This window comes from Martes martes (genome assembly GCF_963455335.1).
Source record: "Martes martes genome assembly, chromosome: 15".
NCBI lineage: Eukaryota > Metazoa > Chordata > Mammalia > Carnivora > Mustelidae > Martes > Martes martes.
In genome coordinates this window covers 7644145-7716233 of record NC_137903.1, presented here as the reverse complement: position 1 = coordinate 7716233, position 72089 = coordinate 7644145, and positions in this window count along the sequence as shown.

Sequence of the window (72089 nt, the reverse complement as noted above, 5' to 3'; positions counted from 1 at the left end):
AACGCATACCCCTGCAAAGCCTAAAGTAATTATTATCTGACCCTTAACAGAAAAGATTTGTCAACCTCTGCTTTAACTCAAAGGCTGAAGATATCAGGACCACTTTTGGAATCCGTGTTTTTCACCAATCTCTCCAGAGACAGATTTTTGTTTTGGGTAGAAGATAGAGATCAACTTGCCCACACTAATCAAAGCCAAACCACAAATAACATTTTCATATCTCTCTCTTTCAAAAGTGAATATATTTTTTGGCGGGTATATGATCTAATGGCTTGGGTCTTACCTGTTTCAAGACTCTGCTCTATCGTAGGCAATGGTGGAAGAGAAGGACCAGACAACAGGCTGAAATCACTCTATAAAGAGCCTCGTTTCTAGAGCAGTGGTTTTCTTGAGGATCTGGGTCTTGTGTTCCACTTAAGACTCTCCAACGTCCTATGAGTTTTTTCCCCAGTTTCATTTAGATATAATTGACATATAACATGTAATTGCATTAGCTTAAGGTGTATGACATAATAATTTGCTGTCTTGTCCATTGCAAAATGATCACCACACTAGGTTAGTTAACATACCTCATCACACATACAATTCTTTCTCTTGATGAGAACTTTTAAGATCTACAGGCTCCACAACATTTAAATATGCAATAGAGTATTGCTAACTATAGTCACCATGCTCTATATTATACCCCCAGGACTTACTTGTCTTACAACTGCAAATTTGAACCCACTGACCACGCCTCTGGCAACAACCTATCTGTTCTCTGTTGGATTTTTTTAGAGCCCACATATACGTGCTTATTATTTTTCTTTCAATGAGGATTCATTCTCTAAATTCTCAGCCAACCACACCCCTCTTCAAGCTCTTTGGAAGGACTCATTGGCAAATGTTTGTCAGTGTGTTCTGAAGATGGAATCTCGTTATGTCTGTGTTAAGTATTATTGATTAAGCAAAACTTCTGCTCTCTCTTCAGTGTTCCCACTAATTATGTCCATGTTTCATTTTTCTAAGTGAACATCAATGTCACAGAGAGGATTTCCTATAGAAAAGCCAAAAGCCCAGCACTATCTCCCCTAAAACAAATAGATTTTTCATTGAAATCAACATATCTTTCTGAATCGAATAGGTTTTCATGGGGCCAATAAATTTCTTCAAAACAATGCATTTTTATTACAACATATTTTTGTTCAAACCAATACTTTTTGACAACCAGATATTAATGACCTGGCCACAACTATAAATTTACCCCAAACTATGTGTTTTCTCAGCAGAAAATAATTTTTCTTATACAAACACATTTTTATTTGAATCAATCCTTTTCTGAAATCAGATATATTTCTGCAGGGGACACTGGGAACCTCTTTACTAAGAAATGTCATTTTGTTTAAAGGAACATGGTCTGAGTTTCAAGCTTCCCTAGTGGCTTACCTTAAATACCTTTATTCAACAATGAGTGAGGTAAAGGCTATTAAAGAAAATCGACTTTTTTTTTTTTTCATCTAGAAGTGCAGAAAGGTATCAATAGGCACTTATAGAACCTCAAAGAAACAGAGCTTCCATCTCATCTATTGTCAGGGCAGATACCAGCCAGCAGTATCCTGCTTCTTTAAGAGAAGCAGGTAAGGCTCATGTCCATCCTTAGAAATGCTCTGTAAGCCCATAAACAAGAGTGCACACAGCCACAACATTATAGCCTTCTCTTTGGCATCAAGCAGCAATGACTATATCGCTTTTTTTTTTTTTTTTTAAGGAACGTTATCTTGCATTTTCAGATTGTCTCTGTATTGAACTGAAGACTGGAGAAGACGTACTCCAAGGGAAGAATATTATTATTACCTGTCATTTGTTCACATCAGCCTCTTTTTCTTCCACAGAAGCAGATTCCATCTTCTCAGATACTGGATCTCTAATCTTTCTCACATGGAAATCAAATACAAGAAATTCATACAATTGACTTAACATGTATAGGGAGTTTCTGGTCCTTGAAAGGCATAAAAGCAATTCCTAAATAAACTTTGCCGGTTAGATGTGATCATAAGAGGTGTATTTCCAGAGTTTCCTGTTCTTTTTCTTTGCAAGTATGTGCCCAGTAGATCAGCTTAAGGCCTCAACGAAGATTCATCAATTCTAGAATGTCTAGGGACTGCCATCTTTGTCTCAACTACAGTAAATTTATGGGACCTATGTTTCTTGCTAGCAGTATGAGCACATTCATTTTTCTGTTTCCCACTCATTTTCATAAAATAATAAAAGAAAAAGCACAAACGGAATGTCCAAATAATTACACAGTGTTTTTCCAAACAAAGGTAGCTGTGTGGCCAAAGTTGTGCTCTTGGCTGGCAGATTGTATAGTCATTCAAAATAGTCAGTTCTCACCTACTGTAAAGAAGTTCACTCTCATGTGCATGAGACAATTTGAGGCTAACAATGTATGAGGTAAAAATGCTTGTGTTGTCAGAAATTAAGGACCTCATTGAATGGAGAAAAGCATTGGAAATGGAACACTTGGGTTTTTTATTAATAAGCATATTCACTATTGTGAAGCAATGACTACATGCAGAAGGCAGTGTGATAAGAATTTCACATCCGTTTTCTCCTTTCTATCTTAGGATAAATCTACGAAGTAGGTATTCTTATTCATTTACAGGTGCCCTACCTACTTCCCTGGTTTTTAGTGACACTCCGATGAAGACCTGAATGGGAAAAATATCCCCAAACAAGACATCATAATAAAAATGCATAAAGTAACACGTGGTAAATGCAAGTTCATTTCTCAAACATGGATAGTGCGAATATGTTTTGGAGAAAAAGACGGAATTTTTTTCACACTTTTTAATTAATGACTTCACGTCTCCGTGAAATTGTGTGTGTGGGAGAGACAGCTTCTCACCGGCAGCGGAAGAGCCTTGTGTGTCAGTGAGGGGATGTAGTGGAGATGCAGAAAAGGCAGCTGAGATTTCATGATGTGGGTTATAAGATGAATGTCCGGGTTACAGGGAGGTTGTAAGGTAACTGAGTGAGCAACAAGAGTAACTATTCATACATTTATGGAACTTCTTTCTTTAAGATACAACACATTTTTACTTAAACTCTCCTTTGATCTTCCCAGCAACTCTGAAGTAGGCAGGGTAAGAGGGAAATATCCCCCTTAAAAAAGAAGACACCAATGTTGAGAACGATCAGGTGCTTGTCCAAGAACAGGCACCTTCAGTGATTGTCAAGGCCAGGACTCTTCCTCTTTACCATCCAGAGAAGTACTGAGCTCTCAAAACCAAGACAGAACAATAGCCCAGAATGGAATGTCACAAGGACAAGGACCAGAGGCAAACACGTGGCACACATGATATGTAGCATTTTCGAGTCTTTGGCCTCATTTTTTTCCCATTGAATCCCCCTGAATTGTCGTTACCTGCTCAAAGCTACCCAGACCGCTGTGACTGAGCCAGGATTGATGTTTCCTGTTTTCTGATTTCAAAATCCAGTGCTGCTCACAGAAGCCTGTCTTGTGGCCCTGGGGCCTGGGGTAAAAGGACAGAGAGTAGGATTTGGGGGTATGTGGGGGGATACCTGGAGGCTTCCTTAATGTATGGACCATGCCAGGGCAAGGTGGGATGATGGCGTGGACGACAGCCTGGGCATGGGGGTGTCTCCAGGAAGACTCGGGAGGTGGGGGCCTGCAGCAGGAGTGGCTGCAGACATCACTAGCCATGCTTGGCTGAATTCAACAGCAGACACTTGCCATATAGGAGAGGCATGGGGGCCGGCTCTCCAAACACAGGAAGACAAATTCTGGGAGAAAGGGGAAACCAAAAATATCAGACAGATTCTAAAGAACCATTGAATCCTCATGAAAATAAAGTCCATGCTTTGCAAATTCAATGTAGGAAGTATCATGGTTTGTTATGTTGTAGCACCTAGGCTTTGCTGAGCTCTGTGGGAACCAAAAGGGATGCATGAGACTCAACTTCTCTGGACCTCACTCTACTCATCTGTAAAATAAGTAGATTGAAATAGTTCATTTTCAAAGACATTGAGTCTTTCACTACCTGATGTTATTTGCAATCTGGTGGTCACAAAGGTAAAATGTCAGCAGTGGGCAGGACCTTGGAACTCACTTGGGTCAAACACAGAGAAAGAGAGGAACAGCTAATCCAAGGGGGATTGGAGCCTGGATCTTTTGAAGACAAGTCCTCGGTTCTCTCTACACCAACTGTGCATCTCCTGCTAACTTCACTACAGGTGGAATTCCTGATGAAAGATTCTTTACTGGTCACTAAGCCCAGCTACCTGTCCAGCCCTCATCCTGTTCTGGAACAGCCTCACCATGTGAACAACACAGCTGAGCTGACGTATAGCACCAGTGCAGAAAACTCACTCAAATCAGAATCGGTTTTATTTTTGCAAAGCTACACATTTTAGTTTTCTTCCTTAAATTGGACTTCCACTTCCTGCCCACCACACAGAGCCATAGAAAACACATCCATGGCCTCTTTTAGATATCTGACTCATTCATAATTCTTGGCACTGGTCTACACAACAGGTTGCTGCAGATGGTTTCGGGGATTAATAAGAAGTCATATTTTGGAGAAAGCTATGACATTGTTCCTGAGAAATACTTTATTTTGTGCCAACTAAGAGGAAGATGTTGCACTTTGCACAGGGCAGGAGATGGTGGCCAATAAAGCTCAGGTCACTTTCTCAGGTACAGAACCACTCTTCCTCCTGCATCTGCCTCCTCCCTCTTTTTCCTAGAGACACAACCACACATCCCCACCCACTGTTTTTAGCACCCAGACTCCTACCAAACTAGGATAATTGAATGAGGTTTTTGCAAGACCAAGAAAGGAGACAGACATTTCTGGAACACAACAACACAACCCATTTTTATACAAGGGCTTGTTTTTTTTTTTTTTTTTTTTTTTTTTTTTCAACCTACTCTTTTTTTTTTTTTTTAAGATTTTATTTATTTATTTGACAGACAGAGATCACAAGCAGGCAGAGAGGCAGGCAGAGAGAGAGGAGGAAGCAGGCTCCCCACTGAGCAGAGAGCCCGATGCGGGGCTCGATCCCAGGACCCTGAGATCATGACCTGAGCTGAAGGCAGAGGCTTTAATCCACTGAGCCACCCAGGCGCCCCCAAGGGCTTGTTTTTAAGGGTGTTGCTTTCCTGGCTGGCTGCTCTGGGAGGAGGCCTTTTTGTTTCCTCCCTGACCTTACTGCCCAGCATCGGAGTCTCCCTCACTTCCTGTTGGTTTCATGGAGGGGAAATCTGGGCCAGAGGCTGAGAGGAGAAAAAAGCAGACCTTGAGAGAGTGAGTGTGAAGGAAGGAGAGAAGTTTAAAAAATATTAAGAAACAAGGAAACAAGGAGTGCTTTGAGGAAAAAGTGTGGGAGGTCCAAGAGGAGGGACTCTCCAATTCACACCCCAAAGCAGAGTCACTGTGGACTGAAATTCCAACTTAAGGGAAAAGTAGTGGACCCTTCTGCATTATCCTCTGGACTTTGACTGTCACAGTCAGGCATCACAGTAATAAGTCTGGATAACACAACAACATTCCAGAGATTAGGGGCACAAGGAATACTCACACAGAGAGGAAGATGAAGACGGGTCTTTCCCTCAGTATCCAAAGTAAGGCATGTAGTCACTACGCTATGTTAAGACCAGATCATTATTCATTCATTAATTCATCCCCTTAAATGAGAAATTCAAACATTTATTATGTGCAAGGAACTTTGTAGGAACCATGTTTTTATCTTGTACTGACAGCTTATAAGCTATTTGGGAAAATGAGACATTAAATTGCAGCATAAATTAAGAGAATTTCACAGAGGGATTTAACCTTAAGTACCCAATGAGTGGTATAAACAATTATTGCTACAAGTTCATGGGAAGCATACTTTGGAATGATTAGGGTAGACTGTGTTGGAAAGGTAGGCATTCAGCTGAGTTGGAATTAGATAAAGTGAGAAGAGAGAATCTTAGCAGTGGGAAACATGTCAAAAGTGTAGAGGAAAGGGGCACCTGGGTGTCTCAGTCAGTTAAGTATCTGCCTTCGGCTCAGATTACGATCCCCGAGTCCTAGGATTGAACCCCACTTCGGACTCCCTGCTCAGTGGGGAGTCTGCTTCTCCCTTTTCTTCTGCAGCTCCCCCCATGTGTACTCTCTCTTCTCTCTCTCTCTCTCGGTCAAATAAATAAATAAAATCTTTTTTTTTTTTTAAATGTAGAGGAAGGATGAGCATATCATCCGTGAGTAATGAACAGACCCAGTTTAACTGAAGCCAACTGTTTTCAAAAATAATTTAGTGAAAGAATAACCTGGACATGCAGAGTATGGATGTGAATATCACACTAAACAAAAACATTTTGATCCAGAAAGTACCATGATGGAAAGTATGTTTAGAAAGAACATGGAATGGGAATGGCCAGCAGTGGCAGAGGAGTATGGATAGAGGGGAGATACACATTAGCAGGTTTTTGTAGTAAGCCAGGTGGGAGGTTTAAGATAGTGGAATTAGGGAAATGGAAAAGAACCATTTACGAGTGCTTTGTGAAGAGGAAACCAGTGGGATTTGATGACTGATTAAGTAGGAAGCAAGAAGGGATTCAAAAATGATTCAGAGATTTTTGAATTTGTGAGTTTTTTCATTGACGGGAGGCTTTGAAGGCTGTGGACATAGAATGGTCTGTTGCTGTCTGAGGTAAGACATGAACAGATTCATGCAATTACCTCTGTGCTGTTCAACCTGATAGTGACCTCTGACTTCTGACCCTGCCTCATTGTCCTACTGTCCCATCCCACATTCTCCTTACAGCAGCCACTCTCCACAGGGGCAGTACTTTAGAATCACCAGGTGCACGAGGCTTTAAAAATCCCTACCCTGGGTTACAACCCAACCAACGAAATCAGAATCTCAACAGGTGGAATCCTAGTAACTATATATTTTTTAGAGAGGATGAGGTAGGGGGAGGGGCATATGAAGAGGGAGAGAGAGAGAGAATCTTAAGCAGGCTCCACGCTCATCATGGAGCCAGATGCAGGGCTCGATCTCACAACCCTGAGATCGTGATCTGAAATCAACAGTAGGATGCTTAACTGACTGAGCCATCCAGCCTCCCCATGTATTTTTATTTAAAGCTTGCCAGATAATTCCATTGTCTAGCTAACATGAAGACCATTCCCCTACGGGTATTTATTACATACTATTTTCCATATTTTCCCCTTGGAGATACACCTTTGAATGGGCAAACGACATTGTGATAACCATTGCCCCATCTCAGCAACCAGGACTATCAACTACTCAAGTACCCAAATCACCAGTGTGGGCCCATCCTTGGCGCCTCGCTCTCCCTCACACCTGCACTAATTACCAAATCCTGCAATTCTACCTTTTAAATAGTTCTAGAATTTGGCCTCTTTGTCCCTGTCCATCACTACCTCCAAGCCCAGGTCATTATTTCTTGCAATCCAGACGGTTGCAAGAGCCTCCGAAATCTTCCAGCCTTGGGGTCCTTCCATCCCATACCAATACTGTAGCTAGAAAACTTCTTACAAAAGCAAATCTGGTTATATCCCTTCCCTGATCAAACCTCAGCAGTTCCTTAAGGCCATTAAGATGATTTAAAGGATATTCTGTGGTTTGTCATTTGATTACTTGTCCAGTTTTACATTTTGCCATTTCCCCCTCACACTCTGTGATCTGGCTGTATTAGATGCTCTCTTCCTTTTGGAAGCGTATTCATAGTGGTCTCTATGCAACACTTGTCTCCTCCCTTCCCATACTCCTCTCTTAATTTACTCCCGTTTCTCCTCTTTATGGCCCTTCTCCACTTTTCAGTTTAGATGGCAGACACTTCCATATGAAAACTTTCGAAAGCCTTCTAGGTATGGATTACATGTTCCTCCTTTGTGCTTTGCCCTTACTATAACATTTATTACACTATTTATTTACCTCTAATACTCACTAATCCATTAGTTTTGTAAATACAAGGACTGTATCAATTTTGCTCACTATTTTATCACCAGCAAAATGCCTAGAACATAGTAGATGTTCATTGAATAATTTTGGAGTCACCATGAAATGGATCCCCTATTATTATATTACAAATAACATGGAGGCAGACACAGTGCTTGATCTATATTAGTTTCCCCACAGTGAACACCAAGCAAGAAATAACTGTAGAGAATATTTACTCATTCTTCATTCTGGTGTCCATACAGAAAACCAGTAGAAAAACAGAACACTGCAGTTTTAATCAGTGCTGCCTAAAAGCACAAACACAGGAAAGTTATCAAAATTAATTTAAATATTTATCACTTTGAAAGAACATTGCTAGAATAACAAATAGGAAGGTATCATCATTTGTACAAGGACATGAGATGAATGAATCAAACTAACAGAACAGTGTTGGTGAGATACTGACCATGAGAATTCAGCTGGGATGCGCTAAATCCAGAAGCTGACAGATGACATCTACTGCATCTACTAACCCCACACATTGACTGAGCCCCTACTTTGGCCGTTCTAAATGTTCCTGGAACTTAGATGTCCACATAAGTGCCACTATATTTTCTTATAAAAGAAGATGGAGATCGAAGGCAGTAGCTTCTACGTTTTGAGATTAAATTCCTTCAGGAATAGGGGATGGAAATTAAAACTGTTTGGATTTCTTCTCCTTTGGTTTCCAACTTCTCCGTCACCCAGAAGAAGAGGCTTGACAATCAGGGCCAAGCCAGCGTGCGCCATCAGAACTGAGCAGGCTACCTTTGTTCATTCTTCCGTGGGAGGACGTTTTAGGCATGTAGCCACACCCTCCGAGACACAAGAGTGAATTAAAAGTGGATTTAGAGAGCACCCAGCGATGATAAACTGCAGTTCTCAAAGGAATAAATCCACCTCCCAGATTCCCTTTAGCTGCCGAGGGAGGGGCTGAGGAAAGCAGCAAATTCACCTTGCACTAGCACACGCACAGGCAGCGTGGTGCCCTCTTGTTCCAGCTTTGCTACAAATAATCCAGTCGAGTAGGAATATATGCTTATATATCTCAGGTTCTGATGTTAAACAAGATCGAGGAATTAGAATCACACCACAGAGAGTTCTCTGGGAATTGGATTCTGACCCACTGAAAGACAAGCTTTTTTAGCAGTATGGGTGGACGAGATGGAAGAGTCCTTTAATCCAAGGAGCGTCTGATACTTGAATCTCCTCCGCAGCACCTGGGTTGCGGGGAAGTCTACCATGGGCTCTCTGTTGACGCAGACTCCTTAACAACCAAGGGTAGGAGGGGTCACTGGAGAGACTGCCAATGTCCTACTTCCCCTTGATCATTCTGGTTGGCAGCTCCGTGTCAGCAAGACTTCTCTGGCTTCTTCATAGGATGCAGGACACCATAAACACGGAAGAAAGGCCACCCTGAGATTCTATCCGTCCCAGAATTCTCCCTAAGAATCTGAAAGCTATCTGGTGGCAAAACACCATGTTTGTCCTTCACGGCATCTTCTTGGGGGCTGGGGAATGACGAAGAGCCATCATGTGCTTCCCCGTTCTGGACCGCTCATTCACACACTTCATTTGGTCTTTTTCCTTAACTAAACTCACATTTCTTGAATTCCAACTCTGGCCTAGAATTAGGTTAAGTGCTTTTTTCCTTTTGGAACATATTTGCTGGGATTCTGCACTGGAGCACTTCTTACTTGCCCACTTAGTCTCTTGCGATTTCATGCACTGGCCCTTCTTGGGGTCTTTCGTTTGAGAGAAAGAACAACATTAAAATTAAGATTATGAGCTCCCCTCCTTATTAAGTAGAGTATAATCCATCATTACTTGTTGGTTGATTGTGGATTTATTGTTACTTTTACCTTTCTTTTCATGTGTCCTAATTTTAATCCATTATTCTTTAACATTTTCCATTGAAATATTCCCACAAGATAGAACCTCCCAAATCTGAGGTCTTTTGCAGTAAGGGACATATGTTTTAACTTTATAATTAATCTGAACTTTGCATCCTATGTCATTAAATATGTATTGATTTTAATAAAACATATTTTATATAAATATTAATTAAAGTAAATGTTTATCTGTGACTTTACATTTCTTCTGGCAGCTGAAGAGAAAGCTAAGGAACAAATATTTTCTATATTAAAAAGAAAAAAAAAAGGTTGCAATTCTACCCCAGCCACCCCTGCTGCCTTTAATAGCATGTCCCTGGCCTTCTCTGGTACAGCCTCCAAACCTGGATGCTCTGGATTTTCCTATAATTACCAGGTCCAGGAGACTATCTTCCTCCCCAAAAGCCCACCTGATGCTCAGCTGTTTTTTTTCCAGATACCCATCAAATGAATATTTATTCACGGCTTACTGTGTCTCAGGATCTATACAGATATTCCCCAAACCTCCTCTTCTCTCTCTGGTTCACCCCTCATCATATAATCCTGTCCTCTCATGAATGTGGAGTACAACAAAGGCTTTCAAAGAATAACTGACCTTGTATAAGTGTCCCCAGTGGCTTAATGTTATAACTTCTTGTCTTCTTGGACAAGAAGACAAAAGAGTCCTAGTTTTTACAAATGCATATTTCTGAGCTTCCTATGTACCTGGCTCTTTAGCCTCTTAGCTATTTTCTCCATACGAGAAATAACGAGGTTATGGAAACTAGAGATAGTTTTTAATTTACTCTGTGGCTAATCAACTTGTGTAAGCCACTTAACTTTCTGAGGTTTCCTTTCCTCCCTGAAAAATGGGAAGAATAGCACCATGTAAGGTCGCTGTTAAAATGAAGCTTCAATAGGTCTAGAAATATAAACCCCCACATGGACATGGCTCATCATTCATCTTTAGTAAGCACATGTATTTCAGAACCCAACTAGAGCTAAGTTCTAGCTGTTTCTTAACGTGAGAATACCATCATGCCCAGTAGACACACACGATAGAGGCATCAGCAAAGAAGGCATACCAACAAACTCAAATGAGGGAAGGTTTTAGAAAAAAATTGTGTATTTTAAAAACATGGTAGTCATCGTGAAAAGAAAAAGTAGAATTTTGATGGAGTTCTTCACCTCTATCTTATATTGAATTAGGGATGTGTGAGGTTGGGAGCAGCCCAACCTCTTTTATCTTTACAGCTGCTAACGGACTTAGGCCTGCTTAGTAGGCCACTAGAAATTTGCCTTGTAGTGAAGTGCTAAAAGTAACGCCATCCACAGAGCACAGCTCTGCCTGCTCAGGTTTTCTTTCAAAAAGAGTAACCAAGCAACAGTGAGAAGACTCCATTCTCTGACTTGTAGCTGAAAAAGCCAATGTCTATTGAACACTTACTATATGTTATTCTGTTAACATGGATCGTTTCACTTGGACCTTGCCAGTATCCCAGCCTTGGCACATGAAGAAACTGATGCTCACGGTTGCAAAGCCATGTGCTAGGTGCTATCCAGCTCCCCAGGTGGAGACCTGGGATTTGAAGCTTAGCCTGTCTGAATGTGGAGCCCAAATGCTTCAACCCTACACTAGACCATCTCCCTGCTTTCCAAATTGCCGATTTCCAAGGCAGTCTGTATTAATGCATTCTAGGACAAATTATTATTATTTATTGAATGATAACTGAAATACAATATTCTGTTACTTTTAGGTGTACATCATAGTGATTGATATTTTTATACATCATAGAATGCTCCCCATGATAAGTCTAGTAACCCTGTGTTACCATACAAAGTTATTATAATATTATTGACTATATTCATCCCCAGGGCTTATTTTATAACTGGAAGTCTGTACTTCCTAATTCCCTTCACCTGTTTTGTCTGCCCTGAATCCCAGCCCCCTCTGGTAAACCAACAGTTTCTTATATCTATGAGTCTGTATCTGTTTTGTTTTGTGTGTTCATTTGTTTTGCTTTTTTAGATTCTACATTCAAGTAATACCATACACTATCTTTCTCTGACTTATTTCACTTAGCACAATACCCTCTAGATCTATCCATGTTGTCACAAATGCAAGATTTCATTCTTTTTTATGCCTGAATAATATTCCATATATATATGTATGTATATGTATGTATATACATATATATATGTATATCTATCTATGTATCTTCTTCATTCAATTATCTGTCAGTGAACACTTAGGTTGCTTTCATAGGGGTGCAGATAGCTCTTCAAATTGGTGTTTTTGATTTGTTGGGATAGATATCCAGAAGTGGAACTGTTAGATCACATGGTAGTTCTATTTTTAATTTTTTTGTGGGATGTCCGTACTGTTTTTCATTGTGGCTGCACCAATTTACATTCCCACCAACAGTGCAGGAAGATTTCCTTTTCTCCACAACTTTGCCAACACGTGTTATTTTTGTCTTGGTAATAGCCATCCTGACAGGTGTGAGGTGACATCTCATTGTGGATTTGATTTGCATTTCCGTGATGCTGAATGATGTTGAGCATCTTTACATATATCTGTTGGCCATCTGGATGTCTTCTCTGGAGAAAGGTCTATTCAAGTCCGCTGTCCATTTTTTTAACAGGTTGTTTATTTTTCTGATATTAAGTGTGTAAGGTTTTTACATACTTTCAATATTAACTTCTTATCAGATGTATGGTTTGCAAGTGTCTTCTCCCATCCAGTAGGTTGCATTTCTGCTCTGTTGATGGTTTCCTTCGCTGTGCGAAGCCTTTTAAATTTGATATAATCCCATTTGTTTATATTAGCTTTTGTTATCCTTGCCTGAAGAAACTGGTCTAAAATATATTGCAAAGACCATGCCAGAAAGCTTACTGCCTATGGTCTCTTCTAAAAGTTTTATGGTTTCAGGTCTTACATTTGCAGCGTTAATCCATTTTGAATTTATTTTGATATATGGTGTCAAAGAGTGCTCCAGTGTCACTCTTTTGCATGTGGCTGTCCTGTTTTCCCAACATCAGTTATCAAAGGGGCTGCCTTAGGGCAAATTATTTTTCTAGACTGCTTCTTTCAGTATAAACTTTATATGGATGTAGAGGAAAAAGTGTTGAAGAAAGGGAAGCCAGAGGCTGAAATGGGCAGCACCAAAGATTGCACAATCTTAGAAAGAATTTGCCGACTGACACAGCAGAACGACCCCAGCTAGAGAGAGATACCAGGAGGACTGACAAAGTAACCGGTGGGGGTCGCTCTGTGTTCTTTGGAGTGAGAGGCTACTTCTCTCTTGAAAAGAGAATTAAGTAAATGTTGATTGTTTGCTTAACTAGCACAACTTGACCTTTATTGCTAGTGGGGTTTTTTTTCTTCCTGTAAAAGGCAAGACCCTTGAGATCACAGAGCATCTTCAACATGTGGAGCTGCCCAGAATTTGCATTGGAGGTCCCCAGAAAACCATCTTTGTCCCAGACGGCCTCGCCCAGGCAAGCATGCGAAGTGGGATAAGCAAAGGGCTGGGTGCCATGGCATTTGTTTTCCATTGAATAGGATTAGGGATTCTGACATGAATGATTAATCACCACATTGCAGACGGCTGACGAACACAGGAAAGAGTCCACTCGGAATGGATGGTGCACGCAACCTATTCCAAACGGCTGGGCTGCTGGGTGTTCCTGTCTCTCCCACCCTCCCTACTCTTTCCTCAGGGTCCCGACTCCTGGCATCTCTCTTTCTCATTCCCTTTCCCCTTTTCTTTTTTAACTCGATCCTCTCCCTCTTTTTCTTTCTTTCACAATCATTTTCTCCCCCCCACTCTCCCTCCCAAACCCATCTTTGGTGAGGTTGATTCTCTCTTGCTCACTGCCTTTCCACCGTCAATCCCTTTGTGTCTTACTTGTGAGCCAAGCCAGTACCTGAGTCTGAAGCTTCATGAGAGGGTAGGGGGCGGGGGATGGGGGTGGGGTGGGAAGCCCTCCAAGGGCTCCTAATGGAGGGTACTGGAGGCTAGATTCAAAAGCATTGGGCTGAATCCCAGCTTTTCCCATCACACTCCTGTATACCAGAGCAACGAAGAGGAAAATGTCCCTCCCTCCCTTTGATGAAGAATACAAACAGAATGGCGTAGACACACACACACTCCATGTTATGCAAAGAGCACATAAGTAGGAACAGGATTTGTGTTTCCAGGTGTCTCAATTTTCCAGGCTTTATAAAACTCCCTTTTTATGGAAGTAGGTGTAGAGGGAGGCTATTTCCTCCATGTCTGTTATAGCTTGTGAATCTGCTGTTTGACTTTAGAATAATTTTCCTTTTTTACCATTTGGCTTTTGGAATGCTGTGTTTGCTGAAACTTCCCCCTTGGAAGGTAACGTCCTCATAAGTGCTTGAGTATTGAAAGCAGAGAGCAAGAACTCTGGAGTCTGATTCTCCTGTTTCATTCCTGGCTTTACCCTTTCCTGGTTGTGGTACTCTCCGTCTTGCATCATCATACATCAGAATTACCAGGAAAACTTGTAAAAATGCAGATGACTGCTTCTCAGTCCCAGAGTTTCTAAGTCTAGAATTGGGTCCAAAAAATGCACATTTTTAATAAGTTTCCAGGTGATCCCAGTGCTGTTGATCTGGTAATCCCACTTGCAGAACGCCAGTGACTTCCTCGTCCTCTGTGCTCGGGGTTCCTTCCACAATTACAAGTACGTGTTGGGTCTGTGGCTTAGCATCTACAGCTTAGAAAATCTAGGGCTACTTTTAGAGAAAATAACTGTTACTAACAAAGCCGACTCACTATCCAATATGAGTATTGTGTGGCCAAGGTCATCTAAAACAAAGATAAAGACTGTCATCTCTCCCTCCTCCAGACACACACATTGATGGAGCTCCTGTTTCTTGTCCCATACCTGATGACAGCTCCCTAGGCAACCTCCTCTCAGGTTCTTCAGTCACATACAAAGGGGTGGTCCACGTGGAAATGTGGCCCTTGTGTCTTGATGGTGTCACCTGCCTATGACTTCAAAGTGGTGTCTCTATACTGCTGACACTTGAACGACAGGGACTTGGATTGCACACGTCCACTCACATGCAGACTTTTTTTGGGGTAAATACAGTATAGTGTTGTAAATGTACTTTCTTTTCCATATGATTTCTTAAGAACGTTTTCTTTTCCATAGTTTCCCTTATTATGAGAACAGTCTATAAGACATAGGACGTACAAAATATGTGTTCATTGGCTGTTTATGTTATTGATAAAGCTTCCAATCAATGGTAGCCTATTCATAGTTAAGGTTTTGGAGACTCAGAAGTGATACACAGATTTTCTATTGCACGGGGAGTTGTTGCCCCAACCCCCATGTTGTTTAAGATTACGTGTGTGTGTGTGTATGTGTATGTATGTATATATGATCATATATATATATATATGGATATATATAAAACATACAAATATAGTTATGTATTATTATATATTATAAATATTATATATAATGAAATAAATATACATTACATTGTATGAATATGAATATATCATATATAAAATATATAAATGTAATAATAACACTAATATATATAACATATAATTACACTGTATTATATTGATATATATTTTACATATACACATAGTATTTTAAGTGGTATGTTTGAACTTATCACCTGCCTAAGATTTTAAAGTGATACATATTTTTATATATATTTTAAAGTGATATAAATATATATTTTTAAAATGATAAAATACATTTATATATATGTGTGTGTGTGTATATGTGTGTGTGTGTATGTGTATATATATATATATATATATATTTTTTTTTTTTTTTTTAATTTAGCTAGCCAGGCCAAACGAATTAGGAAACCGGCAGAACCCCCCACCTGCCCACACTGCTGTGTGACCACCTGCCACCAGGCGTCCTCTTAGCAGGCTGGGATCAATTAGTGATTGGAATTGAAACTATATGTCGTTAATTACATAACTTCGGGCTATTCAAACTTGGTTCCACAAAAATTACATCATGGCACTGGGGGCATTACATAGAGTTGCTGACAGAAAGAGAAAGGAATGAACAAACAATCCATAAACACTGGACTCTGTGATAAAGCTCAAGGTAGGTCCCCACTACTTCCTCCTAGTATTCATGTTTTTTTTCATCCAGATGGGGTTTTCTGTGCATATGGCAACAAGTGTAAAAGTTTTGGACAATCTGATTTGCAATTAAGTGAAACAACGTCAAGTGTCACCCTCTCTGGGGTACTGGGTGTATAAACGCCATTAGCTCCTTGAACGAAAGGGCTCCAGACCCAAGGCTGGCTTTTCAGAGACTAGTCCAGCAGGGAAAATGCTGTTGAAGGTATTGGCTTCTTACAGACTCACATCAAACAACCCTGTCTATACTGCTGACCCAACCTACTGTAAAGCTAATCCTGTGGGAGGAATTGTCTCAGCGTGTTTGAGAATCTACCTCAAGTGGAAGTCTAGGAGAGAGAACGAAGGCCATTTGTGTTTGATGAGGAAATGCGATCTTAAAGCCTGTGGATAGGTGATTGCTGTAATACACTCGGTCCCAAAAAGCTGAGCTGTCACATTTAGCTAACGGATGGAAGCATGAAAAACTTCGGAAATATCAAAGCTTAACATTTTTCCAGTAACATTAATTCACTTACACTGTACATAATTTTTTCAGATTACTCATTAAGCTGTTAAAATCGCTTTATATAGAATATGAGAAATATGCTTGCTTGTACGTGACTGAGAGTCTCTCAGGCTTTGTATCTCCTAACTTTTTTTTTAAGTATAAATTTGTACCTGAGTGCCTGAGTGCTTTATTAACATAGCTTTTTGCATATAATTTCCCTGGTGGTTTTTTGTTTTAAGAGAAAGTATGACTGGAACAAAGGAACTGCCACCATTTAATAATGTTTGCATTCAAATATTCTACATAGATTTTAAGTTTAGCACAACGATGGGGTACCTTGCAAGGGGAAGTCAAGTTCACCATTGTGCTCCTGCTATGCATTTGCAGGCTTCTTTTTAACCAGACAACCCTGAACTGTTGGAGAATAAAGCTTCTGCCAAGAGACAGCTTCCCTCTTGCCCCTCTGACGCACCCACCAAGATCTCCCTTCTTATACACTGTTAGTATTTTACCTAGAAGCTTCCCTGCATCAAGTCCTTAGACCTTGAGGTCCTCAGGTCCTGTCACAACTCTTAGCACAGATGTCCTGTTCTCTGCCCCATGGCCGTGGTGCATCACTGAGTTAACCTGAGAGTGGGTGGGAACGGGGCTATAGAATATCGCTGGAATGTGACTATTTGACCAAGACTCTCTTAAACATTAATGTCCTTATGTGTACAATGGGAAGATAGCCTTGAAGTCATAAGATTGTGTTGAACAAGTGAAATTGAGTTACAATGACATGAAAGGGCCTATAACATCGTTTTGCTTTGTTTCCTGTGCAGTCACTCCTCTGCCCCCACACGTCAGCAAGTTCCAGAGAATCTCAGTATGAGCGCGGTTGTAAAAGATGACTTTTGTTCATGATGTGTTGGGCACAGGTGACTCTTGTTACACAGCACTGTCTGGATCCTCCCAAGAGCGCTCCAACCATATTGGGATCCAGCAAATTTTAACAATTCTGGTGAAAAGTTAAAATTCAATCCAGCAACACAAATTTACTTGCACAAAGAGTGATGGAGGGTTCCGTGTCATTGGGTAGAATCTCTCTTGGGAGAGAGAGGCTTGAAAACCTCTCATCTGCGGTCATGAGAGCAAAGGAATCTGAGACCTTGAACACATACGGTCAAAACCTCACCACAGACTGAGGATCCCTGGAGCTTGGAAAGGGCACCTTATGCCCCACCGAGGACTGGTTCGTGCTCAGGTGGCCTGACCACTGAGGACTCCAAGAGAAATGCTGTCAGAAAGCCTGCTTGTCCTCTGCCAGGCCAAATGTGAGCATTAAGTTTAGGGAAGATGGGACAATGTCTTAAATAAAATTTGGGAGGCTGTCGGATATGACCTCACAGGGACAGTGCTAATTAAGTTAATTACCTGGGAGGCCCAGCTTCCCACATTAGCAGCTCAGGATTCTCCCTGTGCTCCCTCCCACACAAACAAATCAGAGTCGGGTGGGGTGAAGAAGATGAGTTAAGTTAAATCACGAAAAAATAATTAATTCTAATTTTCAAAATAAACATTAATTTAAGCTTCTCAAACCCTCCTCCCTGAACACAGACAAAGAGACAAAAAGATTTTTTTTCCAGAGACAACATTCATTGGCAGTGTATGCTCTAGAGAACCAACTGAAGATTTCCCCTCTTCCGGCAGGTTGCACAACAAATTGGAAGCACAGAGAATCCAAGACCCTCCCTCTCATCTTATTTTTTCTTGATGTGAAGACATTGTGGGAAGTATTTTTTGTTAATCTCAGAATCTGTAGTGGGTAGCACAGTGTCAAGCACAGTGTATTTGTTTTTATAAATAAGGGGACCCCTGAGTCACTTAATGATCTCAGCTCTCTACCTCATTTTACTTACATGCATGTAATTATGGGCATTTGTGGAAAGGGGGTTATTGTGTATAATGGACATATTGAGGCATCTTAATTCTTGTCAGGAAAATGACGTTTACAAGGTCATATACACATTACTCATTATAGCCCTTTAAAAATTAAAAGTGAGCCATTCTGTTTTCATTCCAGCAGATTTGAAAAGTAAGCTTTTCTTACTGCTTTTCTTTTTTTGTTTGTTTTTCAGCAGCAACATTTGTTGATTGACACTTGGTATTATGAAAGATTATAGTATATGTGCTGAAATACACACTCATTCTACATAAAAAGGATACGGATGATTTAAACAGATGAATATTTCTGTAAGATCTGACGAAAGACAACAGTATCCAGGAATAACCATCCTCATCCCTCTCTAAGGCCCAATTCCAGCAAGCAGTGACCTTCAACATTTTAGCAATTTCTTTTGGAACTGATTTCCCTGCTGTTTAATAATCTGCTTCCTCCGGTATTTCTTAATTCTGCATTTGTAGACATTGTCTTTTGACTTCCTCATCTGTGAAGTGAAGATCGAGTCTCTTCTCTTGTGCCTGCACATTCATACACACACCCACCACTCTCTATCTTTCTCAGTGTGATCAACTTCACACATTTCCATGTAAACTATAGGCAGTGTTTAAGTTATGAAGACTGTAAAATTATTGCTTGGCCACTCATTGCATTGTGATTACACTTCCACTCTGTACAATATTTTGTTTGTTAAGAATCATTGCCATGATTTACATGTGTGACCTTATGATGAATTTAGAGTAAAATTTCTGACAAATGGCTAAAGCTACCCCCAAAATGGCCAAACACAGAAGTAACCTCTCAGTCTGGTTTGTTTTATCTTGCTTGTCTGTTCAACCGCATCCTGGCTCGCATCAAAGGATTGTCCTCTCAGTCTACCATATTGGCATCGTTCTGAGAGGGTTGCTCTTGCCCCATCTCAGACCCCCCTTTTCCTGGTTCCTTCCCACATCTTCTTTCTTGGTTTCCTTCTTGTGGGGGAGTAGGGTGTCTTCCGGTAGTCCCTGAGAAAGTGCTCATGGGAAATCAAATGTTGAGACCTTATCATTCGTAAGCCCATCTTCATTGTCCGCACCATCTGATTAACCCAGCTGAGGAAGAATTCTAGGTGGAAGGTTAAAGGCAATTCTCTTTTGTCTTCTAACTTTTCCATTGGCTTCTGACTTCCAGTGTTTTGATAATGTAAAACGCCACCCTGATTCCTAATCCTTTGTATAAGAACCGGTTTTTTTCTCTCCAAAAACGGAATCATTCCTGGTGTTCTCAGCTTCACCATGGTGGACCTCGATGGAGAACTGTTTCCTTTCCCTGTGATGAGCTTTTACTGGGCTCTTTCAATGTTTAGATTTATGTCCTTGACTTTGGGGAAATATATTATGTTAGTACTTCGGTAATGTTCTATTCTCTTTCTAGAACTCCTATTGTTCAGATGTTTGACCCTATGCATCCATCCTCAAATGTTATAATCTCTCCTTGATTTTTATTTCTTTGTCTATGTGTGTGCGGGTGTGTGTGTGTGTGTGTATGTGTGTAGACTTCTTGCTCTTTAAAAGTTCCTGTACATAAAATCCTGCCCTTATTTTATTCATGAAATCAATATCTGTTTGGATATTAATTATATTAATTTTTTCTTCTATTCCCTGTTTTTCTGGTTTTCTCCAAGGTACTTTCTTCCTTACCTTTTTCCTTCCTTCCTACTTTCTTCTCTTTATCCTTTTTCTTTGTTTGTATGTATTGGTCTCTAGCTTACATGTTAAATGTTTTTCTGTGATGTCTGGTGATTCTGGTTATCCATTTATATCTAAGAGTGGGATGCTAAAAATCTGGTTGTATGTGGGTAAAGCTGATAGGCTTGGAGACCTCACAGGAAGGTTATTTTGGGTTCCTCCAAAATGGATATCTGTATGTCTCATTCTTGCCTTCATTTCCTCAGAGAATTCTGATATCTCTTGAACATAGTTGTTAAAAATAAAATAATATTGGCATCTATACACATTTTGTTTAATTTTACCATCACATTTTAAAGTAATGGGTCTTTACAAATTTAGTTTTGAAATCATGATGGGTTAATATCCCAAACGCACAACTGGAAGAGAAAATTTATAATTTATCATAACTTTTGTGACAGAAAATTTTTAATAAATATATAATGTATTATTAGCCCCAGGGGCACAGGTCTGTGAATCACCAGGTTTCCACACTTCACAGCACTCATCATAGCACATACCCTCCCCAATGTCCATAACCCCACTGCCCTCTCCCTACCCCTCTTCCCCCGGCAACCTTCAGTTTGCTTTGTGAGATTAAGAATGACAGAAACTTTAAACAAAAAAGTGCTGCTCATAAGGCAGTAACAGCTAAATTTCTACATGAGATGACTGGTTGGTTTTGTTCCTCATGGTTTTGTCATGTGATTCATGGGGGCTAATATGAAGCAATACTGGAGAGATTCATAAAAAAACCAAAATGTGTGGGACCACCATAAGGCAGGGCCAGGCTTCACTCAGGGAATACTCACTTGTAGCTGTACATACACCTCTCTCCTAGTGCCTTGACACTGGGCATTGCTGGCAGGAGAAAAGCAATTGAACACACAAAAATCCAGCACCTTCCTCAGTACAAGGGACTCTTCAGAACCTAGAAGTCAAGACCACTCAGAGTTCAAATTCTGGTAATTTATTAAATGGGACTGCCCTCCTGACCTCACACAGGGAGTGCTCTGATAGAAAACAATGAACGGTGCACTAGCTTCTCACCCTTAACAGCTGGCCTGAGATTGATATCTGCCATTTCCACCTTCACTAGGGTATCAGGTAATGAGAACTGGTAAAGGATTTGGTGACATTGGAGTGAAAGCCTTTTATAATACTAACAACTGTCAGATTGTTTAAAAAATTGACCATGGGACATTGTTCCCAGCAAGAACTTTTTGTGGGATGTGATAAGCAAGTGGATATCAACTCATATCAACACCATGAAACAATACATTGTTGGTCACCAAAGAGGTGATGCGTCATACAAGAGATGGATGAGGTTATTTGTGCCATTTTCAATGCCTTGGAAACAGAGAGGGTGCCTATGGCCATTACTTCAAGCCCGTAAACCTTGCATCTTTGCTCCCAATGGAATATACTCTAAATTGGCCAAGGTCAGAAAGGATTCAAGAAAACCTCAAAGAAACTGAAAAACAAAACAAAACAAAAACCAAGCTTCCCAGATCATTGCTGGACGGACACACACACACACACACACACACACACACACCCTTGAGTGGTAACAAAGATGGAACTCAAGGTAAGTAGCACAGACGTTAACAGGTACACTAACAACTGATTTCTAATATAATCCAAGATAATGGAGCTTTCTACAAGATAGTTGATGTTTATAAACAAACTGGACAAATGACAAACAACTGACAAAGATTCTTTGCTTTACAGGACGATCTACCTGAGAACTCCTTTCCTGAGCTGTTTTCTTGGAGGTTTTTGATGGGTTTCAGATTACTAACTTGATGCAATTGTCAGAGAGTTAGGCTTGAGGGGAGAGGAGTGTGGACAGCTCTTCCAGGTAGAAATTAATTAGAAAAAGAAAATAGAGTCTTTGAATTGATTATTTAAGGGAACTGGAAAACTAAGAACTCATTCCCAACAATTTGATGTTTGCATGGCTTTTCAGAAACACATCTTTGGGAAATTGGCAAACTACATCCACAAAACCCCATAAAATTAATATTTATTTCTTGAAGGCTCCTTACATGAGCATCAATGATAGCTTGTTAGAAGAAGAGAAACCCCTGTCTTTCTTCTTGGTTTAATACCAGCATTTCCCAGACTCTTAAATTTCATAATCAGTAAAATTAAAACAACTAGGAAGAAAAGATTTGTGTGCAGGTGGGCGGGCGGAGCAGACACAGACAGGCTCAGCAATTTTTTTTTTTTTTGGAATAGAGATTTAAACAAAGCAAAATCTACTATCTTACCATTTCTTTCATTTCATTCAAAGACAAAATAAAATCTTTAAAAAATAAGCACAGTCTCAAAATAAAAGGCCTTATTAGCTTAAAATAAATTAAAGCTCTTTTTTTTTTTTTCTTCTTAACTCCACGGTCTTGCAATTTTCCATCTTGGAACATGCTGATGAACACTTTTGCATGGGGCAGTGATGGTTATTAGAGAAAAGCTATAAGCTACTGATCCAGACCTCACCAGACCCTTGAAAGGCTTCTATTTAATCCCAGTGTAGCTAAGTTCCAGAGCTGGAGATGGACTTAGAAATGGCTTCGTTAAATCACTTGTTTTTCGGTGAAGGAAGGAAGGCTCTGTCTTGTCTAGGGAAGCCCTGCTAACCAGGGCCTGGACGGGATTTGGGCCAGCTCACCTGCCCGATGCACCTGACAGTGCTGCCTCCCTCCTCTTGCCCGAGATGCTAACGTGGCAGCTGTGCAGGATGTGGAGGTTCTTAAGGGGGGTCTTCCGGAAGTTGGAAGGGTTTTTATCAAGAGATATATTTACTGGGTACCTATTGGGAAAAAATCCTGGTGGAAAGAGAAGGCCTTTTTTCTCAAGTTGAGTACATTGCAGTGAAGGCAGGTCAAGTGAGTGAGAGTGAACCTACCCATGTACAGTGACACGGGACTGAATATTTCACGAGTACGCAAATAGCAAGGATCGGCAGGGCCTGGGAGGTTGAGTAGTCACATGCTTCTGGGGAACATTTATAAGAAGCAGTGTTGCCACATGTAATTTGGCTCACGGACCCAGAACTCGCCTGTGACTCTCTGAGCTCAAGAAGCAGTCTTGCTAGACTCTCACAAGGGCTTTGGACATCTCCACCTTCTGTCATTTCCCTTCTCACAAGACAAAGAGTTTGGAAGAGGGCAGAAAGATGAACAATGAAACGCAGAACACCCTTTTCCATCCTCATTAAATGCCACAACCTTCACTGCGTAAATATGCTCTTGACCTTGTGGGACAAACTCTAGAAGCAAATTTCTCATTTGCTGGCCTCTCCCTGGGCCGTCTGCAGCATACTGTCGCTCAGACAAGTACTGTTCTTAATGGGTTTATGGGAAAGGCTTGGCCTGCCTTTCCATCTGTACCTTCTGCTGGCTCCCTCCGAAAAGCGCGAGCTTGCCATACGACATTCCCTTGAATTATTTAGATTGGTAAATCTTTCTGCATCTCACATCTTTAGTCCATCTGTTAGCCGGAGCTTTGCCTTTATAGGAAGTGTCCTTTATGCATGCTGGCATCTGTCAGCAGAAAGCGTCCCTCTTTTATTCATGATCTTCTATGGGAGAGGGTACAAGCTGCAGAAACGCCGCGTGCCTGGTATGCATTTCATTTTAATGGAAGATTACATGACTGGGGTGCTGGTTTATTACCTTACTCCCCATGCCTCCATTCATCACCTGGCAGCCCCTCACCAAGCCTGTTCGGAGGTGCTGGCCCTTCTGCAGCCCCTAGGGCCCAGCTTTATGCAGGAAGTGTGCTTGATGGTGGGGAGAAAGCTCATCCTTTAATAAAAGGTAAAGATCACGAAAAAGGAAAAATATATAATGGAGAATCGTGGGCCACGGGAAAGGGGAAAGGTCTTCACCTCAGGCTGATACACAGATGCAAACATGGAATTTTTTATACAAATCACTAGGCACGTCGGAAAAATGTCCCTGTGAGCACCATTTCATCACCGAGTGTTTTTCCCGCTGAAAATTGGCTCCCAAACTTACACTTTTTCCCTATTTCCCACTCACAGGATAATGAAATCTCTGAGAGGCCTTCTCATCCATTCTTCCTTTTAACGCTGGGATAGTCTGTATAATTCTGTTTTCCGGATGTGGGCTATCCACAAGAAATAATCTATAAGGACTTCTTCATTGTTTTATGTTATCATTTTGATATTAACCTAAAAACAACCAATATAAGGAGAACCAAACTAGGATGACCATATATCCTGGTTTGCCTGGAACATTCATGGTTTATGCCTATCGTATCTCAATTAATGCCTGACTGTTATTTTTCTCACTTGCCTTTCACTCACAAACATGAGCCAGTTTGAATCCTAAATTATGGTAATCCTCATAAAATATCACATGGACGGCTACCTTATATGTAACTATTGTCTATATAATGTTAGCAGTTGTTTTTACTTTTCCATTTTTAACATTTCACGCTTCTTTACTACGTGTATGTCTACGTGTCCAGGGAGGAAAGGACCAATATCTGCATTTGGAAGATGATTTCTCCATCTAATGAGGCTCTTTTTCAACATAGTATTCATTTTTTTGCTTAATAAACATTTCGTGAGCACCTACTATGTGTCACAGAAGTTTCCAGATAATGGGAATGCAATGTGAACAGAAGTCTTAGCTCTCAGGGGACCTACATTCATTGACAGTGACTAAGATCACATTCTGTTTGAGAGCCTTTCACAGTTTATTGCATATATTTACATTTTTGAAGGATATGCGGTGTGTTCTAGCCCTGGGCGAGCACAGACTTTGTCAAGGGGCCCACAGAAGGGGAATGAGACCAATAACCCTTCAGAGAGAGATGGAGGACCAACGCCCTTTCAGAGGAACCACTGATCCACAAGCACTCACTACGTGTTGAGTTGTGTTCCTTAACTCCTTCTATAGCACTTGACATTCTTTGAAGGCAAACAGAAAGGATGAAATCCTGACAATTACTCTGAGGACCTAAGAAAACACTGGCAAGCGACAGAGTTAGATATGGGTTAATCCAGTAAGCACAAGTGAAATTCTCTGATATTTGATTAAAAGAGAACCCTGGAAAAAACAACAACAAATCTAGGCTTCTATGAGGTCATCAGTGAGAAGTTGGCATAAATCCTTAAAAGTGTAGTTTATTGAAAATTCCCTCAATTTCATCTTTCAAGTCTTCCATTAAGTTTCTGCTTCTACGATTATACTTTTAATTTTCAAGGGTTTTTTTCTTATTCCCTGAATCTTAATTTTTATATCATCCTCTTTGAAATTTACTAATGTAATAAAGTCGTTGATCTCTCTGAGGTTATTAATTACATTTGGGTTGTTAAAGATTTCTTCTCTTTGCAATTTTCTTCTCTTGATTTTGGTCCTGTCTTTAATGTGAGGTGCCTTTTACAAGTTATAGGCTGACTTTTGATGGTCCACTTCTAAGAGTGAGGTAGTCAAAAGACAGAAGATCCATATGCCTGGGAAGGGCTTCTTGGCTGTTGGGGTCCACTGTATGGTGTTTGGATAGGAACCATGTATTTTTACTGGAAGATCTCCAAATGCCAGTTTCTGTAAGTCATTTCTCCTTGACATTCAGTTTCCCTTGAGTGGTAGCTTCTAGGCTCTGTGTGGAGAATCTAAGTTGTCTGCATTCTAGGTGGTAAGAGTATGTGGGACCTGGAGTGTCTTGTGGTTCAGAATGAAAAGTTTCACTTAACCCCTTGGCCCTTTATGGCACCTGATCTACTTTCCCTATTATGCCTGGTGTTCCCTTGCCTGGAATCGATCTCATTCATTTTCTTCAGAGAGTAAATAAAGCCTCTTGCCTCAAGCCAGGATGGGGAGAAAATGGGTTAAGCGTCCACCTTTTGATTTCAGACTCATGAGTTCAAACACCAGGTTGGGCTCAGAACCTAGTGTGGAGTCCACTTAAAAAATGATATATGGCCCTTGTCTTGCTGTTGATGACAATCTGTTTAGGTTTTTGGTGTCAATAAGTCAGGAAGTTTGTTAGAAACGATTGAAAATCAAGACTGCTGCTCCTTATTTTCCCGACTAAGTGAAACTTCAACTCATGAAATTTTCCAGCCTTCTAAGCAGGTAAAATATATATAGAGAAGAGCCTCCCTCCAGTTTCTTCCGTTCTACAGATACCGCATTTGCGCCAGGATGACTAGGTGGTTGAGAAGGATTGCTGAGCTGGGAAATTTCACTAGGAATGGCCTCTCAGCTCTGAGTTCTCTCTGGACAGTTGCCTCACATCCCACCCCCAGAAGGAGCCAGTCTTTTGTTTCATGCTCTGTTGTCACCATCTTGAAATGCTTAATAATTTTGAACAAGGAATCCTGTGTTTCCATTTTGTGCAAAGCCCTACAAAGTCAGTGCTTACATAGTCAGTGCTGTCTGACATAACGCATGAATCCCTTGCAGCTGAGAGAGTGGAGGGTGAATTTAACAGTCTGGCCTCCCCATTGTGAGGAAACAGTTGGGAATGATCATAGGAGCTAGCTGAGTTAAGAAATCATAAAAAACGGGAAAACAGAAGATACAGGAAAGATCGAATCTACAGTTGCAAACACGTGGATTCAGGTTCCAGGCAGGCAATCTAAATGTGGGAAAAGGCTGGTATACCAGGGCGAAGCTAGCTATTGGCAAACAGAAAGAGCATGTTCTGTATAAAGACATTCAAATTCAATTTTAAGACCCTGGGCTATTGGACAGAATATACAAGTGGGTCACCAATTTGTGAGCTGTGCTTTGACATAATCCAGGAGGCCATTGCATATCCACAATGATTCCCCATGACACTTGCTTATTTTGCAGAGTTTTTTTTTTTTTTCCCCAGAACTAAGATTTTTCTCAGTCAAACTAGGATGTCAGATCAGTTCATACATTGATTCCTTATTATTTCTCCATTGTCTCCCAAAGGTATAAATGTATATTTTGCAGCTCAGACACCTATTTGGCACCGGGCCTTATGCAGAATCCTCCTGTTTCCTTTTACTTTGAGCAACCTCACCCTTGTCATTCATGCTGTATTTGATATTTGCTGTAATATGATTAGATAATTGTGGTGAAGGCATCATTCCCTGAGCAGATGGGCTGAACATTTAAGGTGAGCCCTGTAGCATGGTGAATGAGAGAGCTAAGAACCTGGCAGAAACTGAACAAATATTGTGTGTGTGTGTGTGTGTGTGTGTGTACACACACTCACGTGTGTGCATGTGCATGCTCTCCAAAAACAAGATTCACCCAAAAACAGCTGGAAGAGGTGGCCCAGTCCTGACTGTTGCTACAGGGACTCCCAAGGGACTGGGGGAGTTATAAATTTAGCAGCTGAACATTTTTCCCTTTAATTTCTGAATATTACCCAAGCTGAACAAGAACTGATGGAGGTGGTATATTATGCAATTCCTTCTCTAATTTAAATTACTGTGTTAGCTTTCTGCCAGGATGTTTACATACAGACATACATCTGACCTGAAGGATCGTATCCTGAATCTCGGGTTCTCAGAAAAAGAAATCTGAAGTCTTTATGGCCTGGTGAAGTGACCCTTAAGTGCCTAAATATAAGATCTATAAGGTATAGCAAAAAAGTGAAAGACTTAGATTGAAGATCCTATTCTACTTGTATGACATAGGCTTTCACAGATCACTTTCCCTGAGCCCCTATGTCCTTAACTGTAAAATGGGATCATAACGATAGCTACATAATTGGGTTGTAGCATGGTCAGATGAAATAATTGTCCCTCCAGTTCACCTAGAGTTTTGAGGGCATTTATAATTCAGTAACTCATTTATAGAGCACAGATCGGTAAATGCTACTTTAGGTGTGAAATCCAGGGGTGACCCTCTGTGGTGGAATAAGGAGAGAATCTCTCATGAATTAAAGTAAGAAAAGTTACTCCTATCCAAATAAATTACTCATATAAAAGTATGTAATTTACCTAAAGTGGAACAACTTTAGAGGAAAGAGAATACTGACTGTTTTGGATGGAGCCCAAAGATAAGGAAGAAAAGTGAACATCCTAATGGTTAGGCCTGTAGGTTTCCTAAAGTTCAAAGTTCTAGGATTTAGAGATATGGGTTGTGCAGTGGATATTGAATTACCTCCAAGAGTCTTGTGAACGATCAATGTTCTTTCCAAAGGATACTGATGATGTCATTTGGATGACAGAAAACCAAATCACCCTGTGCCAAGGCATTCCTGCTCATTGCTTTTACATAAGGCCTATTATCTTCCATTTGTTTCAATAGTTTTCTTAAGATGTGAGTGTACTTTACTGTTAAAAATCACGCACTCTAAGGAGACCAGTGCACCTAGGAGCCTCCTAAGAAATGATAGGACATGGGTGAACTCTCCATGTGAAGTGACGTTGAGATCATGTTGCTCATCACCTTCCTCAACATCTCACGTGGTAGGCTGAATAATCACCCTCCAGGATATGCAGGGACTAATCCCTGGATCCTGTGAATGTTACCTTCCATGGACCAGGGAACTTTCAGATGTGACAAAATTAAGGATCCTTGAGATGGACAGATTATCCTGGATTATGTGGATGGTCCCTAAATGAAAAAGGTAAGTGTCCTTGAAAGGAAGTAGGACATATAACAATAGAAGAGAAAGGTTGGAGTGGTTAAGGCGGGGATTGGGGCCCAAGGAATACAGGTGACCCTAGACAGGATAAGGAAACAGAAACCCCCAGTGTCTCAAGAAGGAGTAAGACCTGCCATGACTTGACCTAGCCCTGTGAAACTAATTTTGGACTTGTACTCTCCAGAACCATAACAAAACTTATGGTTGTGGGTTGTAAACTACCACATATAGGGTCATTTGCTTAGCATCCATAGAAAACGAAAATAAACTGGTTTCATCATGCCTTCCTAAAAACAGGTAATTCATAATATCTAAATGCATAAATATCTAAAATGCATTGAGCATCTACTCTTTACTAGGCACTGAATTAATCTTAGATGCCTTACTTATTTTATCTTCCCGGCAAACTTTTGGGGTTGATATTAATATTATTACTATGTTACTGAAAAGGAAAATGAGGTGCATAAAGGCTCAGTAACTTTTCCAAGGTCACCAGCTAATAACCTAGCTGGCTTTATTGTTCTGGACCTGTCTTACCCCAGTTACGCGGTGGCAGCCTTCTTAAAGTCAAAGATTGTACCTTAGCCTCCTGTGTTCCAAATCAGTTCTCATCATATCACTGAATTCAGATGAAGATAAAAATGAACATGAAGCCCACCTGAAAGCATGACATCAGCCCACGAGAAAGTAATGTGTATGCGTGAATTTGATCTTCACCCATCTGCTGAGAAGTCTGCTAATTACATAACAGAAGATGCATTTGCGTTCCCTTTGCAGTTATCACCACTGCATTTTCTCCTGTCTTGTGGTTACAGCCACAGGAACATTCCGTCTGTGAAAATGGATTCCCATGCTTCTCATTGGCTGCCCCCCTTTCTTAAGTGATTCCGTCGGAGGAAGTAGATTGCTTGGGAGAGATCTGTCGTGCAGAAGCCACATGCTTATGGTATTTCATTAGATGCTGAGGGTGTTTGATTCAAAGTTGACACTGAAGCCTAATTAAATATTATGCCGGTGCACATATTCTACAAATTAAGACATAGCACATCACAGAGCCCAGTCTAGGATGAGTTAAAAAGGGAGCTGTCAACATGCAAAAGACCCTGTTAAGAGCTGTAAATACAAATTTTGAATTTAAAATGCAAATGGATGGAAGCCTTTTTTCCTCTCAAACTGGAAAGGAAAATTAAGTGGGGCAGAGCGAGTTTTATTTCATTTTCACTAAGCACTAAGGTTTGACTTCAGTTGCAACCACGGTATATTATAGCAGTGTTGGAAATGGCAAGAGGAGCTAGCCCACAACTAACAACTCACTTCGGGCTCCTCACTAGCTGCATGAAAAGCAGGAAGCAAACCAACCCCATCAATGTTGACAAGTCAACAGATGGATTGAAAAAGAAAACAAGTTTCCATATTGAAACATGTAGGACCACTAGTACTTTTCAGCTCTGCACAGCTGCGGGAAAATTCTATACCCGACTGTATCAGGTTGGGGTGGGCGGGGTGCTGGGGATAGCCAGAGAGGTCCTGAAATCCAAGGTGACGGACTCCGGAGCTGCAGAGCCAGAGACGGAGCTGAGCGTGTCGGCTGTAATCATCTGAGTTTCAGCAGAGCAGGGAGCAGAGTGGGTCACCGGAAACAACGACACAAGAGCTGGAGAGATCTGGGGTAAGGACAAGTAAGGACAAGTAAGGACCCCACTTCCACCCTTACTCCCATTACCATCAATTATGTATAAAAGGGACGGTAGCCAATGAGAAGTGGAGGTGAGATTCTGTCCATGTACGCCAGGGCATAGTTGCTTCTCCAATTTACTAGTTCTGCCTTCCCTTCCTGCTTTCCTTTCAAATGTTATTTGTCCTCATCGTGCAAATACCAAGTCTTTACGAGGTTTGTGCTCTGAGAAAACAAACACATATACAAAGTGGTTGGTCTCCTGAAAGAGTGTGCGTTTGAGAAGTCGAAGGAGATAAAGACATCTACCTTGCCAGCTTCCTTCTAAGAGATAGATACTTCGGTAGAATGATGAAAAATTTGAGCTGAGCTATCTGAAAAGTCAAATATGGACTGTTGGATTGGAAGGACTAAGATACAAACTAACATTCTTTGAAAACAATGTTTAAAAGTAAAATCACAGAAATAATGAAAAGGGGTAACATAAAAGACAGGTCACATCTATTCAACTCAACCAAAAGAATCACGATGTGGTCACTTTGTTTTCTGAGTTGTTTATCTGAGGATAGCTGACTCAACTATTTCTATGGCCTTTCAAGGGGCTGGCATGGCAGCACTGACTTTTGAGTTTTTAATTCAATTTTTTCTTAATATATGAACAGACTTGGGAGGCAGGGATCTGATTGAACAACTAATCCAGAAAATTGGATAGAGTTGGTTTTATAAACCTTGTCATTGGATCATTAAAATTGTTTAAATCCTGTAACCTCTTCAGAAGAAAAACCCATAAGCTTTGGTTAAAGCTCCATGCCAATAGTCAACCCAATTTATTTTGTTTCCATTAAAATCAGTTCCCACCATATGTGCAGTAATCTGTTAAATAAATGGAGAACACAAACACATATGAATGCACATACGCACACGTGCGCGCACACACACTGTTTCTGCTCTTAAGAAAGTTAACGTTCTCAGGGAAGAAAGGGGTTGTGAACATGAAAAACCTGTAAGGCAATAATACAGTCCGTGGTAAAGTACTAGATTGAATACAATTCAGTGCCAAAATCTAGAGTAGAGGACACGTTCTGTGGGTAGCTGAGATGGAAGAAAGGAAAGCTGGAATAGCTTAATTAAAATTGGCCTGAGTTAATAATCTTCTAAATGTATCAACACGACCATCTTAAAGAAGATTTAATCATTTTGTCACCTCAGGTAGTTTGAGATGAAAAGTGAAGATGGTGTGGATCTATCAGAAATTGTGATTTTGTAAAATCTGACCAATGTTGCCTGATTGGAAGCTTCCATCTTTAAAAAAATATCTTTACCATGTTTAATTTACTTAAAATTATGCTGGAAAAATTGTGATTTTTCAAATTTATCTTGATTTTAAGGACGAATTAAATATAATTTACCAAATAACATAATTGTAAGAAAGAAAGCTGATTGAATGGCATTTAATGGATTTTGCTAACTGAAATAATTAAATGGTAATTGCCTAATAATGTCAAATTATTTTCTGTTGTATACAATTGTTAATTACATACAAAGAAGAATTGAACAGTTTATTGTTTTTTTGGCAACTACAATGATTGAATAAACTAAGTGTCCAATTAATTGTGTTCTATTCAATGATAAGATGATAACTGATTGAAAAGCAAAAGATGAATTTAGTCTTCAGTCTCAGTAAATAATACTGCATGGAATAAAAATCCATATTAAATCAAGAAACGGAATGAATCATATATTCATCCTTCTTCATCAATAGATTCTATTAAAATTAATTTCTCTCTCTTTTTTAAGTGATTTAGAATACAACTTTGTGCCTATAATCTTCTTTTTTTTCCCCCCCTGAAAGAAGAAGTTGAAATATTTCACATAAACAGCCTGGCTCTTTTTTTTTTTTTTTTTTTTCATTAGAGAGTAAGACCCTGTCCCCTCTTGGTGGGGCAGAGCATTTTAAGCAGGCTCCATGCCCAGATTGGAGCCTGACACAGGATTTGATCTTATGACCCTGGGATCATGACCTGACCGGAGATCAAGAGTCAGATGCTTGACCATCTGAGCCACCCAGGCACCCTAGCCTGGCTCCTTTCTATGCAGGGACGCAGGGACCCTCCCCATCATGTGTGACTGGAGTAAAGAGGATGACATATAACCCGAAATCCTTCATGAGCCTGGGGAAGGCTTATAAATAATAGGACTCATAATAAATTATTACTGATGAGTCTGAGAGGCTACGACCTTATTGCCTTAAATACTCCCAGTCACAGGAGATATTCTTAGGGGAAAATTCTCTTTTCGTCCATGTTGGCAAAAACATCCACCTTTCCTTCACCAGCAATTGCACCTTTGATCACAGGAGTACTCAGAGCACACTTAGAACGACCGGAGCTGGAACGGAGCTGAAGTTCTTCCAGTGGCCTTGTCTCCCAAGTGCGGGCGTGCATCCCTTCTGGCACTGTCAGTGAAGAGCACCGGTTCCTGTAGCAGAGCATCTGCGCGGGGCCAGGGGCCTCGGCCAGGGCTGGATGCTCCAGGCACCCTCCCTGCAGCAAGGTGAGAGCAGAAGCTTCTCCGCCCCATGCAGCAAGTACTGCTTCCACGTGTAACTGACGACAGTGTCTGGGCGCCTGGGTGGCTCAGTCAGTTAAGGGACTGCCTTTGCTTAGGTCATGATCCCAGGGTCCTGGGGTCGAGCCCTGCGTTGGGATCCCTGAGAAGTAGGGAGTCTGCTTCTCCCTCTGAAGCGCCTCCTGCTTTTGCTCTCTTGCTTTCTCTCTGTCAAATAAATAAATAAAATCTTAAAAAAAAAAAAAAAAAAGAAAAGGAAAGAAAAGAAAAGAAAATGTCCCAGAGGAGAGAGTAGGAAAACAACAAAACAAGAACAACAAAACAAAAAGAAGGCAGCAAGGGAACCAAGCCGGCAATGTTAGAAACGGGAGACAGGAGGATAGACAGCAATGCAGAGCTGATGCAGAGCGTTCAACCACATGGTGAGTATTAGCCACATGCATATTTCGGTAAGGCAGAGACAGAGAGGTAGATAGATATAGACGGGTGAGTGAGTGTCTGGATGGAGGGATCAATCGATCGATCTTCATTAGGATTATGTGATTGATTATAGGACAAAACTCCTTTTTTATTTTTTATTTTTCTTCTAAGATTTTATTTAACCGTTTGACAGAAACAGAGACAGAACACACAAGCAGGGGGAGCAGCAGACAGAGGAGGAGGGAAAACCAGGCTCCCTGTTGAGCCTGATGCCGGGCTCCAACCCAGGACCCTGGGATCATGACCCGAGCCGAAGTCAGATGCTTAACCGACTGAGCCACCCAGGCGCCCCAGGACAAAACTCCTTACCCATGCCCACCGTTGCTGAGGTGGCCAAATGCAGGCAAAGAAAATTCCACATTTTTTAGACTTAAAATGAAATGTGCTGTTGGACTTCTGAATTTTCATTAATATTTTCATTATAAAATTTATTTATGGTAAGAAATCAAAATACAAATAATCTTCTGAAACCAGTCAGTGCATCTCCACCAAATCCTGTTCCCCAAAGGTACAGAATAACAACTTGTCTCTAGCTTTCTAGAGTTTTTTGAGGGGAAGTGGGTGGAGGCAGCTGTAAAAGCAGTTGTAACAAACTAACACGAAAGAATCATCAATAAATAACATTCTGCAATGTGCTTTTTTTAACCTTAAAATATAGCTTGCTTTCTTAACTCCTTATTCTTTTTAGCTGCATAATATTCTATTTTGTATTTATGCCACTTATTGAGCTGATCTGCTCATGAGGGATGTTTAGAGTACGTTCAGTCTTTTAGCAGTACAGGCTTGCTGAATTTTAAAAACATTCAGGACATGGGATTGAGAGCCAGCACGTGCAGAAATTATTCACTAAATAATAAGCCAGACACAAGCAATAGCAAATACAAGTCTGTCCATGTTCTCTCTCTCTGCTTAGCAGTCTACTAAGACAGCAACAGAGGTGATTCAATTGATTCCAACATTTAAAGTGGATAATTAGGGGGTGCCGGGTGGCTCAGTGGGTTAAAGCCTTGGCTCAGGTCATGATCTCGGGGTCCTGGGATCGAGCCCTGCATCGGGCTCTCTGCTCGGCGGGGAGCCTGCTTCCTCCTCTCTCCCTCTCTTCCTGCCTCTCTGCTTACTTGTGACCTCTCTCTCTCTGTCCAATAAATAAATAAAATCTTTTTAAAAAAGTGGATAATTGGGAAAAAAGGTGCAAAAATGGAGACTCGACTTTCTATCTATAAGCAGTGTCACTGTTACTTTGTGACCTTGGCAAGCCTCTGGCTCTTTACCCTCTTCTGGAAAGTGATAATAAATCTCATCATCTCACAAACATCCCTATACGCATTTGCAGTCATAATGCATCGTTTATTAAAGGGAAGAACTATGATGAACTTACATGATATGAAATGGACAATGACCTTGGTCCCATTCGCTGAAGCTCAAAAAACACATTACAAAGAGGATCAGTTCAAATATAACTACTTCTCCCTTGGTTCCCTACTTTGAAATGAAGGCTCCAAACGTAATGTTTGTTTGTTTGTTTGTTTATTTACCTTTGAATTTCACGGACTCTAATTCAGTTGGTCATTGTATATTTTTTGCAAACTCTTCATGGGCCAAGCACTGGGCCAGGGTAGAAATACAAAGATGGGTATGCTGTAAAGTGGTGTGTGCCTCCATGTCACTTAAAGAGCCCTCAAAAAGGGCAAGCCATTGTTCCCTCTGCCATTTTGTATCATTACATCGGAATTCTTTCACATGGTCCTACTTCACGCTTTCTAACCCTGTTCCCTCTCCCAGGCTCCGGTTCTCAGGAGCAGCAGGGAGTTCATGCAACCGCAGCTCAGTGAACTTGAGGTGAGGGTTGGAAAGGAGCTCAGGGGAAAGAACCCGAACTCATAGTATATAAGTGCAAAGGGTTTGCGTACGTGAGTGACGTGATGCAACCAGGGACTTCGGAAGATTCCTGGCAACAGGGTAGACCGAAGAAAGAATTTTATTAAAAAGTGAAGAGTGAAAGTCGGATGGTGGAGAGCCTGCTACGATGAAGACCGGCCAAAGTAGAAAGGAGAAGTAATTGTGGAGCTGTTCCAGAGCAAGAATGGGGAAGACAGAGGGACATCTGAGTGCTGGCGTGACGGAAAAAGGGCACACAAGATTTTTTAAAAGCTGATTTTTTTTCCTCTTCTGGGTTGGGGGAGGGTGTTCTTTATCTGTGAATGTGTCACTCTCACCAGGGAGCTTGGTGCTATGCGTGTCCCCGTAAAACACCCCAGCTTCCATTAAACAAAGTGCTCTTCTTAAATGCCTTCCTTGTAAGACCTGGCTGCCCTACCCCGAGCCATTAGTGGGAACAGAACGTTAATAAGGAGGGACTGTGGTATCTCTAAGAGAGGTTGACCTCCTTCAGCGGAAGCAGGGCACCCATTACAGTGTAATGATAAATCACAAGCTTTTCCCTTCCATTATTTTCCCAGAAGACTCTTCTCTGAATGCATAAACATACTGGAGGGAGAAGGAAAAAAAACATGCAACAGATGAAAGAAAGATGAAGGAAGAGAAAAGGGACAGACAGATAATCAGCAGACTCCTAGTGGGATTTAAAATAATAAATGCAACATACACACCCACATATCTGCATATAGTGAAAATTTAACATGACCTCAAAAGGAAAAAAAAGCATATACAGGAACTGTAGGATAAAAGGGCCTCACGCTGAGAATTGTAAATACAAATGACATCTCTAGGCGGGCTACTATTAGGGCCCTTTTCTCTCTATTGTTATAAATTCAAAGGCAAACTAATCCAAGGGATGGGAGAGAGCATAAATAATCAATAAATTTATAACTGAGTTTATTATTTGCTTCTTCAGCCCATCTTTCAGCGGTTAACTGTGATCCTCTCACATTTAACAGGAAGTAGTTTTCAGGAGAAAACATTTGCTGGGTTCTCCTATCTCTCTCTTTAGAGATGAGAGAGCTAGCCTGGGAGACAGTGCACGAAGGGGCAGAGAGAGAGTGATTCTTAAGCAGGTTCCACACTTAGGGCAGAACCCAACTCGGGGGCTCGATCTCACGATGCTGAGATTAAGACATGAGCCAAAATCAAGAGTCAGATATTTAACCAACTGAGCCACCCAGGCACCCCTGGGTTCTCCTTTCTTGATACACTGATCAAGAAACAACACTAAGGTATAGAGCACTCTTGCTGGCCGTGTGATGATGTCTGTAAGATCCTTCCACAGCTCTTGCCAGAAACCTGCTCTTCTATCAGCCATAGCATTGTGGTCCTCCGGTGACCTTTGCCTTAAGAACCTAGGATATAGCCAAACACTGAAATGACTTTCACGGTTCTTGGAAGATGGCTGCTGTTCAGTGGAAACAGGATCAATGTGAAAGCATGACAGACGTGAATAAGAAAGGATCCAAGGGGGCTGATCTCGACACTCCGACTTTTTATAGTTTATGTGGATGAACGAGCTCACAGTGCATGCGTGGATTAGTCGGACTGTCTCTGCCCAGCTCAGAACATCAGACTCCATGTTTGGACTTTGACATCAATGTTGCTTTTGATATCAAGAGCTTCTTGTTCAGACTAGATCTTCCCATCGTTGACCCCTAACTTCTACAGAAGATCTTTGGCATGACTCCCGTCAAATTCTTAAATTTATTTCCCCTTCCAGTTTTCCCTGGTATAAATCCCATAATTTGACTCTAGTCCAGCGGGAACGGTCTCTTGTTTAGCCAGCTCCAATCCACTCAGACGGGACTTCAGGCAAAAAGGAACTTTCATGTTCAAGGACATACTCCAAAATCACTGGTCATTTTTTCCCCCTCTGTCAACCATTCAGCTCACTTTGAAATTATTCCTCCACCCTATCAGATACAGTTTCCATCTCTGATCTGAATCGTTGCACTTTTATGAGTGATCTTCGTTAGCACCTGTGTTCCCTAACTGAAAGAAATCTGAAGAGGATTTTCACCTCTACAAAATGGAAATTTTATGAATAGTTTGCTTCTTCGCTTTACTATTTCAGCTTATAACAGGTGTCACAGGAATGCTCTACTGTCAGATACTGAGGGAAACCTGTATACCACATTTCCATGACATCGACCTTCTACAATTTTATTTAAAAGCATTGTTTTCCATGTCCCCCCTCCTACTCTCTTTACTTCCAGATTTTTTTTTGTTGTTGTTGTTGCTTGGGTTCCATAGCTCATTTTATGACAGTGACAGGTATCCGTCCCCCGCCCCTTCATTTTAGTAAGAACTGCAGCTCACGCCACGTGCATGGTAGAGGACCAGATCATCTTTGGCTTGAGCTGGAGAATATTTCCTCCCAGACTACTGATTTATGTCTCAGATTTTCCAAATATTCTCTAATAGCGCTTTCCATCAATAGCTACTTTATATGTACAAAGTATTCATTGCCTTCTAATAACCTGGACTGCTTTTTCCATAGCTTTGTTGCTAACATCTATTTTTTTGACCCTACGTCAGTCCGGTAACTCAGTCATTTTTGAGCCATCATGATTTTCATCCCTTTTCTGATTTATTAGCAGACTGCTCTCTCTCTAGTATGCCTTTCTTCCTTAATATATTTGTGAAAGACTCTTTGACCCCAGCTGTCCTGAATGTTTTACTGTGCTCGCTGGCCAAGGCTTTTGCAATGGGTGCAGTTTTATGAATCTCAAGATGAGTTTGCTTTTAACAGCCGCCCTTTCAGTTCATTTAAATAAAATGTCTCCAGCTGTGTTTATGCTACCAAACCATTTGTAACCATCTCCTCCACTTTGGCCCCAAACATTCTTGATTCACAGCCCTCTAGATTGCCGCCACAATGGACTCCTGGTTTGTACTTTGCTATCTGCATCTATAATAGCACTATTTGCAAGATTTGTCCATCACTACTCCCATTTCTGGATCTGTCCTAGAGCCTGTCGCTACTCCCATTTCTGGATCTGTCCTAGTGGCGGTGTCCTGGGATCAAAGCACTGGCTTCGTAAACAGAATTTGCATTGTAACCCCTCTGCTCAAAGACCTAGAGAGGATATCCCACCACCAGTTTCCAGAAGCTTATGGTGTCCAGTTAGCAGCCCACTCAGTCTATCTGTGGGGTGGGAAATTGTCTGGTCCTTATGACTGCCTGAAATGTGACTATGGGCTAAAGGATATGGCCCACAAGATTTATGACTACCCGTCTTATTTAGCTGAGGAATTTGGTTCACAACAGCCAAAAAGAAAAAATAACCATACTAGTTTTTAAAAACTATATTTTCAAGATGGCAATGGCTAAAATTAACAGAGTCCCCTCCTGGGGAAATTGTCGATTCCTTATGTCTTCTCTCTACTGTTTTACTGTTATTTTCCATTTTTTTTTCTCTTCTTCACTGATGCCATTTGAATATTCCTTCAGATTCACAAACAGATGAAGGTTTGAATATCCTTTTCCCATCTGTAATGGCGGTGCCGTAATAATAAGATTGACAAACACTGTGTGGTGAGGTTGGCTTCTCCTTTGTAGTAAGAAATGTTGCCAGTTCTGATCATTACACTAGGGCTGTAATAGAGCATTGATGCATTATTCTGAAGAGTGCTGTATGGTAGGTTACCAACTATCACCATGGAGCACTGTACAAGGGTGAGTGTGAAAAGAGGAAAAACTTGGAATATGTGACTCGAGAGCCCAGTAATGTTAGGTTTCCTACACTGAGTGCCCAAAGTGGCTTAATATTAGTATTAATATTCCCAAAGGAATAACAATAATAATAATAATAGTTAATACTAATAATTGACAGATTCTAAACCAAGTTCTTAAGTGAAATTTGAGAATCAAACTGGGAAGACAAAATACCAACATGCAGTTCAGTGCAAAATAGCAACATGCAGTTCAGAGAGATGAGATAAAGATTTTTATCCTGGAAGTAGAACCAAGAGTTCACAAGGTGGCCTTAAACTCTAAGCCTGATTTCTTGCCCATTTGGGCAATGCCTTAGTTTGTAAATGACTCAAAGTGTTCCCTGTTACATGAAATGTCTTCTATCCCTTCCTCCATTAAGAGGTACATTAGCAATAATCTAATAAGCCTGTCCACAATTAACTGATAAAAAAATTAAATAATTACTTTGTTGATTCTTTGTTAGAAAGCTTCAATTGAAGTTAACAGTGAGTTGCTTATGTTTTTGAGCTCATGGGGATGTTCAAAATCTAAATTAATGTTGAATAATACTAAAAATAATTTTTAAAGCAAGTGAAGTCCTAAATGCAATCTGCTATGGGGGATTGGATCCTGGAAAATTTAAAAAAAAATTAAATTAAATTTAAAAAAAGGACATTTGTGAAAACAGCAAGAAAAGCCTGTAGTTTAGGAAATAGTAATGCATCTTTGTTCATTTCTTAGCTTTGAGATATGTACCATGATTATGTTAAGAGAAACTGGGTAAAGTTTTATACTATCATTGCAACTTTTCTGTAAACCTAAAATTATTCAAAAATAAGATGTTTATTTTTAAAAATGATGCAAAGCAGAGAACATAACATGATTGTTAGCGTCACTACCGTGTTTTTCCTCTTTGGCAACGTTCAACCCCTTTATTTCAATGGTTTAGTTTGATCCTCCTCTTTTCCAAAGGCACAAATTAATGATCAAAAAATTAGACCGTTAGTTCTGTGGCTATCATTAATCTATGTATAGGAGACATTTATATTTAAACAAAAAGCAAACAAAACAAAGACACAAAAGTAGCAGAAACAAGCTAAAAAAACGTAAGATTTGCTTCTCTTCCTCCTTTTTATCTAGACCAAGTTTCCTAAAAAGATGAGAACTTTGGTTCTTGGGTGGGAACAGGGTTCATTTGTCAGGATCCCACTGTACTTGACTCAGAATCCCCCACACGTTTTTCTTCCTGCAGCAGCTGGAGATGCTATTTGGGTCTTGGTCTGCACACCCGGTTCTCCTGACAGCTGCAGACCCCTTGGTCAGAACAAGCCACCGTGGAATTCTAATTTGACCCCACCTCGAAGACCTGGAAACTGGTGGTTGCTCCACAAATGTAGCTGAATGAATAAATTAGATTGAGCAGAGCTGGGAGTGGAGGCAGAGACCAAAGGGCTCTCCTGCTCCAGTCTGCCAGATGCACGGTTCCTGACCCAGGCCTAATCCCTGAACAACGTCTCCGGATGCTTGCTTGCAGGACGGTAACTCCCCGCTGGGTGTTGTCCTGGTCTAGGAAAGGAATTTGCTTTGCCCGTGAACTTTCCGAGAGGCAAATGTTGTCTGGGAGGAATAATCAGACTCGGGGATCAGAATGGAAGAATTTCTCAAGGAGCTTTGCTCTTACCTTGAATTGCAGAAACTCAATTGGCTGTTGAAAGTTGATTTGGCATGAAACACAGCATTAAATGGCATGATGTGGCATAAACATGGCTTTATACATTCATGCCTGCAATGAAGGGTAGTGACAAAGGGCCATAATTCCAGGAGGAAATTCCTTTGGAACCCACAACTGTCAAAGAGCTGTATAGGCTTGTTCCTTGACATCTTTTCAGTTAAAGGAGACATCGGAGAAAATAATTATGTGACAATTTACTATCATTTCTGCCACTGCCAATTGTTTCTAAGCAACTTGTACTTTGAAAGCTACCCTTCTTTTGTGTGGCCAACAGGAGTAATCTCTGACTCTTGATGCAAGGGAGAAAAAGGGAAATAACGGAGTGATTCAAAGTATGGGATGGAGGTGAGATTCTCAGATGAAGAAATCACAGTTGGGCATTTGCTAAATATCTCTGCTTTTCTGGTTGGCCTGTGTAGGTGATAGCTGTTGCTACATTACCTTTATTGAAAACACAAATATTTTAAAGTTTTCTGATTCACTATGGGTCTATTCTCTATCCCCACCCACCCCAGTGAAGAAAGGCATCTATTGCTTGGAAATCGTTCAAAGGTATAGACTCACCCCACACCCCAATAAATCTAATTCCATAATTAGAAACCCATTCCTTTCGTCCTAAAGAATTCTAGTCTGTGAAAATGCGATTACCTTGGGAGAAGCAGCGCATTAAGCTTTAGAAGGCATGACGGCAGACTAGTCTAGCAGACCTTTTCTGGAGGGTTTGGGAAAAAGAGAAAAGATCTTGAGGAAGAAGAGGAAAGGAAGAAGCGCTTCTTAAATGCATTTCTCATGTGTTCACACTTCACCCTCACAGGACTCTCGCTTCTGGTCTCAGACGCCGAAGAGGGAACCCACGGACATGAGGCAAATTGTCCAAGGACAAGCAACTGGTAACTGAAGGATCTGGTGTTTATATCTGGGGTATCTGACTCCCAAGTCCAGGCTCTTCCCTTCGGAAGTACCCGAGGGCCACGGAGGGACGGTCAGAGGTGGAGAGAGCAGAGGACCGCTGACCTTGCAATGGGGAGGAGCAGGCTGTTTGTTAACTGTGGCTGCTGGATCTCAAATCCTGACTGGGTTCAGTCCAGGAAAATCTTTTTTTTTTTTTTTTTTTTTTTCTGTCCCCCAACCCTAGACAGTGGCAGATTAGCGCAATGATTTAGCTCACAGTTCTGGACTCAGCACAACATCTGGATTTCAGTGCAGTCCCTGCTTGCTAAGGATGTGACCTGGAAAATACACTCCTTGTTTTCTTGTTCCCATATTTGTAAAGTGCAAGCATTAACCAAACCTTCTTTTTTTTTTTTTTTAAAGATTTTATTTATTTATTTGACAGACAGAGATCACAAGTAGGCAGAGAGGCAGGCAGAGAGAGAGAGGAGGAAGCAGGCTCCCCGCTGAGCAGAGAGCCCAATGCGGGGCTCGATCCCAGGACCCTGGGATCATGACCTGAGCCGAAGGCAGAGGATTTAACCCACTGAGCCACCCAGGCGCCCCTTAACCAAACCTTCTTCATGGAATTCTTGTGATAATTAAGTGAAATACCGCAAATAAAGTGCTTTACACCAAGACGGAAGCAGAATAAATGCACCATGTTCCCTGTTACGATCTCTGCAGGGGAAGGCAAGGGGGTGGTATCCCGTAAGGATAGATCATTCCAGTCTTTCTCAAACAGGAGCATTCCCACACTCCGGACTTTACGACAATGAGGCTTGATTTTACAGTGATATTTGAAACCTCCTTTGTTTTTGGTGGTTTTTTTCCTTCCCATATGGGGCTCTCATCATCTCGTTACAGTTCTGACACCTTCCTATCTCTGAATATGGAGGAGAAAAACACTCTAAGTGCAATTTTCTCAGAAAAGAGAGACAGAGGGAGACAGGCAAAGAAGTGTCTGAAATCGCTCGAGGATCTGGAAGGAGCTTTATGCCAGCTCATGCCTTTTCTTCAAGGATGGTCAAGTTCTCCCCATTTCCCTCCACCATCCTACACTGGTGTGTCTGTTAAGGGTATGGATGGGGAGTCAGTAAATGGGAAACAGTAAGCAGGAGGGTTTCCAAAGGAGAGTGGAACCGTGCATTCTTGTATGAAAAAGAAAAGTTATATGGCATGGCGAAGGGGCACCTTTTCCCTATCATCCAGAAAACTCACCCGGTCCCAGTGGGGCATAATATCCAGTAAGAAATAGTCTTCTAGTGGAGGCTGCAATTTTAGATAGAAGGTAGGAAGGAAGAAGGAATAAGATCTTAAGGGCCACTTGAACATCTCCACTGAAAACGGGTTGGGCATTGGGTTGGGGTGGCCACGAAGAGAAGGGGAGGGGAGAGGGGGCTGATATACAAAATAAAACAAAGCCCAAACACCCAGGAGAGTCCCAGCCCCTTAGCTTGTAATAAGTCAGCTTTTGTTAGCTTGGCTTTTGAGTATTAAGCACTCAGTTCATCTCCATTGATTTGTAATGAGGCTGGGAGGCTCACAAAGCCTTAATCAAGCCAGGATCCCTTTAAAATGAACTCTTCTACAGAAGAGAGCTGGCAGATAGCATCTGTGCGGGAGCTGTGTTGGAGAGAGCTCACTGTCCTCATTGTCAGGCTTACACTGGCCCAGAGAATGGGGTAGGGGCTTCATTAGTCTGATAAAAACAGACAGGCCAACTTTTCATTAGAGGGATGCACAAATCCACTTTACTTGGCTTTCCTCCTTTACATTATAAAAGCATTATCAGACCCCAGCTTATGGGACTCATTATTCCACACAAACACCCTGCGTGGAGGTGGGGAAGGGCTGGGAGCTGAGCCCTCCTCTTCCAGTGGCATTGAGGGCGTCTGCTAGCTTTTGAAAGAGCGAGCACTGGAATAACCGTGGGCCAACCGATCCACACCATAATCTTCTGTTTTTTGTTTTTTTTTTTCCTACTGTCAAACAAGAGAAAGTGGCGGGGCTTTTGGCCTTTTGTAATAAGGGCAATGTGTCCTAAGATTTATGCTCTGGGATTGTGGATCCTAAAGAAATTCTAATGCTGGTACGTCTCATGGTCTCTGTTCTATAAGCAAATTAAGTAAGTCATACCAAGGTTATTTTGTTCTGCAGCATGTTTCATTAGGTAATCACAGAAAATATAAAATTCTATAGTCGATTTAATTAAAACTTGGAGGTGGAGGCACTGGTATGGTGGCTTGGGTCAATATTCCTGATTTAACTTTCACAACAATTTCCAACTTCATTCTCGGCCTTCTGCCGGGCCATGTCTTTGTTTACTGGCTTTTCCCCCCATGTTCCCGATGCTCCACCTACTAACCGGAGGAACTGACACCGCCTCGTGTGCTCCAGTCAGTACAGTACACATCCCTGGACCTTCTTTTCCCTGGTTTTTTCTTTTAATTTAAATTTAATTAGCCAACATACAGGACATCATTAGTTTCAGATAGAGACAAACTGAGGGTTGCTAGAGGGGGTAATTGGGTGATGGGCGTTCCCTTGTTTCTTTATATATGGTCATGGACATGGTTCAGCCCTGTGTTTTGTTGGGAGCCTTTATTTTCCACCACAAGCTGTGTTACTATCTGACATTGTCTTTAGATTCAGGCTTTAGACTTACATTCTGAAAATAATAATAATAATAATAAGCTATATCAGTATGTGTTCCAAGTTCTGCTAAAGAAGTTTACTTAAAATAAAGCATATCTGAATGAATTTCTAATTTGCAAAAATAAAAGCATTCTTTAAATTATATTGAAACCTTCAAAGGACAGAGCTCTCTAGTGTAGTCATGGAAAACCCAAATGTTGGCTGTACTTTGCAGCTCTACACTAAGCAAATAACTTTCTTTGTAGGCCAACAGTGATCCATGGCTTCATGGAAAAACTTGGGGTTGGACTTGGAGGAAGCTGGCATCCACACAGGGAGTCAAGGATTCATTGCCTTCCCTGCCACAGCTGAGGCAAAAGTATGACTTCACCTGATACTTCTGAACTTCTAATGCCATCATCAATCCACCTGCATTCTTTCAGCCAATCACTCAGAAATGATGAAGCCTACCGAAAATGGCAAGGTCCTGACCAGCTTTTAATGAATTTTAGCTTCACCAGAGATCTAGGCTTCACTATCTCATTTTGTATTGGCAACCATGCTCTCAATGTGGTCCTCCCTTTGGTGCTACTCTCTTAGATTCGGAGGCTGAGAGCTGCAAATGAGACTGACAAAACAGTGGTCAACGGGAGGAAAAAAAATAGATTGAATATACATACAATGTGCACACATGCAGGAGAGCTTAGTGATGCGTAACTCAGAGGGAAGTTTAGCCTTTGGGGCCTACATACCATCTTAACAAAGGACAAAAAATGTGTGGAGAAGAGACAGGCACTGAAAAGGGGGATTGGGCTTATAGGACCAGTGACTGTGGGAAGGGAGATATGAGGGGGAAACTAATGGAAGGTGAGGTCACTTCTGCAAGATTTGTGCAGACCCATTTTGGTTCTACTCTTCCTTGGGAAATTATGTTCTCCTGCTCTGGGAGAGGGGAGGAGAACACCTCCATGGAAGGAAATTAATGTCTTGCTTTTAGGCATGTAGGTGGGGGGCCAAGAGCTCTTTCTGCATTTGCTGCTTCTTAATTGCCTTTGGCTCAAAATAATCCCTATGCCCAAGTGGTATATTTGGGGATGGCCCATTCTGATCTTCCTCAGGGCCTTAGGATCTGACCTACATGGGCCAAGGGCTTGATACAATGGAACATGCTGGGGTTACAAAATCAACTCACATTTGCAACAGCTTTGATGCTGAAGGTGAAGCATCCTGATCCATTTTTCTCTCACCACTTTGTATTTTTAACTTCTGACTCAAATAGGACAGAGGTTGAGGATCCAAGACCTGGACTGTTTCTATTGGTGGAGACCAGGTGATTCAGCACCTTGGGGTAGTTATCCAGCTTCTCAAGGATGACTCTTTGATTTATGGTGTCATCTCAGGACATTTCCCTGATTAGACCCTGGGATCAGTCAGGCACAGAAATACCAAAGTGTGAGGAGCACAGTTCTCCAAATTGTGACACGACGTGAGAGGAGATAGACATGATGCTTTTCTTCAGGAATGTCTGAATTTACTAGACAAAGGCCTGATTTTACTTCTAAGAGAGGAGAATTTGGGGCACTGCCAGGTGTACACAGATAATAGCATGTTTGATAAAAAGAAGAGCGTGACTGTCTTTCTTAGCTTGTGTCAATACCTGTGAGAACCTATCAGTTTTTGCTCTCTGGATTTTTTATGTGAGGCAAGGGTTACACATGTTTACACTCAAAGAAGAATGTAGCTTTTTCTGAGCTGGAACTGCCATATATCCTTATTACGAATACATAGTTGTTATTCAGGCCTATACTTGAGCCCGAACCAGTGAAAATGAGGGGTTTCTGCGTCATCCGCTTGAGACTACATCATGGCTCAAGCCTACTTGAGACATGCCATTTGGTCTGAATGTTAGTTTTCTTCTTTCAGTGAAGAGTTAATCTCCTTTTCTTTGATATAACCGGCACTAAAGAGCCTGAATTACTTTGTTCTTTTTAGTGATAAATCTAATTGAGTCTTAATCCTGAAAACAACCTCGGTTTGGCACTTATCCCAAGAGAGATGGAATGTGGGATGGAGGTCAAGCAAAGGGTGATAAATTGAGGAATTATGGATCATACCTTCAGCTCTGTTACTTTAATTGCTTTTAGCATTGCTGGGGAGAAAGACCAAAGCCGAGTGACCAAGCACTTAACGAAATAAAGCAAGAACCAAGGGCCCCACAAACAGGAGTAGGCACACTCTGGTGTGGGGGCTTTTCTGAGGTCATATCATGTGCTACTCCATCTTCTTCAGATGTTAGCAGTGGAATAAATACAGTATTGTAGCTGTAGAGGTGCCAAGCCTCTCAAAGCAGCTCTGATTCTAGTGAGCATGAGTGATATGAGTGGGCTAATACCCAGTTGGGAGTAAGGACAGTCTCTCAGGATGCTTGGGACACTGACATGGGGTTGGTGAAGCAGAGAAAAATGACCCTGAGGCAGCCGCAGAAGATCTGATGGCTCTGCAAGGGCCTCCCAGTGTAGACAAAAAGACCCAGGAAACTTGGCTCTTGGCCATGTTGGAAATGCAGAAAGTTCATCAGGTTGCAATGAGGACAGACGCTGAGACCCTGAAAATCAGATGCCCTTTCCCTAATGCCATGATGACTATGGTGAAAAGAATAAGATAAAGTGGAAAGAGAGAACACAAGAAACTGACTATGTAGTTAACCAAAATTCAGAGTTTAAAGCCCAAAAGGCTGATTTCTAGGAACTGATAAATCTTCATTGTCTACCAGAAGAAAGTTATACATCTATGCACCTTGGGACTACAAGAGCTCCTGTAAGAGTTCCTATAAGCTCCTATAAGTTTCTCCAACAACTGAAGATGTTGTAGAAGAACAAACAAAAATCCAGTAAGATAGGATTGAAATGGATCCTCAGAAAGAAGCAATGTGACACTTGTTGGGGAGTTTGTTAAGAGATATATTCGTAGGCATAGATGGCATGCTGGAGAGTGAATGGGGAATGAGGACCTGGACCTAGGGGCTGTAGCTGGATAGGAAATTCAGAGATGGGGAAGAAAGAAATAAGACTGGACAACAAATATAACAAGACTTTGGTTTAGGTAAATATGGTTGGAATGTCTATAGGCTAAGGAAAAAGCCAACAGGGAGGAAGAGAAGGTATCTAGGAGGGGGGTAGATATGGGATACAGTGACATGTGGGTTGGTTATTGTGAGTAGGGAGAGATCTGCATGGTGCCCTCAGACAGGAAGAAAGTCTAGAAGAATGGTTGCACTGCTCTTTAGATAAAAGGGGTGATGGGCTGAGGGAGGTAATGATCGATCTCATTTCCAGCAGCATCTCAAGGAGACATCCCTGCATGGTCACAATCTCCTTTTGGCAAATCCTTTCAATGGTTCTCTCTCTTCTAGCATTCGAGATCATGACATCTCATAGAAGGTCATCGAAACCTCTCTTAACAATCTCTTACCCTCTCTAGTTGTCCTCTGGTTTCTCATAGAGTCATATCTAGACTCCACTGGTCTGCATGGCATCTTCACATTATGTGCCATGTGTCTGACTGGCCAATGTCCTCATATGCTGCCTCCAGTATTACCCCATAAGCTTCATAATAAAGCAGTGCACAAGGTAAATCAGTCTGCATGTCGCAGCTTTCTAGCCTACCATCCTGGGACTCTACTTACGCAGAGAGTTAAAAGCACAAGAAAAACCTCTTGCCGCTAGTTTTTTAAAAACATTATTTTGATTTTATTGGTGAAAATCCAGGACACTCTGTATAGGTGAGCTATTGGTAACCAAACTCCCTAGTTTCCCATCTGCAAAATTTGCCCATAGAAAGCTCCTACACATTCTTTCCGATAAAGGTCAAGTACCTCTTCTGCAGTGTATCCCAGACTCTGGCAAAGGCCATAAATTCCTCCACTCTCTAGAACCCTAGTGCATTTTTTTCCATTTTATTTATTTTATTTCTTTTCAGTGCTCCAAAATTCATTGTTTATGCACCACAACCCAGTGCTCCGTGCAATACGTGCCCTCCATAATACCCACCACCAGGATCGCCCATCCCTCCAGCCCCCTTCCCTCCAAAACCCTCAGTTTGTTTCTCAGAGTCCTCAGTCTCTCATGGTTTGTCTCCCCCTCCAGTTTCCCCCATCTCACTTCTCTGCTCCATCTCCCAATGTCCTCCATGTTATTCCTCTTGCGGCTAATTTTTTAAAAACTCATGTACCTTTTTCCCTTCCTTTACCTCTCTATGGTTTTTTTGTTCTGTTTTTTGTTTTTTTAAATCATGAAAGTTCATACTACTCACAGTTGACCATCTTGGAACTTTTTTGGGCAAGCAAAATATTTAGAAAATTATTAAAAAAATAAGAAATCTAAGATTGAGCTTGTGGCACCTTATTTCCTTCCCTAGAACCAAGAGATGCTACTATTTGCCTTCTCCTCTTGTAAGGAGCTGTGTCCTTTAAAGAAAGAGGACAGTACCAACGGCTTGACAAGTCACTGAATCCCATGAGCAGGAAATGGCCTATTTTTCTTCACTAAGGTGGAGACTCTGAATCCCATCAGTGTTTAACTTCATAGCAAGAGAAGCCGCTTGGTCTGGATTATAGATTAAAATCTACGGCAGTTTCGTAGGATGCCTGCTGATTGTACATAAATGAATGAGGAGCATATTTGGAGTCACAATTTTCTCACCTAGACAATTTAGGTACTTATTAATCAAAAGTGAGATTCCAAGTCATTGTTTCATTCATTTATGTACAAACAATAAACATCATGTGAAACCTTTTAGGACCTGAACTTTTATAAAATAAGGATAAAATTAGGATACAGTTCATAGAAAAGGGTCCCTCATTCAATTATGGGAAGGAAATATATTTACATAGCTGTTCCCTACTTAGAGCTTTGGAGTCACAATGAGCTGCTCATTTCCTTCTCAGTTGATCTTCAGTTTTTCCATTAAATGGGAATGATCATATCCAAGTTTGTCATTTCTCTCTTAGAATGAGCTATGATCAGGATTCTGAATTCCTAAATCTTGTTCTATATATCATCAACGGGATTTGAGCTAGAGAGGTTTGTCTAGTTTAATAGTGTTCTTCATGGCTGACTAATATTTTAGCATCAAAGTCATGGATAACCAGTCTGGAAACCTGTTTTTCCTGCTCTCCTAATACTGAAAGTTAGAGGAAGGCCTGACCAGTTTGCTCTGTTCTGTCTGTTCCCTCTGCTCTTCCCGGTGCCGCAGGGTAGCTCCGATTAGGTAGCTCTCCATAGCCGCCTTACCAAATCTGCTGTGAGAGAGGAAAAGAGAAAAAAGGGGAAAATCAATAGAGAGTGTTTGCTCCAGCTCAGTTCCACTTATAATCCTGATTCCTTCCGCTATGATTTCTAGGTCTCAGACTGCAGCTCCTCTGGTTGTGCAACGGGAAATGTTTGGCATACAGAGACTGGAACTAAGTAGCTACTCAATCAACAGTGGCTGTATTTATGTCACTGCTATTAATATTTATTAACTGGGTCACGGGCAATGGGAACTCTAGTAAATAGGTCCTTCTCGACTAAAAGCCCAACATGCCAGACCACAGGCATTTTTCTTTATACAGAAGGGGCTTGGAAGTTCCACCTGGCTTTGGTTAAGCTGTCACTGATCTCTTAAACAATATGAATGGATGATCTGAGCTCTGGTGTTGCTAGATGGAGACAGTTTGAGAGAACTGGGTTCTGAGCAGCCTCCCCTTCCCCCACATATGTATAAAAAGGAGAGTCTTGGAACCTGGAGGCTGAATGTATCTTATTTTTCTTAAAGATTTTATTTATCTATTTATTGGAGAGCGAGCGAGCACACAAGCCTGGGGAACAGCAGGTGGAGGGAGGAGCAGGCCCCCTGCTGAGCAGGGAGCCCAATGCGGGGCTCGATCCCAGGACCCTGGGATCATGACCTGAGCTGAAGGCAGACGCTTAACGGACTAATCCCCCCAGGTGCCCCTGAATGTGTCTTATTTACACACAGTTTTTACCCCAGAGTGATGCTGCCCTGGACCCTGGGGGTTAATGCTTCTTCCCTAAGGGTAACATTTAGCCAGAAATGGAAAGTAGGGGTTTGGGGACACATTAGGCCTCGCGTTAATTGGTGTCTGCATCCAAGCCTCATGTGCCAGTCTCTTAGCAGAGCCCCACCAAGACTGGAGCGTGGATGTTCACTTGTCCACTTCACCTGACTTGATGGGAATACTCACCCTCCCGGAGTCCTAAAAATGCTGTTGGGAGCAGGGCACTGTGCCTCTGTGTCAATGGCAGCACTCTCAGTGACCTTCCACTTGGATCTTTTCAAGGTCATAGGGATACCTTCTCCTACTAACAGGGCAAAGAGTGCTGAACTTGATGGCAGTGCACCCGGGAGTAACAAGGACCAGCTGCCGCCGCCAGGGTGAATCTGCGGGATTCAAAGCCACCAACGACACTGTTCCCAAGCCGCCTGGCTCTGCCCCAGTTGCAGCCCAACACAGATCAGCTCCAGGCACCTGAGCCGAGCCCGCTGTCTACAGGGGACAGACTGAGAGGTCTGGGCTGGTGCAGACAGCAGCTGTGGAGGGAGGGAAGGATTAAGGTCCCCATGTGGGAAAGGGTCCAGGAGGGAGGTGTTTCCAGGCTGAGGTTGTCCATCAGGCGTCCTGTAATAAACCGATCTGTGAGCCGTCCCAGACAGCTCCGGGATCCTTCCACAGAATGAGGCAATAAATACATCGCTGCACCACGAAATGGCCTCTGGGTGGCTATAGAACACTTAATTATTGATTAATCTTCATTAATTAATGAATCTGAACATGAGTGCTACTAAACAGGAATATGAAGAGCCAGTGTTCCACTAGAGAAGAGAGGGGAGGCCTCACTGTGTCCCCAAGGCAGGGACGACTGCTCAGGGAGTGGACTGCTGCCTGAGGAGGGGCCAGAAGAGCCTTTGTTGCAGGAGCTACTGCTGGGGTGGACAGTGACCCCCGGGGGGCCAAGACTGGGTGCAATCATCTAGGACAGTGGAGGAGGAAGAGCCAGAGATTAAGTGGGAAAATAACCAGAGAAACAGCAATTCAGTTCAACATTTATTTACCACCTACTACTTGCCAGGAACTGAGGTGTCAAAGGTGAATAAGAAACAGTCGTGCCTTTCCGTCATTCACAGTTTAGTAGAAAAACGGAAGATTTCAAATCAATGTCCAACATATTTATACTCAGCATTGCCTGGGAAATTCTAGAAAGGTAGGAAAGGAGCAGAGGTACCGAGCAATAACCTGAACTTAGCAAGTGTACCATTAAGTTTAAAGAGGCCTGAAGATATAATAATAATATTAGTTCAGTACCTTCCTTGAGTTCTGGGGGAACAAGTGAATTACCTGTGAATGCAGTCTCCTCCTTTTCTCTCAGGTGGTGCTGGTTTTACGACCTGTGGGCTGTTGGGCTTGATGCCTGGTTGATGGCCTTTGGTTTCCTCATCTGTCTCATGAAGAAAACTACATGCTCCTTATAGGGTTACTGCGAAGAGTGTACATGATTTTGTGGACGGTATAGAGACCCCGGACTTGTAGGAGTCATTTATAAATAATATAAGAATCATTCATAGCTAGCAGAAATTCAAGTTATTATTCGGTTTGGCAGCGCGAATCGCAATCCTTTCAACATGTAACTTCCCTGCTCAAAACCCTGCAATATTCATTTCTGACCCCTGGAAGGGATCCACGACATGAGGGGGACAGAGGTGTCTGCACCTACAGCGACACAGACAGATGTCTTGCTTCAGAGCAGGGGGCCTGCCTTCGGCCAGTGTAGGCTTGAACTCGATACTGCCCTTGACTGGCTGTGTGACTTCAGGCAAATTGCTTAACCTTCCTGGACAAACCTGCAGTTTCCTTATCTGTTCGATGAGGGTAATGATAACGCCTATCTCCTAGGGCTGTGGTGAGGATGACCTATGATTTTGCTTGTAAAACAGTGCCTGGCATTGACAAACCTCAAATGCTAAGTGTGAAAATAACTTCAGAAGATTGTTATCAAAGAGGATCACAACTGAGTCCCACTGGGACAAAGTACTATATTACCCAATGGAAAAACACTCTTCTCCTCTCTCCCACCTTCATTCACTCCCGCTTCTTACTGAGAGCCTTGCACACACCCTCACCACACATGTCTATTTATTATGCTGGGGTGAGCACTAGAGCATTGAGAGAGGCTTTTTTCTCACTTCCAAGCTGCAGTGGTCTAGGAAGGTGTTAGCCCTCAGAATCACAGCATGACTGGCTTCTGTGCATGCTGTCATTACTCTGGAAACAGAATTACAATGAGCCATCTGAGGACAAGGTTTCAAAAGGTTTAGCTTTTTTGGATACAGGTTCTAGATGAGCAAGACAGCTTGCCTAGCTCCAAGGAGTTTATAGTTTAGATGAGAAGTGATGCCTCGCTAAGTAACTCAAAATCAGGCTGACTGTTTTAGAAATTAGAACATTGGTATAAGCAAACAGCAGCAGGAGTTTGGAAGAGAGGGGGAGCACCTACCTCTGGGTGATAAGGTGACTCTCCAAGGCGGAAGTGGCAGCTAAGGGATGCTTTGAAGGATAAGTCAGATTTCAGCCAAGCGGGAAGGGGGTGAGGTTATAGTAAAGTGAAGAAACAGTGCCTATGTAAGCATAAAGGCATAAGGACATGGGAAAATATTCTAGAAATGCTATGCTAGTAATTTTTAATAAGTGATTTTTATATCATGTTAGTTGTTCACTTTTGCAATTTCTTTGTTGGTTTGAATTTGAGTTACAGTGTCAGTTCCTGGGACTCACGAAGATATCCAAGGTGTAAAAAACTCTTTTCAGGTCACAGGAAGTATGATGATAGAGATATTCTTCTGATTCTCTACAGGAAGCCATTTTGTAAAGGAAAAATCTCAGCTGGAATTTGGGACTGGCCCTTGAGAAAGATGTCTTTAAAGAATTGCTGAGAAAGAATTTTATTAACGTATCACTGAGATTCCTTAGCATGTAAGCTGGGGTAGATACCATCCAAACAAAAATTTAAAAAAAAAAAAAAAAGGAAGAAAGAAAAGAAAGGAAAGGGAAGGGAAAAACAAAATCCCAATCCAATGAAATGCTTCCTCTGTCCCCTTGGAAAAGGTGGGAAGTCCTCTGTGGACAGTAGTCAGGTGAAAGGCAGGATGAGCTGGGGGCAGGGCTGTCTCCCAGGTTGTAGGTGTTCTTCCCCAAGAAGGGAAATCATACCACACAGCCTCCCCTATATCCCAAATCCTCCCCATTCCCAGACCACCGAATGCCTGCAGGAAAAGAAATAAAAATACCAGGTAGAGTTCAAATCAGAAAAAAATGGAAACCAGATTCTTTGAGGGAAAAACAGAATCAGTGACACAGCTAGAGAAACCTGGAAAGCAGAAATGCTAAATGCGAGTGAACAAGACTCTTGCAGAAGGAAATTAGATATGAGCTGCCAGGTGATACAGCAGCTGAAAGGTCAGTGCTATTTTAGGCTGAATATGAAGAGGCTTCAGGCATCTCAGGACAAATAAAAAATGTACCAACTAGAGAGGGTTCAGAGAAAGGCAATGCGTTGATTAAAAGGATGGCTGTTGGCTTTGTGGTGAGAGATTAAAGGCATGCGGTAGGCAGGAGCAGCCAGGGAGCTTGGTGCCAGTTGTATATTAATAGCACTTTGTGGTGACAAACACACTCAACACCATGTTTATTTCTTATCTCTCACACAGTTGTTCTCTACTTGTAAAATGTGTTCATTCATCCAGCCGTCATTTATTGACCACCTGCTTTGTGCCATTTATTGTGCTGGTGAGTCAAAGTTAAATAAGCTACTGCCTCAGTCCTTGAAAAACTCACTGGCCAACAGAGACAAGGACAAGCCAGAAGGGGAATGCCATAGGGTAAGTACTCAACAGGTACCATGAACTCAAAGAAAATGATGATTTCTGTGCTGTAACAGAGCACCAAAATCTTAAAGAATAGGCAGTCTTTTAGCTGGATGTTGCAGAATGAATAGGTTTTCTTGAAGTGGAATGGGTGGGTGGGGATGGGAGTACATTCCAAGTAGAGGAAACAGAGTGATTAAATACACAGATTAGGGAGCATGGTCCCATGACACTAAGGTCCGGAGCGTGTGGACAGAACAGAGAAGGGAGTTGTAGAAAACAGATCACAAAAGGAAGGCGTCACATTACAGTATGTTGGAGAGTGCTGATTGACGTGAGACTCGCCAATAAATATCCTTGAAGGGCTACAGTAAAGCTCTGTGCTCAACATGGTCAGAAATCTAAAGGTGGGCATAACGTAGTCTCTGACCTGAAGGAGCCTATCAATCAATCAATAAACACTTGTTGAAGTCTTTTTTTTTTTTTTTTCAGATTTTACTTATTTATTTGACAGAGATCACAAGTAGGCAGAGAGGCAGGCGAGAAAGAGAGGGGGAAGCAGGCTCCCCACTGAGCAGAAAGCTCAATGTGGGGCTCAATCCCAGGACCCTGAGATCATGACCTGAGCCAAAGGCAGAGGCATAACCCACTGAGCCATCAAGGCACCCACTTGTTGAAGTCTTAATATGTCCCAGGTGCTAAGCTGGGGATTTGTCTCAAACAAGACAAGCCTCCAAAAACCTTTTAATCAAGATGATGGCAGTAGATAATTGTATACATTATTAAAAAATTTTTAGATGCGGAGAGTAGCAGCCCACAGAACTACAACATGGCAGTAGTGGGGAGGGAGGATGGTATAGGGTAAGTTCCTTTTCCAAGTATCTATCAGGGTAAAATCAAACCTCCCCAAATTATAGTTGTTAAAAATAACACCAGAGTTTATCATGATAACTCATGATTCTGTGGTTTGACTGGGTTCAGCTGGGCGGTTCTCCTGTGGGGTCTCTTTTGTAGTTGCTGGTAGATGGCAGCTGGAGCTGGAATCATCTGCAGGCTCAACTGGGCTAGACATTCAGAATGCTCCTTTATTTCCAGGTGTGGTGCCTCTGTCTGGATGGCTGGCACCGGTAGGTGCTATCCAGGCCTCTGTCTCTCTCCACATGGCATCTCCACATGGCCATTTGCACTTCCTCATTAGCAGTAGTCTCAGACCTCTCACACGGTATTTGTTGTCCCCAGAACATATGCCCTCAGAATGTCTCCAGAGGCTAAGGAAGAACCTGCCAGGCTTCTCAAGACCCAACCTTGGGAGTCATGCAGTATCACTTCCAACACATACTATGGGTCAAAATGCAAGTCCTGGGACAACCTGTTCAGGGCCTGAACATAACAGGCATGGGACACCGGAATCCCATCTTTGGAGACAAGCTATCATGGCTCCAAATATAGGAAGGATTACAAGCGAGGGGATGGTTGTTGTGGGAAGGCTCTAGAGAAGATACTTCACTGAGGAGGTGAAACTTAGGTTGGGCCATGGAGGAACTGTGGGTTCCACCTAAGGAGAGAGAGAGCCTGCATGATAAAATGAGCATATATTCTGAAGAGGAACTGGATTTGAATCTTGTTTCTATCAACCATGCATCTCTGGGGGCAATTCTCACAGAGTAGTTGAAGAGAATATTCATAATGTGCCCCCCAAAAGCCTGTACCCTAGCCAGAACTTATTTAAAAAAGAGTTATTATTTTTAATCACAAAAGAGGGTATTCGAGACTAGGTAAAAATGAAAGACACCAGGAATTCCAAGAACAGAATGAGTGACCTATGACATTATGGTAATGATATTCAGAATAAATTAGAGGGGAAAATTTATAGCAAGAGCCCAGGTTTCACATGTTTTGCATTTGTCACAAGTCGTACTGCCTGAAATGTATATGTGGATAATAATCTGGCCAGATCCCACCATGGTATGATTAGAGAGCAAAGAAAGACTGTCTTATTCCAAAATGTCATCTTTTATAATATGCCCAAGAGTCTTCTACTCCATCATCATTCTTCTCATTTAAGATATCTTGTCCCCTGGGATCTCCTATCACAATGGAAATACTCTGGAAGAGGTAATACATTAAGATATCATCAATTACTAACAATGTGTTATACTCTTGAGATTACTTTTCAACCTTAATAGTCAAAATATTCTAGGTTACACAGTGCTAAAAATATTCCCACAATCTTAGTTCCTTTTAGTACAACTAAACTTACTCACACAAAGTCCTCAACGTGTCCAGGCAACTGGCCAGGGCAGCTGTCCTCCATGTGTTGGCTCACACTACTGGCTGCCTGGGTCTTATGGCACCTCCATATCTACTTGTACCCTGTGAACACCACGGCAAGAGAAGAGAGGAGAGTCATGCATTGGTGATTGCATGCATCACAGCTATTCCCACTGCACTAGCCGAAGCAAATCGCATGGCCACATCTAGTGTCAATGGAGGAGGAAATGATAACCACTCATTCCCAGAAGAGGAACAGGGTATCAGTTAAGCATAATACACATGGAACATTGATCAAAAATGAAATTCAGGGAAGAAAGAAATTAGGCATCAATGAAATGATTTGGGTACTGAAGTGGAGTAGAACTCTTAGATGCAGAGTAGGAGGCAGGTCTGATGAGTCATCACCATGGGTTCTAGGCTACGTACATACACAGGGTGGCACTAAGCTCCCAGAAGAAGACAAGACATCAAAAATAGAGATAGAGTTTCCCATAAAGGAGGAAGAGGAGCACATGCCTCAGCACCAGTCTTGGCCTCCCACATTTAAACATCAAGTCATTTGCCTTCAACACTAAGTGGTGATGTTCAGCATCCTCAGAAAGCCAACATATAATGGTAATCCTCCACCAATGGTTAACAAATGGAGAAGACATTCAGTGTCAGCCAACAAAGGAACAGAAATGAAAAACCGAAAGTGGGCCAGAGTTGGGAGGTTGAAAAAAGAGACAGAAGGTCATGTCTGAGTATCAGGAGACAACATAATGAGAAACTGAAAAAGCAGGGATAATTGGAAGCTGCTTTGAACTGATTTTAGTTTGGAGTTCTGGGGTGAAAGAGGGCAGGCTGATGCTTCTTAGGGGAAATAAAAAATTTTCTTTGGGGACATAGCATCAAGGAAGAGCCCAGCAGTCCTAGTGGGGATCTACCATGCGTGTAATAGAAATATCCTGACTATGGGAGATGGTCATGCCCCTCATCCCTGGGCTGCAGCTCAACTGTGTACCTGAACCCTGAGGCAGCTCTGAGGGCTGGTCTCTGCCTCGCTGCTGTGTTGCCCACCATCGTTCACCTTCCTGCAACAATGGATTGTGAGATGAGAGTAGATGCACAACTGGCCACTCTTTTCTTTTAACTTTTTGTTTTGGGAAAGTTTTAGATTCACAGACAACTTGAGAAGAGTACATCAAGTGTTCTATATCCCACCCACAGTTTCCCTATCATTTTCATCTTACAATAGTGCAGTGCATTTGCCTCAATTAATGAATCATCCATTAATTACATGATTATTAACTAATGGATGACAGTTTTTAAAAACAGAATCTGTGTATGATTTAGAAATTGGATATGGGCATTGTATATATTTGTAAGTGCATACAAGGGGTTATGAATCAGTACTGTTTTGCATATAAAGAAGAGGGCACTTCAGCAACCTTATCTTTGGTAGACAGACAACAAAAAAATCACTTACAGAACGGGTCTCCGGGGCCACAGTGGGTATTATTTCAATCATGCAGTGAAGACCAAGCTCAGGGAGGTGGGATGACACTAATAAGACAATCAGAAGACCGAGTCTATGATATCGCAAGGAAGAAAGGAAGGAAGGAGGGTGGGAAAGAGGGAGGGAGGGAAGGAAGGGAGAGAAGGAGACAGGGAAAGATGGAATGAGAGAAGGTGGAAGGAAGGAGTGAACCTAGTCACCAATTGAGGACTATGTCAGAAGGACTGTGTCAGACTGTCTCATCTCTTCTCAGCTGCTGGTTCTGGAGAACTTCAGCCTATAGTTCCTTGGTCTCTCATGAGCTTAGCCATGAATTCACTAGCTTGTTCCCGCAGGTGGCATTTCCAGTGACTCATGTACCTGATAGTCTCAGGGGACTCTCTGGGCACTTGTGGATCTTCTAAACTTTAGCTTTCTTCACAAATAGCCAAGACCTTGCCCTCCTGATTTACTTCTTTGGCTCTTCCCTGAAACCTCACTCTGCTTGAGTTCTGATGTAATGGGCTTTTCCAGATGTCTCACCAAAGAGTCAGACTTTGTCCCGACCTTGAAATAGTACACCTAAGCAGTAGGTATACTATTTCAAGGCAGAGGGGCAATTCTATTATTTTTATGACTATGAATATTATTGGTTCCAAATATACCTACTTCCATATCTTACCTATTCCTTGGATAGCCACAACAGCTGAGCTCAGACCTAAGGTCACTATATTCATTTGGGTGCTATCATCTAAGTTGCTGACAGCCTTCCCATGTGTACCAAACTGACTATTGTTGGAAAGTCTACTGTCTTAACACAAGTATCTAGCACCATGGGGTTGACCTGAGTAGATTTGAAAGCCCCATGGGCAGCATACCTGTGTGTGCATGGGGAGGGGGTGGTGAGTGGGCAGGTGTTTCTTGCTGGAGTACATAAAAAGCCCTCAAGAAGTGCTTTATTAATTGGTTAGGGAAGGTCATCAATGGGGAGAGACTGTGAGGTGGTAGAGAGAGTTTAGGGAGAGGAGAAAGAACACAGTCCAAAAGAACCAGTGTCAGCATAATTTCAAGCCCCCCCCCCCATGCCCCACCCCGATTGAATAAACAGATTCCTGGGAGATTATCTGACAGAGAGTAAAAGAGACAGAACAATTACTGGCTTGGAAAAAGTGAAGAGGACAGTCTATGTTTTCCTGAAGTCAAAGACCTGAGTCACAGCCTATGACTCAGCATCTGTTCCAGCAGCCAAATCGCTGTTCTAAAACATTAGATTCACCTGTCCTCAAATTCTGTCTGCACCTAGATTTGGACACAAACCACAAGCTCACTCGCTTTAAACTCTCATCTTTGATTTCCAGTTTTTAGTCAGGCTCAAGGTTTCTATTTCATTAGTGGAAAAATATGAGAGCCCTCCAGTGGCCAAAAATAAAACCTATAAATTTATACTACCTCTAAGTAAAGCCTCTTTAGCCTTGTGGAAAAAAAAAAAAAAAGTTGTCTCTATATTTCAAAGGCAGAGAATTCAGTGTCAGATAAGGTGGAACTTTTATTATCATTCCATTGACTCTCAAATAACTTGAGTAATTCTTATAATAGTCAGAAAGAGGCATAGCATTGGAAACAGAATCAGCGGTGAAACCTTACAATACACAAGAAAAAAGCCTCTTGGTATATTTCCTTAAATGGAGATTTGTTATGTAAAAATAAAGCAACAACAGAGAAGAGTTATCATTCATCATGGTCCAGTTAAACAATTCGTGTTCAGAGGAACCTGGACTCTTCTCTTTGAAGATATAAATCTGTAGTGTGAGGAACTGTTCCTAGATTCCTAATAGGGATTTATATAGATATATGGCTGGACTGGTTTCCCCCCCACCTCACTCTGGTTTATCTATGCTGTACAGTTTCTCTTATCCGTGCTAATGGAGGGGATCAGTAGTGCAGATAATTGAAAGGTTGTGTGCCAACAAACTGCTTTGTGGTTGCTGCCAAAAACTCCCCAGTGTTGCATGGTTAATGAAAAGTCAAGCAATGGCAGCGTTCTCATCACATAGGAGCCCCGTATAATAATAACAGCTATTATTTATTGAACCCTCACTATGTGCCAAATTAAGTGCTTTACATCCAATTATCTCATTTTATCCTCACCTACAACCCTATGAAATTGGTATATTTTCTTTTTTATGGACGAGGAAATGGAGTCTCAGTGGGTCAAGTAACTTCCAATGGTTGTTCCACCTGTTTAAGTGGTGAAGCTGTTTCTTAAACCAAGGTTTTTATTAAGGCAAAGCCCATATACGCAGCCATTTTGTCATCCCACTGACAAATGGATCAACCCATGCTTGGGGCAAATGTTCTAAAAACGTGGGATTTTGAAAATGGATTCAGAACATAGTTCTGCCCTTCATAAAGGACTATTTCCAAGATAGAAATTATTATTCATAGACTTTCTGAATTTGAGTTACTCCTTAAAATTTAATTAACATTAGGATGAAAGAAATGTATCCACATGCAATGGATACATTTTCATCTGTATCTTTCCGAGATTCTCTGTAGAATCTGGCTTAGTAATCACCCTCTTCTTGAAAATCTTTCTTATTTCAGATTTGGTACCTCATTCGATCCTGGTTCTTCTTTAAACCTGCTTCTAATTTCTTTCATTGTGGTCTCTTCCTGTACTCATCTCTTAAATATTGGTGTTCTCCATGGTGTTTCCCTTTGCCCTCTTCTGGCTTGCTTTAAGTGTTCCTGCTGTCATCTCAACCAGGACCCAGATGGCAATAGTTTGCTAGGCTTAATATTCAGCTCTGATCCTACTCCCAAGCTCCATATTTCCAACTGCCAACAAGTTATTTCCATTTGAATATCCTATGGGCATCTCAAACTCAAACAATTTTGAGTATATTCTTTACATTGGTAAGAAAATTCTATTATTACTTAGCAAAGTGCTTTTCTATGTGATTTACATTACTATTAGCATCAGCATGAGTTAGCAAATAAGTGATAGATGAAAGAAAGTATAAAGCTCAAACTTCTTAGCCAAGAGTGCAATGATTGCCCGATCTAGTTTTTTTCTGTCTTTTTTTGTACCTTTAATTCCTTCCATTCTGACACCATTCCCATCTACCCTCAGATACTTGAAGTTTGTTTTTTAATCTTCCACACCTAAGGGTAGATAAGATTTTGATTCCAAGCCTGTTTCAATGCATACTGTTTTCTTCATTTTCTCTTTATCTTGTGAACTTTGACTTAACTTATAAAATTCATTCCATATGTTTTCTTTTTGCCCAGGTCTTCCAGGCAAAGTGAATAGCACTTTTATCCGTGATCCTGTAGTGCCTTGTACTTGTTGTTAATATGGAATTTGTATTTTAATGCAGAAATTGATCAGAGTATCTGTCCTCAACCCTATGAGCCATTTGAAGAGAACCAAGATTTATGCTTCTTCTCACTTTTATTATTAGAGTTCCTTTGTACACACAGGTATGTTGAAAGAGTGAATGATCCATAACCTCTATCTTTGGCATATGCTGGTATAGACAGTGTTTAGAGCAATAGAACTAACTAATTTAATTTCACCCAGATGTCCCATCAGGAAGGGGAAAAAACTTGAGAAATTAATGCCACTCCATATTGCCTAGTAATAAGAGGAGAATGTAAAAGGGGGTTTCGTAAGCAAGCTCTGAGAAGAGAGGGAGAAATAGAGGGGTGAGTGAGGAAATAAGACATCAGTCCGGACAAATAATTAAAGCTTCAATGAGAAGGAGATCGGCCCAAAAGATTAGAATCTCACCTTCTTCCCCACTGATCCAACCCACTCTTCGTTTCCAGCAGGACAACACTATTCTCTCCACCCCTCTCTGTGACCTGCCCTCCATCCAGGGGACCCGGGGATCTTCCCTTTGCCTTCCCTGTCTTTGTCTTCGTAGATGTGTTGTTTCCCTTGCATTCGGACACCCTCGTGTAGGCTCAGGTGCAGAGGCAGCCAGGAAAAGCAGAAGAGCACGAGCAAAAGTAGGAAACCAGTTCAAGTCAAGTGCAAGTGGGGTGAGAACAGAGCTGGGGCACAGGGAAGTGGAACCTGGGGGTAGGTCCTCATCCAGGCACCCTGTCGAGTCAACAGAGGAGTTCAAGGACTTCATGGTCATCAGCTTTCAGCATGTTCTTTGTAAATGCCATTATCTTTGTGCCACTCCCTGACTTCTTGTATGCTTACTGTACACTTTCTTTTTGTCTCAAAGCTTCTACTTATACATATTTTCTGATGTATCCATTTTACTCAGACTTGCTGTTTGCCTAGTTTGTCTTGCTGTGTTCCTTCATGTCCCCCAGTTTCTATTCTCTCCTCCCAAAGTAGTGGCTTTAACCCTATCAAACTAAACACCCCATTTTCATACTGAATATTTCATAATCCATCGTTTGTTAACCTGAAATGTGTAAGCATGTTTTTCTTATTTAAAGACTCTAATAGAATTAATATTGCCTTAAGTATAATGCAAAATACTGCAGAAAATAAGGTGCTTTAAAATAAAATCATTTTTGAGGGACACCTGGAGGCTCAGTTGGTTAAGTCTCCAACTCTTGATTTCAGCTCAAGTCATGATCTCAGGGTCGTGATATGGTGCCCTACATGGGCTCCACGTCCATCATGGGGCCTGTTTAAGATTCTCTTTGTCCCTCTCCTTTTGCCCCTCACTCAAACACATGCTTGCTTTCTCTCTAAAAAAAGAAAATATAAAATAAAACTTTTTTAAAAATTTTTATATTACATAGTTAAAATTAGAATGTTATTTAAATCAAATTAATTAATTTAAAATGACATACAATTTAATGAGTAAACATTCAGATATAACTATACCAGAAAATGAAGTAGTGAGATGGTTATATTTAAGCATGAACCAGGATAAAAGTAGTACTTACAAATGGGACTTATGCAAAGTGTCTCATACTGATGACTTAAATGTGAGCAGCATTGTTGGAAATGATGTGCTTATTTTTTTCTGATACAGTAAGCTACTGTGGGTAAAGATACAAATATAATAAAGTACAGTATTTCTTTGATTGAACCAGCAGGTATACTCCTAGAAAACACATTGTATATTACCATTGCACATTTATATGGAAAATGGAGTTAAGCTCTAGACTTAGAAAATTATAAAAATGTTTTCCTACCTACCTGGATGTCCTTCAGGATTTCCAAAAGTTGGGCAGAATACGAGACAACTCCTTTTTTTTTTCTTTTTTCTTTTCTTTCTTTCTTTTTTCTTTCTCTCTCTCTCTCTTTTAAGATTTATCCATCCATTTGAGAAAGAGAGAGAAAGAGAGCAGGGGTGAGGGGCAGGGGCAGAGGGAGAGATCATCTCAGACATAGTCCCTGCTCAACACGGAACCTGACATGGGGCTCCATCTCCAGACCCTGAGATCAGGACCCAGGCTGAAATCGAGAGTCCAGCGCTTAACCAACTGAGCCACAACACAACTCTTGATTCTGTCACCTCTATTTATCTCTGAATTCAGCTGCAGCTGCTATAGAGAGCGCCACAAGAGCCTTGCCTCACTTTAGGCCAACAGCGTCCTGATGAGGCACAGTCCACATGTCCTTACTTTCTGCCACGGGGCTTCTCCTATGAAGTGAATGCCAGAAGAATCTTGTTCACCAGCACACGTGCATGACCGGGAAGTGCAGGGGGGTTTCTATCTTCTGAATAAACGGTCAACCTGTTGCAAGTGGAGAACACTGGACAAATTTTCCTGCTTTCCCCTTTGGGGGAGACAATTCTGGAAGACAATCTGAACCACTCTCATGAAGTCCTGCAGAAACAAGCTTTAGAGCCCTTGGGTTTTATTAATTCCTGTGGATAATTTAGAGGAAGAAAGCAACCCAGCTAGAGTCTAGGGTTAAAACAAGAGGCAATAATTAAAGCAACCCTCATCTCCTGCATCCATAAGACTGAGTGCCCAAAATCATGATTGGAATTTTATTGTAAGGATATGATTGTAAAGGATACGAAGGGTACAGAATGTGCAGTGACAACAGGTCTCTTTCATCAGAGACGAGAGGTGATAGGAAAGAAGGGAGCACCTAAGGCTTGGAATGGGGACATCTGGATGAATGAATGAATCTGAGAGTCTTGAAACTTTATGTTTCCTATTTTTATTTGAAACCTCTGAACCAGCAAAAGTTCCCTGATTCCAGCTGAGATCACCCTTCCATTGTGAAGGAACCATGCAATACATTAAGGCAAAATGCTGCAAAAGATGTGGGTGACCATCTTAAAAATCTGTCCTTACATATTCTCATTGCCCCTAAATCCAAAACTAGGACCGGAGTTTAGTATACTCCAAGTGAGAAGGTAGAGCCCATGTTCCAGGAGGAAATAGCTTACTCAACCGTAAGAATGGAAGTCCTTAAATCAGTGAATATAAACAGAAAGTTGATCTTAAAGGAGTTAGACTTGGGGAGAGAGCAAAATATATGGCTACATAAGCCCTGTAGTTATTTTCCAAATGCATAATTAAAATGTATATATTTAGCAGCTAGCTAAATGTTCACACTGTTTTTCTGGCCTGTGGAGTTCAGAAGCCATTATGGTAAAAAGGGCTAAGGGAAACTCCTGAAATGGAGTAAAACAGACATAATCATGCATCCTTGAAAGAATTGGAAAGATAAGTGCTATTCTCAAGGACTTAAAGTTTGCAGAGTGTAGTCCTCATCCTATCCTCATTTAGTGCTCTGGTTGGATCCCTGCAAAAACTAGAGGAATTGTAATCAGAAGCAAGAAAGTATGAACATTGCCATAAGTTTCATCATTTGGTAGCCCCAAGAGTAACTGCTATGCCAAATGTGGCATTTTTACTGTAGTGGAAATTTGATGCACCCACGTGAATCTTGCAAATGGGTTCTTCTCTATCTACCAAAAGCTGTTCAAATTTGCATAGAGACAACATATATACACATTTTTGTCATGTCCAAGCACTAGGTTAACCCTCCTGCTCTCTACCACAATGTAATATGCAGTGACCTTAACCACCTTGACATTCCTCAGAGCATCGTGCTAGTCTGCTATGATGATGTTCATTGGACCTTGTGGACAAAAAGTGACAAATACTCTAGTATCCATAGACATACATGCCAGACACATACGTGCCACAAGTGTGGGAGGTAAGTTCCAAAAAGTTTAAGGACTTGTCACATCAGTAAAAATGTCAGGGATCTAAAAACCTAAAATATGAATGAACATCCTTTCCATGTACTTTGCACTTTGGGCCTCTTTGGAATCAGAAGTAGCATATGCCATGCCTGCGAATATTGCTTTGACCTAATTATTGAGTGGTTCATGAAGCTGTCAGTTGTGAGGGAAGCATCCCACATCCTCAGGGTTCTGGAGCAGGGCCATGACTTCTGTAGCCAAGAATTGCTGTTCACATGCTCGATCACAGTGGTGAATGGACAATTTCAGCAGCCGTGATCTAATGAGGGCGAGGCAAACTGTGAACCAAGACTACTCGGAAATGAAGACCTGGGTCATCCCACTAAGCAAGAAACTTGTAGCAACTGGAGTGTCAGGCAAGAGTGAGGGGAATCTAAAATGTGTGGTGGAAGGAAGACATTTTTTTTTTAAGATTTTATTTATTTATTTAACAGAGAGAGACAGAGAGAGAGAGAGATCACAAGTAGGCAGAGCAGCAGGCAGGGAGAGAGGGGGAAGCAGGCACCCCGCTGAGCAGAAAGCCTGATGTGGGGCTCAATCCCAGGACCCTGAGATCATGACCTGAGCTGAAGGCAGAGACTTAACCCACTGAGCCACCCAGGTGCCCCGAAGGAAGACATTTTATCCATCAATTAAAGTCCCTGGACCACCAATAACATTGGACCAGCAATGAAATTGTAGCTTGTTTCACCGAAATTTTCGTATTCAATCTCTTGCAAAAGTTGCAGCCAGCCACTACCCTGAAGATGCATTGATAGATTGGGCTTTATGTAGGCATGAGCAGATCTAGACAATGCGACAGGAGGACTGTGTCAGATGCTTCTGGGCCCCGGCTCACATCATCTCAGCACATGTGTGATTGCATCCACACAACTATCACCACGCAGTTCCACAGAGACTTCAACTAAATTCCTACTGACAGTGCTTCCCTTCAAGAATGCACTGCATTCTTCCAGTTTCCCCAACACCTAGGACACTGGCAGGAACTTGCTTTGCCAGCATGCATTCCCTTCTAGGGAGCTGGGATGTTAATGCCCCCAAGGGAAATCATGAAATGATGAGGAATGGGCACTGGTGGATAAATAATTCCACCTTCCTTTCTTCAGCTAGACAATTCTGGAAGGCCTTTGTAAGTTTCTCGGGTGGTCCCAGTGGAATTAAGGCCTCATTGCTCACAATGGTGCCCTCAAAAATGTGTCCTTAAGATAGCTTGTGTCCTTCCATGTCTTACTTTCCCTGTCCCTCATCTTATTCTTTGTAATCATAGCCTAAGTAAACTCCCTAAAAATAAACTTGGTCATGGGTATTTATTTGGGAGAACATAGGTAGAAACACTAACTTGAGTTGCTAACTCCTGGTTTGACATCAAAGAAAGAAATGTTTATTTATGCCCTCATCATCTTGGCTAAAATATGTCAAACTAATACGTCTTTATGTAATATAACTAATATTCTACTATGACTTCCGTTCTAGTTATTTCTTTTTTTTTTTAAAGATTTTGTTTATTTATTTGAGAGACAGAACATTAGCAGGGAGAAGGTGACAGGAAAGAGGGAGAGGGAGAAGCAGACTCACTGCTGAGCAGGGAGCCCAATACAGGGTTCAATCCCAGGACCCTGAGATCATGACCTGAGCCTAAGGCAGACACTTAACCAACTGAGGCCCCCAAGTACCCCATAGTTATTTCTGTCTTGGCATATCTTTTCAGCTTCAATTCCTGCATCTAACTATTCTCTTCTGGCATTTTTTAGTTTAAATTCCAGAAAGACTTTGATTGATTTAGCTCATCCTTTCATACCAGGTCAATCCATAATCTGGATATAGATTGACAGATCTTGTGGAGGAAGGATATTATTGGGTAAATTAACTACTTCCAGAAGTGAGGGTTGGCATGTGGTGAGAAACACAAGGCTATTCCTTCACTCAAGAGCTTTAATGAGGGGTGCCTGGGTGGCTCAGTGGGTTAAAGCCTCTGCCTTCGTTCGGCTCAGGTCATGATCCCAGGGTCCTGGGATTGAGCCCCGCATGGGGCTCTCTGTTCAGCGGGGAGCCTGCTTCCCCCTCTCTCTCTGCCTGCCTCTCTGCCTACTTGTGATCTCTGTCTGTCAAATAAATAAATAAAATCTCAAAAAAAAAAAGAGATTTAATGAGGCAGTTTCCTTAGAAGGAGCTGGGAACCTGGTCAGCCTCAGGACTGACCAAGCCAACATAGTCCTCCAAGGCTCCAAATCTTCCCCAAACAGCTCTTACTCCAATCCCTTCATCTTCACTTCTATGACCACAACACCACCCCATATTTATTAAGTTTTGGTAAATACTACAAAAAACTTGTACAATAGCTTCTTTCCTCCAGCTTTATTATGGTTTTATTCAGTTTTCAGAACTGTGCCATATTAAGCTTTCCATTTTGATCATTCTCCCCTGTTTAAGTACTTACTTAAGTACCTAAGTACTTACTTAAGTACTGTTTAAGTACTTACTGTAGACATTTCTTGCCTTTATGTCAACTCTAAACCTCTAAGTCTAATATTTAAAGACACCTATAAATTACCTTACTGGAATACAAGTTTCTTTTTTTTTTCTTTTCTTTCTTTTTTTTTTTTTTTTAGAGAGAACGTGCCAGCAGGGGGTGGGCAGAGACAGAAGGAGAGAATTTCAAGCAGACTCCCCACTGAACACAGAGCCCCACAGCCCCGAGATCACAACATGGAAATCATGACCTGACCCAAAACCAAGAGTCAGTTGTTTGCTTAACTGACTGAGCTACCCAGGTGCCCTTGGAATACAAGTTTTTTAGGGCAAGACTATATCTTCTGTTCTTTTAAATACCTCCCAAAGTCTCAAATGAGTCCTACACAAACAAGAAGTGTTCACTAAATGCGTTGACTTTAATTTAGCAGATACTTCTGAATCATTCTTATGATTTTTCTATCTTCTTCTATAATCTTCTTAGACACTTAAGGAATACTCCAGTCTGAGAAAACAAATATTTTCTAAGTAAGAAATCAATCTAAGTGACATATAGAGGATGTATAAAAATATTTTTAGGAGACTGAGAGAGAATTAAATAGATTGTTTATTAACAGAGGATATATCCACAGAAAAGGTAATCTCAGAGTTATGCTTGACTTTTTGCTCAACTAAAAGACTAATGTTCATTGTTACCTAATCAATTTCATTAATTCCTTTGTAATTAATCACTAACATTGACCAAAACAAAATCCATGGAAATTGGTCTGCTGAAAGTTACAACACAATATACCTGAAAAAAAAAATCATTTAATTATATACCATTAACTGATTTTTACTTACTGTAACTTTTTGTTGTAATATTTTTAAACATCCCTATTCTAATAATAAAGATTATAAAACAAATGACTTTCTCTATGTGCAATTAAAGGTGGAATTTTTTTTATAGTTCAGTACTGTTAAGGGCAAGATAATTTAGCCATTGAATTCCTGTAATAATGGTCTCCACAATTCTACTTGTCATCAGGTCAGGTAGGAAAACTTGCTCCCAGTAGCCAATGAGGCTTCCAATTGCCCTTCAAACATTTTGGAGACGTCTTAGGTTCTGTTGAAGGATATAGATTTCCTCCCTAGGGGAAGAACAAAGTTTATCCATAATATATTGCTTATAATTTTTGGAAGGGAGGGGCAATGGACCCCCTAAAACTCATCCATCAACCCTTGGGTGGGGTCTTGGATTTCAAACCTCTACCTTAAGTGAGGTCTCCAAAGTTATATCATGCTCTTAGGGAACATAGCTGTGCATTTGCTCAGCCATCATAGTTTCCATGGGTCAAATTCTGTGCCAAGTCTTGGGGAAACAGATAAATAAAGTGCTTTTCTTCCACTAAGAGCATGTACAAAGTGGTATGGGTAGACTAAAATGAGCAGAGTGCAATGAGATGTTCTAGATACTATGACAGCAGTGCACCAAGGAGAAACTATATTGTGTAATATTACAAGGTAGAATATGGAGTCAGACTGGCTGGGATTGAATCCCGCCTTGGTCTTTTAAAACTAATCTGATTTTGTGCAATAATTTAAGTGCTTTTCCCCCCAGTTCCTTCTTCAGTACATTGCAGGTGATCATATGTGTGATTCATAAGTGTCTTGTGAGGATTAAATGGCTTGATGTATGTAAATCATTTAGAACAGTGCCTGAACCACAGTGTGGACTCAAGAAATTAAGACTATTAAGTTAAGATCATAAATTATAATTATTATCCTCATTGGGGAAGGGTACACTCAGTTGGAAAAGCCCCCCTACGTGAGGGAAAGAGAGGAAGTGCCTAAAGTGGGGGAGGCAGGAGAGGGAGTGAAGTGAGAAGCAGCAAACTTCATGCACTCTTCTTGGTCCTGAGGAGCTTTGAGACTCTGGGGGTCTACTGGAGCTCAATCAGCCAACATTCTCAGGGAGACTCAGATGTGTGGGATTTTTCTCTATGAAGTATCCATTACTCTAATAAATATCTGCATTGGGTGTTGCTGTGTAAGCAAAGTAAGTGATGTGCACAAGGTCACATGGAGGAGTGCCCACAGAAAGACAAGGAACCTCCTCATTCTTGCATGGTTTCTTCTGCACACCAGATGGACTTAAAAATGAAAATTCATTTATTTTATTTATTCAATGAAGCACACATCCTTTTGAGATGACAAAAATTATCTTGGACAGACATTAGAGTAGAATTTTTTTTCTAAGGGCAAAGAGCCACCACTTGCAATATAATAAGAAAGTCATTGGAATTATTACCATGACATGATAGGAGAATACCAACTGTTTGCCGTTTACTTGAATTTCTCCAGTGACAAGTCTGTTCATTGAAAAAAATTAATCCATGTCTCTTTAGTTTTATTAATGAATAAATTTATGGTTTTCATATAATATTAAACATTCTTTTACCTAATAGTTCTAATATAGACTCTCATTCCTGGGCTTCAATTTTTCAAATGTTTTCTTATCTAAACCAAGCCAAAAGTTTCAGGCATGCTTCTTGCTCCTTTATCTTAAATCTTTCTTTTGAGAATTGAGTGAGACAAGGTATATAAACCACCTATCATAATGCTTGATTTAAAAGGAGCCTTATTAATAATAGTACCAACAATTAACTAGTATTACTATTCCCATGATATGTTTACTCTAACAACAACAGATTTTTTTAATACATGCACTGAAAATGTTTATAGGTACAATGGATAAGCTAGACTTGACCCATGGACGGAAGAGACAAGAGGTACAATCTCATGGCCAGCGTGGAAAACTCATTCCCTTAAAAATCCTACTTTCATGTTTGCTTCATATTTTTGAAATTCCACCATTAGAATTTCAGGCTTGATTGCATATTTCATATCATAGCTATCTATAGCTTCTTCTGGCTCTGCCACCTAAGAGAAGTAATGTAAGCTGTAACAGTCTTTCTCAACTGAACATGAAAAACAACCAAAGAGATTCCATCAGGGTTGCAGGTACAAAGACTAAAGACACAGGGTGTCTAGTACAATGAAAGTTGAACATTTAGACCACACTGTCTCAGGGAGAGGGTTCATGCTATGTCTGTCCCCCACTCTGTTCCTCCATTCCTGGTGATCTCGTAGACTTCAGGGTTGAACTAGCTGTCTACCAGCTAAGAATGTCAACTTTTCCAGGGTAAATAACCATTCTGAGAGGCTGGCTGCTCTGCATAACTGCCTATAAGATCTCTTCACTTGGAATAGTCTTCCATGAGCCTCTCAGGAAGCATCAATATCTCCTTTATGGGTCCCACGACACATTGCCCATCTCTGCTATAGCACTAACCATGATGAATTATAATGGTCTCTTTACTGGTCTATCTTCTCCACTGGACTGGGAGTGCCTTGGAAACAAGAACTATGTCTCTTATTCATTCATTCCCTCATCAACTGTGTGGTTCGTATTTAGATCGCAGGGAACAGAACTGTGCTTGGCCACAGAACGTGGCTGGTGAATGTTTGTTGAGCGAATGAATAAATAAATGTTGAAGTAAATAAGTAAATGAATGACAAAAATAAAGTGGCTGCAACACCAAAGACAAATGTCTACTTGGCAAGGAGATCCAGGCTGGTCCTGGTTGCTGATAATCAGAAACTGCCATCAGAGGCAAATGTATAACTGTCTCTCTTCCGGAACATTGTGTAGCAGGGTTCAGGAAAAGGCAATGTGATGAGAGTGAGATTAAGCAGTTTGATAACATCAGTGTCCAATCACCATTTCTCATGGTGGACTGAATGATGAATGTAGGCCTGTCAGGCATCTATCGAAATTCCTGGAGCACCTGTCTCCTGGCTTCCAGGGTAGCTCTTCCCTTGTATCTCTGAGCAGAAGTGAGGAAATGCGTTTCAACCTCAACTTTATCTCAGCAGCTCCAGAAGCTGGTTTTGTTTCTTGGAATTTTCCATTAGAGGTTTGTTTCATTGCCCTTCCTTTGACCTCTTGAGTAGCTGGAACTGGTTTGGAGTGTTGTTTGACCAGATCATTAACAGGTCCATAGGTGTAATGGAGGGAAATATGCTTGGAGCTTTTAAAAAGTATGTTTTGTAGGGCAGAACAAGTATGTTCCATTTCAAGCCAATATCAGAAAATGAACTTGCAGACTAAGAAATGGCTAAGGGGTCTGGCTCATGCTCTCTTAGAGGCAAAAGCAAAGAAGAATCCTGGCTTTTCCAAAAAGATTTGCATTTCTTTAAGCATCCTGTTGATATTAGGGCTAGGAGACAACCATAGACTGCTAAAGGAGATGGAAACTTGGTATCTAATTCACC